This window comes from Coregonus lavaretus (genome assembly GCF_964263955.1).
Source record: "Coregonus lavaretus genome assembly, chromosome: 11".
NCBI lineage: Eukaryota > Metazoa > Chordata > Actinopteri > Salmoniformes > Salmonidae > Coregonus > Coregonus lavaretus.
The window spans coordinates 35,628,044-35,700,132 of NC_139998.1; the positions used below are offsets into that span (position 1 = coordinate 35,628,044).

At 44.8% G+C, this 72,089-nt stretch overlaps 2 protein-coding genes across 3 annotated transcripts in view; both read right to left on the reverse strand.

Annotated features, from left to right (window-relative positions):
- Positions 1-12,263: 12,263 nt before the first annotated feature.
- On the reverse strand, positions 12,264-32,698 carry LOC311136791 (E3 ubiquitin-protein ligase Siah1). Of its 2 annotated transcripts, none has more exons than XM_084171072.1 (3): positions 32,524-32,698; positions 21,967-22,023; positions 12,264-14,343 (listed from the first exon to the last, which is right to left on the reverse strand). In XM_084171072.1, the coding sequence occupies exons 2-3, from the start codon at positions 21,974-21,976 to the stop codon at positions 13,493-13,495; spliced, it is 861 nt and encodes a 286-aa protein (XP_084027198.1). In that variant the 5' UTR covers positions 21,977-22,023; positions 32,524-32,698; the 3' UTR covers positions 12,264-13,492. The 2 variants fall into 2 exon arrangements, with proteins under 2 accessions (XP_084027198.1, XP_084027197.1); XM_084171071.1 differs by lacking the exon at positions 32,524-32,698 and adding an exon at positions 27,492-28,392.
- Positions 32,699-56,194: 23,496 nt separating this feature from the next.
- The window catches only part of LOC311137139 (NEDD4-binding protein 1-like), a 16,033-nt gene continuing 138 nt past the window's right edge, over positions 56,195-72,089 (reverse strand). Inside the window, exons 1-7 of the mRNA XM_084171483.1 lie at positions 71,722-72,089; positions 69,076-70,601; positions 65,569-65,699; positions 65,203-65,299; positions 57,427-57,534; positions 57,216-57,317; positions 56,195-57,122 (exon numbers count right to left, since the gene is read on the reverse strand). The exon at positions 71,722-72,089 is cut by the window's right edge and continues 138 nt beyond it. Of these exons, the coding sequence (XP_084027609.1) occupies positions 56,699-57,122; positions 57,216-57,317; positions 57,427-57,534; positions 65,203-65,299; positions 65,569-65,699; positions 69,076-70,601; positions 71,722-72,027 (2,694 nt within the window). The 5' untranslated portion in view covers positions 72,028-72,089 and the 3' untranslated portion in view covers positions 56,195-56,698. The remainder of the gene's footprint in view (positions 57,123-57,215; positions 57,318-57,426; positions 57,535-65,202; positions 65,300-65,568; positions 65,700-69,075; positions 70,602-71,721) is intronic.

Genomic DNA, 72,089 nt, shown 5'->3' on the forward strand with positions numbered 1-72,089 from the left:
AAGGCCACTGGGGTTGGCTGGCTGAAGAACAAAGAGAGTGGAGGTCAGAGCATGCTGCAGATGGGGCCAGTACCTATCAGACATGGCCTGGGGGTAGACTGTGGTGTTCCATTATTAACCACTGTTGTCTCAAACACTATCTCACATCACACTCAGTCATTTTTCCCATCATGATCGATGCTGATGCTAGCTGAACGGTGTCTGTGTGTGTGTGTGTGGTCGTGTTTAACTACACTTGTGGGGACCAGAAGTCCCGACAAGAATAGTAAACCAAGAAAAATATGACCAACTGGGGACATTTTGTTGGTCCCCACAAGGTCAAATGCTATTTCTAGGGGGTTTAGGGTTAGAATTAGGTTTAGGGTTAGGGTTAAGAGATAGGGTTAGTTTTAGGGTTAGGACCTAGGGTTAGGTTTAGGGTTAGGATTTGGGGTTAGGGAAAATAGGATTTTGAATGGGACTGAATTGAATGTCCCCACAAGGGTAGCTGTGCAAGACTGTGTGTGTGTGTGTGTGTGTATGTGTATGCAGGTACACTCATGGGGCCGGTGTCCGCTCCCTGGAGAAGATCGGAGCGATCTGATCTGTCGAGCGGTGGCAGTGAAGGTCGCAGAGGGTCACAAGTTCACCAAATCAGAGGCCATGTCCCCCCCCCCTGCCCCTCTGTGGGGCGGGAGAGGGGACTGACTGACTGACACAGCCAGCTACAGTACCAGTCCCTGGGCCCTCCAACACACCGCAGTTATGAACTGGACTCAGCAGTGTCTCAGAGTGGGCTGATGTGGGCTGCATAAAGACAGAGGCTAGCACAACCCACACACTACAAGCTGTGAAATCGCCATATCAGTCCCTAGATGTATTTGAGGCCCTGGAGACTGGAGCTAATTGTTGTTAGTATGATATAGCCGTGTTCCTATGTACACTAGCAGGTGCCCCCCGACCTCACGCACTTTCACACTGCCGGCTGGCTGCGCATTTCCTGGCGCCAAAAGACTGCTGACCACTGTACAATGCCCTCACACAAACATACAGGCACGCATGCTCACACAGTGTCACACATACACACCATCTGCCCTCTGAATATGGGGCCTTCTGGGGTATGGGTGGGGTTAAGGGGAGGGGGCAGGGTTTAAGCCTGCTAGCAGACAGCCTCATGACCACATGCCCCCTGCCTCCCATCCCCCTCCTCCTCCTCCCCCAGTGTCTCTGTGCAGCTGCTCTTGTGTAACAGGAGAAATCACACCGCCAGTTAACACGGCCAGAGCCAAGGAGGAGGGGGAGAACAGAGGGGTTTTATGACTGTGTTGCAGTTGCCCTATTGAAACTGAATTGGACTCTGCCACCCCTCCACCCCCCTTCACTCTGCGTAACCACTCCCACTGTACAAGGAAAAAACGTCAGCAGATGAAAAGAGAGAGGGAGAGAATGGGCAGTCTTCCTCTGCTCTTTGTGCAAATGTCTGTCTGTTGCCAGGTAACGGTGACATTATTGCAGACAGAACAAAGAGTTCTGAGGAGGTGTGTGTGTGTGTGTGGGGGGGTCTGTGTCTTTCTTTTCTCTACCAGCTGCTCCACGGCTGGCGGCTCGTGACAGCTGTCACATGACCAGTTAGGAGCACACCTGTTGTTCCTTTGCCCACCTCTCTCCCCTGGTTGTATCCTCCGTTTCATCCCTGTTTTATCTTTCATGGCACTAGACCGCTCAGAGGGAATGAACTGTCACATTCACAGACACTATTCCGTTATCTCGGTCAGTAAAGACTGTCCTCAGTTATACACTGCTCAAAAAAATAAAGGGAACACTTAAACAACACATCCTAGATCTGAATGAATGAAATAATCTTATTAAATACTTTTTTCTTTACATAGTTGAATGTGCTGACAACAAAATCACACAAATATTATCAATGGAAATCAAATGTATCAACCCATGGAGGTCTGGATTTGGAGTCACCCTCAAAATTAAAGTGGAAAACCACACTACAGGCTGATCCAACTTTGATGTAATGTCCTTAAAACAAGTCAAAATGAGGCTCAGTAGTGTGTGTGGCCTCCACGTGCCTGTATGACCTCCCTACAATGCCTGGGCATGCTCCTGATGAGGTGGTGGATGGTCTCCTGAGGGATCTCCTCCCAGACCTGGACTAAAGCATCCGCCAACTCCTGGACAGTCTGTGGTGCAACGTGGCGTTGGTGGATGGAGCGAGACATGATGTCCCAGATGTGCTCAATTGGATTCAGGTCTGGGGAACGGGCGGGCCAGTCCATAGCATCAATGCCTTCCTCTTGCAGGAACTGCTGACACACTCCAGCCACATGAGGTCTAGCATTGTCTTGCATTAGGAGGAACCCAGGGCCAACCGCACCAGCATATGGTCTCACAAGGGGTCTGAGGATCTCATCTCGGTACCTAATGGCAGTCAGGCTACCTCTGGCGAGCACATGGAGGGCAGTGCGGCCCCCCAAAGAAATGCCACCCCACACCATGACTGACCCACCGCCAAACCGGTCATGCTGGAGGATGTTGCAGGCAGCAGAACGTTCTCCACGGCGTCTCCAGACTGTCACGTCTGTCACATGTGCTCAGTGTGAACCTGCTTTCATCTGTGAAGAGCACAGGGCGCCAGTGGCGAATTTGCCAATCTTGATGTTCTCTGGCAAATGCCAAACGTCCTGCACGGTGTTGGGCTGTAAGCACAACCCCCACCTGTGGACGTCGGGCCCTCATACCACCCTCATGGAGTCTGTTTCTGACCATTTGAGCAGACACATGCACATTTGTGGCCTGCTGGAGGTCATTTTGCAGGGCTCTGGCAGTGCTCCTCCTGCTCCTCCTTGCACAAAGGCGGAGGTAGCGGTCCTGCTGCTGGGTTGTTGCTCTCCTACGGCCTCCTCCACGTCTCCTGATGTACTGGCCTGTCTCCTGGTAGCACCTCCATGCTCTGGACCTACGCTGACAGACACAGCAAACCTTCTTGCCACAGCTCGCATTGATGTGCCATCCTGGATGAGCTGCACTACCTGAGCCACTTGTGTGGGTTGTAGACTCCGTCTCATGCTACAACTAGAGTGAAAGCACCGCCAGCATTCAAAAGTGACCAAAACATCAGCCAGGAAGCATAGGAACTGAGAAGTGGTCTGTGGTCACCACCTGCAGAACCACTTATTTATTGGGGGTGTCTTGCTAATTGCCTATAATTTCCACCTGTTGTCTATTCCATTTGCACAACAGCATGTGAAATGTATTGTTAATCAGTGTTGCTTCCTAAGTGGACAGTTTGATTTCACAGAAGTGTGATTGACTTGGAGTTACATTTTGTTGTTTAAGTGTTCCCTTTATTTTTTTGAGCAGTGTATTAACAGATAGATCTCTTCCTCTCCTCCCTCTATCCCCTCTTCCCCTCCTCTTTAGCGCTTCATTGAGTGTCTGTAGAATGGTGCTGTGCTGCAAAATAGTTTCTGGTTTTATTGGCACGTGCAATAGTACAGTGAAATGCCTTTCTTGCTTGCTCTTTCCCAACAATGCAGTAATCAATATCAGTAGTACTATAACAAATAAATACAAAAGTCAAGTAAAACAAAAACACACGAGAAATAGAAATAAGAAGAACACGAGAACGTAAGTAAGGTATATACAGGGTCAGTTCCAGGGTCAGTCCCATTACCATATTTACAATGTGGAAGGATACAGAAGTGGTAGGGTTAGATATGTACAGGGGTAAGGTGACTAGGCATCAGGATATATGATGATTGTATGTGAGTGTGTGTGTGTGTGTAAAGTCAGTACGAATGTGTGTGCGTGTTATGTGTGTGTGAGCAAATGAAGTGTGTGTGTGTGAGTGAGTGTGTGTTGGAGTGTGAGTGTGTAGAATGTGCATAGAGTGAGTGTGCATAGAGACAGTGCAAAAATAGAAGGGTCAATGAAGATAGTCTGTGTAGCTGTTAGCTATTTAGCAGTCTTATGGCTTGGGGATAGAAACTGTTCAGGAACCTGTTGGTGTCAGACTTGATGCTCAGGCACCACTTGCTGTGCGGAAGCAGAGAGAACAGTCTATGGCTTGGGTGGCTGGAGTCTAACAATTTTCCCGGGCCTTCGTTTCACACCGCCTGTTATAGAGGTCCTGGATGGCAGGGAGCTCGGCCTCAGTGATGTACTGGGCTGTCCGCACCACCCTCTGTAGAGCCATGCGATCGAGGGCGGTGCAGTTGGCATACCAAGCAGTGATGCAGCCAGTCAAGATGCTCTCAATGGTGCAGCTGTATAACCTTTTGAGGATTTGAGGGCCTATGCCAAATTTTTTCAACCTACTGAGGGGGAAGAAGCTCTGCCGTGCCTTCTTCACGACTGTTTGCGTGTGTTAGGACCATTTTATGTCCTTAGTGATTTGGACACAGAGGAACTTGAAGCTCTCGACGCGCTCCACTGCAGCCCCGTCGATGTGGATGGGGGCGTACTCGGTCCCCCCGTTTCCTGTAGTCCACGATAGGCTCCTTGGTCTTAATGACATTAAGGGAGAGGTTGTTGTCCTGGCACCACACTGCCAGGTCACCGAAAACCTCCCTGTAGGCTGTCTCATCGTCGTCGGTGATCAGGCCTACCACTGTCGTGTCGTCAGCAAACTTGATGATGCTGTTGGAGTCGTGCGTGGCCACACAGTCGTGGGTGAACAGGGAGTACAGGAGGGGACTAAGCACACCCCCCTGTGGGGCCCCTGTGTTGAGGGTCAGTGTGGCGGAGGTAATGTTGCCTACCCTCACCACCTGCGGTCGGCCCGTCAGGAAGTCCGGGATCCAGTTGCAAAGGGAGGTGTTCAAACCCAGGAACCCAAGCTTGGTGACGAGCTTGGAGGGGACTATGGTGTTGAACACTGAGCTGTAGTCAATGAACAGCATTCTCACATAGGTACTGTATTTCTCTTTTCTAGGTGGGAGAGGGCAGTGTGGAGTGCAATTGAAATTGCATCGTCTATGGATCTGTTGGGGCAGTATGCAAATTGAGTGGGTCTAGGGTGTCTGGGATGATGGAATTGATGTGTGCCATAACCAGCCTTTCAAAGCACTTCATGATTACAGATGTGAGTGCTACAGGGCGGTAGACATTGTGGCAGGTAGCCTTAGAGTTCTTGGGAACAGGAATGATGGTGGTCAGCTTGAGGCGTGGGGATTACAGACAGGGACAAGGAGAGGTTGAAAATGACTGAATATTCCTGCCAGCTGTTCTGCGCATGCTCTGAGAACATGCCCTGGAATTCCGTCCGGCCCTGCGGCCTTACGAGTGTTGACCTGATTGAAAACCTTACTCACGTCGGCTTCGGAGAGCGAGATCACCCAGTCCCCTCGGTCAGCGAGTGCCCTAGTGTACGGCTTGGTGTTGTTTTTGTTGAAGCGTGCATAAAATGCATTGAGTTCGTCTGGTAGAGAGGCATCGTTTGGCAGATCACGCTGGGTCTTCCTTTCTAATCCGTAATGGACTGTAGCCCTGCCACGTGTTGGGCATCGGAGTCTGTGTAATAGGATTCCACCCTGTTCCTATATTGTTATTTTGCTTGTTTGAAGGCTCTGTGGAGGTCGTAGCAGGACTTCTTGTACTTATTTGTTTCCTGAGCCATAGCCTCTGGGTTGGCTGTGATAGCCCTGTGTGCGGTAGCCCTGTCCTTTATCTTAGCGACAACCTCAGTGTTAATCCAGGGCCTTTGTTTGGGGAAACAGCAAACCTTCACTGTAGGGACAACGTCAGCTATGCATTTCCTAATGAAGCTGGTGACGGAAGTGGTTAGTCCCGGAACATATTCCAGTCAGCTCTAGCAAATCAGCCTCGTAGCATAGCCTCCGAAAAGGAGGACCATTTCTCAACGGAGCGCATCACGGGTACTTCCTGTTCGAGCTTCTGCTTGTAAACAGGAAGCAAGAGTATAGAATCATGATCTGATTTGCCGAAGGGGGACGAGGGAGGGCCTTGTATGCTTGCTTGTGGGACTGAATGGCCTAGGTCTGTTGAGGGGAACACCGTGCTCCTTATCCACATGGCATTGGTAGTCAGGGCACTTGATCAGCACGCACTGATCGGCATGTGCATAATAAAAGGTCTAGGGAGGCTGGCTCGTGACAGTGCGGTGTTGTGTACCGCACAAAATAACAAACACTCAGCATATGTGCAGTATGTGCAGAAACGCTCACCTTCTCATTTTAAATCCTCCTCCAACCTCCCCAATGAACTCTCAAGTGGTATTGCTAATATTCGTATTAATCTCTATAATTTTCTCTCCTGCTTTCTATGTTCTCATCCTCTCTCACCTCTGTATTATGTGTGTGTGTCTTTCAGAGGGGGAGCCCAACCCGAGCACTCCGTTCTGCCACCTCTGGTCTCTTGGCCCTCCCACCCCTATGCTCGGGCTCAGTCAATTTGGTTGGGGATCATTGATGGACAGAGAGATCTACACAACCTACTCCACTTAAAATGTAGAGTAGGGTGTGTAGCTCTGTAGGGAAAAAAATCTAATTTAATCCCTTTTTGGGGCAGCAAAATATGAAAAAAGTTCAAGGGGGTGTAGACTTTCTATAGGCACTGTACATGTATAGAAAAGCCTTGTCATACAAAATTAAAGCCAAAATGTTTTCCTGTACCCATAACATGGTTCCTCTTGCGAGAACAAGAGCCAACTATAAACATGCACTTATAACCCTACTAGTTTGCGGACTTAAAGGGTGCAACTTTTAAAATGTACTCGCCTGATTGTTGTGCGGCTTTGCTCACGTTGTTGACTATTGGCTTACAGCAGTGTAGCTGTTCTAGAGAAAGTACACACGCACACTTATGTTAGTAACATAGTTTAGCATTCCATTCATACCCATGGGATTTGGGGGTGTAGGGGGGAGAGAGGGGATCGGGGTGAGGGGCTCTTGAGCTCTCACAGGGAGACTGGAATGTGTCTGGGTTATGTGTAAAGCAGGGAGGGGAGGGGGGAAGGAGGGTTATCTGGAGGAGAGGCAGACAGGGGTTATGTTGACCACACTATTCTTCTGTTCTACTCCTCACTGAGTAGGATACTGAGGCAGGGCGTAACTACATATGAGGACACTGAGGTCCAGACCTCCGTAATTATTGTAAAAAAAAAATATATATATATATATATATATATATATGTGTATATATATATATATATATATATATATATATATATATATATATATATATATATATATATATATATATATATACACACACATATATACAGTACCAGTCAAAAGTTTGGACACACCTACTCATTCAAGGGTTTTTCTTTATTTTTACATTGTAGAATAATTGTGAAAACATCAAAACTATGAAATAACACATATGGAATCATGTAGTAACCAAAAAAGTGTTAAACAAATATATTATATATTTGAGATTCTTCAAATAGCCACCCTTTGCCTTGATGACAGCATTGCACACTCTTGGCATTCTCTCAACCAGCTTCATGAGGTAGTCACCTGGAATGCATTTAAATTAACAGGTATGCCTTCTTAAAAGTTAATTTGTGGAAATTCTTTCCTTCTTAATGCGTTTTAGCCAATCAGTTGTGTTGTGACAAGGTAGGGGGGGTATACAGAATATATCCCTATTTGGTAAAAGACCAAGTCCATATTATGGCAGGAACAGCTCAAATAAGCAAAGAGAAACGACAGTCCATCATTACTTTAAGACATGAAGGTCAGTCAATATGGAACATTTCAAGAACTTTAAAAGTTTCTTCAAGTGCAGTCGCAAAACCCATCAAGCGCTATGATGAAACTGGCTCTCATGAGGACCACCACAGGAATGGAAGCCCAAAGTTACCTCTGCTGCAGAGGATAAGTTCATTACAGTTACCAGCCTCAGAAATTGCAGCCCAAATAAATGCTTCACAGAGTTCAAGTCACAGACACATCTCAACATCAACTGTTCAGAGTGGACTGTGTGAATCAGGCCTTCATGGTCGAATTGCTGCAAAGAAACCACTACTAAAGGACACCAATAAGAAGAAGAGACTTGCTTGGGACAAGAAACACGAGCAATGGACATTAGACAGGTGGAAACTTGTCCTTTGGTCTGGAGTCCAAATTGGTGATTTTTGGTTCCAACCGCCGTGGCTTTGTGAGACGCGTGTGGGTGAACGGATGATCTCCGCATGTGTAGTTCCCACCGTAAAGCATGGAGGAGGTGGTGTTATGGTGTGGGGGTGCTTTGCTGGTGACACCGTCTGTGATTTCATTAGAATTCAGGGCACACTTAACCAGCATGGCTACCACAGCATTCTGCAGCGATACACCATCCCATCTTGTTTGGGCTTAGTGGGACTATCATTTGTTTTTCAAGATGTGTTGTCACCTACCCTTACCACCTGGGGGCGGCCCGTCAGGAAGTCCAGGATCTAGTTGCAGAGGGAGGTGTTTAGTCCCAGGGTCCTTAGCTTAGTGATGAGCTTTGAGGGCACTATGGTGTTCAACGCTGAGCTGTAGTCAATGAATAGCATTCTCACATAGGTGTTCCTTTTGTCCAGGTGTGAAAGGGCAGTGTGGAGCGCAATAGAGATTGCATCATCTGTGGATCTGTTGGGGCGGTATGCAAATTGGAGTGGGTCTAGGGTTTCTGGGATAATGGTGTTGATGTGAGCCATGACCAGCCTTTCAAAGCACTTCATGGCTACAGACGTGAGTGCTACGGGTCAGTAGTCATTTAGGCAGGTTAGCCATAGAATGCCACCTTTCCAACAAGTCAGTTCAACAACATTTCTGCCCTGCTAGAGCTGCCCCGGTCAACTGTAAGTGCTGTTATTGTGAAGTGGAAACGTCTAGGAGCAACAACGGCTCAGCCGCGAAGCGGTAGACCACACAAGCTCACAGAATGGGACCACCAAGTTCTGAAGCGCGTAGTGCGTAAAAATAGCCTGTCCTTGGTTGCAACACTCCCTACCAAGTTCCAAACTGCCTCTGGAAGCAACATCAGCACAAGAACTGTTCGTTGGCAGCTTCATGAAATGGGTTGCCATGGCCGAGCAGCCGCACACACAAGCCTAAGATCACCATGCACAATGCCAACTGTCGGCTGGAGTGGTGTAAAGCCATTGGACTCGCAGCCATTGGACTCTGGAGCAGTGGAAACACGTTCTCTGGAGTGATGAATCATGCTTCACCATCTGGCAGTCCGACGGACAATTCTGGGTTTGGCGGATGCCAGGAGAACGCTACCTGCCCCAATGCATAGTGCCAACTGTAACGTTTGGTGGAGGAGGAATAATGGTCTGTCTTTCATGGTTCAGGCTCCTTAGTTCCAGTGAAGGGAAATCTTAATGCTACAGCATACAATGACATTCCAGACGATTCCAACTTTGTGGCAACAGTTTGGAGAAGGCCCTTTCCTGTTTCAGCATGACAATGCCCCCGTGCACAAAGCGATGTCCATACAGAAATGGTTTGTCGAGATCGGTGTGGAAGAACTTGACTGGCCTGCACAGAGCCCTGACCTCAACCCCATCGAACACCTTTGGGAAGAATTGGAACGCTGACTGCGAGCGAGGCCTAATTGCCCAACATTAGTTCCTGACCTCACTAATGCTTTTGTGACTGAATGGAAGCAAGTCCCAGCAGCAATGTTACAACATCTAGTGGAAAGCCTTCCCGGAAGAGTTGAGGCTGTTATAGCAGCAAAGGGGGGGACCAACTCCATATTAATGCTCATGATTTTTGAATGAGATGTTTGATGAGCAGGTGTCCACATACACTACATGATCAAAAGTATCTGACTTTACTAGTGATTTAAATGTACAGTGCCTTGAGAAAAAAGTATTCACACCCCTTGACTTTTTCCACATTTTGTTGTGTTACAGCCTGAATTTAAAATGGATGAAATTGAGATTTGGTGTCACTTGCCTGCACACAATACCTCATAATGTCAAAGTGGAATCATGTTTTTAGAAATTTTTACACATTAATAAAAAATTAAAAGCTGAAATGTCTTCGGATGGTGTATCAATACACCCAGTCACTACAACGATGCAGACGTCCTTCCAAACTCAGTTGCTGGGGAGGAAGGAAATGGCTCAGGGATTTCACCATGAAGCCAATGGTGACTTTAAAACAGTTACAGTTTAATGGCTGTGATGGGAGAAAACTGAGGATGGATCAACAACATTGTAGTTACTCCACAATACTAACCTAAATGACAGAGTGAAAAGAAGGAAGCCTGTAAAGCAAATCCAACATCACTGAGTACCACTCTTCATACAGTATTTTCAAGCATGGTGGTGGCTGCATCATGTTATGGGTATGCTTGTCATCAGCAAGGACTAAGGAGAATAGAGCAAAGCACAAGCAAAATCCTAGAGGAAAACCTGGTTCAATCTGCTTTCCAACAGACACTGGGAGACAAATTCACCTTTCAGCAGGACAATAACCTAATACACAAGGCCAAATATACACTGGGGTTTCTTACCAAGTCAACATTGAATGTTACAGTTTGGACTTAAAAATGGCTTGAAAAACGATGGCAAGACTTGAAAATGGCTGTCTAGCAATGATCGACAAACAACTTGACAGTGGAGTGTGCATTATACAATCCAGGTGTGCAAAGCGCTTAGAGACTTACCCAAAAAGACTCACGGCTGTGATCGCTGCCAATGGTGATTCTAACATGTATTGACTCAGGGGTGTGAACACTTATGTAAATGAGATATTTCTGTAGTTCATTTTCAATAAATTGGCTACAAATTCTAAAAACATGTTTTCACTTTGTCATTATGTGGATTGTGTGTAGATGGTTGAGATAAAACATTTTTTTTAATCCACTTGAATTCAGGCTGTAACACAAATGTGGTATAAATCAAGTATGAACGTGATTGTACAATAGCTAATATACAGTGTATACTGTTAAGATGCAGTAGTGTCATACCGTAAGACAAACTCATTATGCAACATCAATGACCTGAAACATGATTGGTCACTAACTGCAGAAAATAAAGAATTTCAATTCAAATATTCAATTGCATGTGTGACGTACTCCGTTGAATGTGGTTGAGAATCAGCAGAAAACTATGCCGCTTCCGCAGCAAGAGCAGGGAGGGTGTGGATCATCATTCTGACCACCACCCACTTAGTTCTACGACGATGAGCCAAGACAAGCTCCACCACAGCCTGCCTGCTACCTCCAGCATCTACATGCCTTCCACTGGGCCCAACAGGAGTCGGCTACCAAAATATGACTAGAAACGAACTACAGACAATAGTAGCCTACTGTTAATATTAACACAATGGTAAGTTTCAGGGATAGGGGTGAAGGAAATTGTGATTAGTGCATCTGGCACAGGTTCAGTGTGTAAGCTGTGCTCAGATGTAGGCTAGTCAGCTGGCCCGAGGCTGATTCACAAAAACTGTAAATCGCTCTGGATAAGAGCGTCTGCTAAATGACTAAAATGTAAATGATTCTACAGACAGGAGATTTGCCCTTTAACTCTGAGCAAGGATTAAATAATCCACCCTGAAAGTCTGCATTACAGACCAACCTTCCTCAGGGAAGGGAAAATAAGGCCTCATCTATGACCTCATCCCAAGGAAACTACCCTGTGCTGTAAATCACCACGGGAACCACTACTCTGCATCTCACACAGCAACACACTAGAATAGCACATACCGGTTAGTGATCGAAATTCCATGACTGCTTTGCTCCACCACTTATGGACACTACATCTAATTGAGGCTTTGATTGAATGAGGCCTGGGAAGGAAACAGAAGCACTTTCCCCCAAAACAGAATAAGCAGTACACATGACTGAACATGGCTGTTGCTGTAAGGGCCACTACTGGGGGAGATAATGCATGAAGGAAGTGGCGTGAAGACAAAACAGCAGCAGGGTCAGAGAAAGAGTGGTCTGTGTTCCCCAGTGGAGTGTAGCTGGCTGGGTGCCAAAGTCCCCGGGGCGTCCTGGGGGCCTCTGGTAATTATGGTCCTACAGTGCTAACTCTTCATTCACCAGGCCAGAACACAGACGCCCCAGCCTCCACCCCGTACAGGGCTGGATAGGACTGGGAAACACACACAACATACCATAATCAACAATGCACCCCACAGCATACACACAACCCTTTGTGATCAGCCGTGCACTCATGTATGTCTACATGAGCAAAGCCATCTGATGAGTATAATGTGCTAAACTAGGAGGATAATTGTGTGGTTGGAGTAAATCCCTACCAATAAATAATGCCGTTATTGCCTAGAGAAAAATCACAGGGATGGAGAAATTGCACAAGGTATGAAAAAGATAGATTTATTTAATGACAAAATAAAACAAAAAGCTAAATACAATTAAGAGATGGGGACCAGCAACAGTACTATGTATCCACAGAGATGTTTGGCTTTGCTTCGCCCACTGTCCTCACAAACAGAATTTAGACAAAGACGGACAAACGACGAGAGAAAACTAACTTACAAAATAAAATACATTGAAGTTTTCGAAAGAACGACACAATTGATCTACAAACACTGAAGATTAGCCACAAGGTTACAACAGCCTTTTTCATTCATTAAAAGTCATTACAAAAATGATAATTATGATAACAATCTCCATTTAATAATGACGATAATATTATAACTGTAGAAACTGTCCCCATTCCTGGGGTGTATTCATTACATCTTGCAACGGAAAACCATTTAAGAACCAAACAGAGCAAACGGAACGAAACTGGGAGGGACCTACCTGAATTTGTCCAATAGAAACTCTTGTTTTCGTTGTAAAACGTTTTGCAACAGACAAAATGTTTTGCAACAGAATTGGTGTAATGAATACACCCCTGGTCAGATATTCAGTGGTTTAGGCATAAACTGTTGGACTCCAGGGAGAGACCAAACTAGCTTATTCTCAGCCAATGTCCGTGCACACAGTACCAGGACCTTCTCTTCTCATCCAAGGAGGGGAAAAACAGAAGACAGAACTAAAAACCAAAACATCAATAAATGGAACTCAAAGAAAAGTTAATTTCACTTCGACTCAACTGAAATGCAATATATAAAAAATAAAAATATTTGCTGTTGTTTTTGATGCCTCACCCTCCCTCAAATTGATTCCACCCACTCCCAGTTTCCCACCATCTGTAACCCTTCTGCCAGCTTCCCTCTGCAAAGAAAGACCACAAACTGAGCTCCACCTGTTGAAGTGTTCACTCCATAGTGCTCTGGGTTGAATGGCATTGGTGGATTATTCTCAGAAAAACCTTTACTTTAATTATTGAACAAATATTGTAGTGAAGCCTAAAATGTAATCCCAGGGATAGAGTTCCATTGTTTGCATCAAGCTCTTACCAATCTGTGAACGTTCTAAATCACAATGTACAACAACAGGTTCCTTGGGACAGCTCTTATCCCCTCTCCAAACCCAGGTTTCCTGTAGAGTCTGAAATGTGTCTGAGTATGTGTGTGCAGGAGCGTGTGTGTGTGTGTGTGTGAGAGAAAGTGTGTGTTAGTGGCTGTCCACCTGACAGTCCTCAGCACATGGATATGGTGACGTTGATGCCCAGGTTTCCGTTCTCAGCGAACAGCTGCGCGATGGAGGTGTCAAACACCAGGCAGTCGCTGTTCATAATGGCCGTGGCAATGCCCTCGTGGATGGAGCGGGGCGTGGCCTCCCAGGTGAGCCGTCGCCGGTGCCCGTTGAGCTCCAGGCGGTAGGCAAAGTTCTCTGCCTGCTTCCGCGTGCCGATCAGCTGCACGATGGCAAAGAACTGCTGGTGGCCGTCGTACTTCTCCTGCTTCTCCAGGACCAGCATGAAGTGGAAACCGAAGCAGGACTGCATCATGACCCAGTCCACTGCCCCAGGCAGGTTAATGTCTGTAGCCAGGAACACGATGTCCTCGCCCTGCAGCGTAGTGATGGATTTGTGCTGGTGCATGAGGTGGGGCATGACCGCGTCCAACGAGCCCTGCCACTTACAGGAGGCCCCTGGGCAGGGGCAGGAGTACGGCCGGAACTCACACAGCTCCTCGTGCTCCGCCTTGTCTGTGTGGGGCAGCGTCACCTCGCAGCCTGACGACGCGTACTTGCAGGGGAACAGCACCGAGTTGGCCACCTTCTCCATGGCCAGGTTCCGGATGGAGCCCAGCGGGCCCCGGCAGGTGGGGCAGCAGGTGAGCTTGGGCCGGCAGTTGCTGCAGACCAGGTGGCCGCTCTGGCACTGCAGGATGGGGGGCAACACATAGTCGAAGCAGACAGGGCACTCAAACAGGCTGGCCAGGTCGCTGTTAGAGGCCGTAGTGCCGGACAGGGTGGGGACGCGCTGGGAGGGGGCGCATTTGGAGGTTCCTGTGGGCAGCGCTGTGGCGGTCTGGCGACTCATTTCTGTTGAGGAACACAGGGAGAACACAGGGGTTAGAGAGATGCACTGGGAGAATAACTGAACTAGACATTTGGTGAGAAGACCGTAGAATAGGTGATAGCAGTGGGAGAATGTGTGAAAAATGTATGCACTCACTAACTGTAAGTCGCTATGGATAAGAGCTTCTGCTAAATGACTAAAATGTAACAGTCTTCATGAGAGGCTTGACCAATCCTCTCAAACAACTGTCATGGTTCATTCACCTGCACAAAGGTCATGTAGGCGATATGTTATAAACTACAAATGTTGACTGAAGCATGTCATGTTACAATTTCAAAGGAATGTGTTTTGTGTAGAACAATTTGATGATCTAGAAGAGGGGTAAATCTTACCCTACGAGGTACAGACTACTGCCCGGACTACTGCTGGTTCTGTTCTACCTTATAATTATTTGCACCGACCTGGTGTCCCAGGTCTAAATCAGTCCCTTATTAGAGGGGAAGAATAAAAAATAAATAAAAAAGCAGTGGAACTGGCTTTGAGGTCCAGATTGGAAAGATTGTAACATCATGCGTTATTTTCATGTGATTACTTTTAATGTGTACAGGTAGTTTACTGACAGCTGCCTTCAATTCAAAGAGGAAGAGAGGGTAAACAGTTACACAGTGAAGAGGACAGTCTAAACAGGTTGAAGAGAATCATTAAACAACAAAACAGAGAAGGGCACATAAAGTACATACGGCATATAGATCACATGGACTACGATCAATGAACACCAGACTAATAATGGAGATAGCTGTAGCAGAGAGGCAGACAGAGACATGCGCTAGATTTCATCGTCTCTATGCATAGCCGCCTGCCATGTAAATTAACAAAGAGATAGGCCTCAGGACCTCTAAGGAGATGTGTATTCACTGACAGTCATGTTCCTCTCCCAGCACAGCCGCAGTACAGTGGGCCTGGCTGGGGCCTCAGGGCAGGCAGCCCTCTACACTGATGAGCCTCTCCCCTCCCTCTCTCCAAGGTTCAGCCTGGAGGCTCTGTGACACGCCTATCTGTCAATTTTCTCTGATAAAGCCTGACCAGCGCAGGGCAAGCAGACAGCTTGGAGGGGCTATTTTGGGCTCGGGAGAGCAACACAGATTTTAATGGTCGCATAAAAAACTAAACGATTCCAGATGGCAAAGTCGACTGGGATGGATGTGAGAGCAGAGCAGAGGGCTAGCTTGCTTCCTGTCATCTGTTCCCATGGCAACAGTCTGTGGTTGAGGGCTTTGTGGATGGGACGGCCCATCGAGGGGAATGGAGGGAGGGATGGATTTTCCCTGGGCCTGGGCTGCCTGGCAGGAGCTGGGTGTGACCCACTCCTGGCCCTTCTGCTGCTGCTGTTGCTTTATATAACCCAAAGCCACAGTACATTGTACAGCTCAGAGACTGGGAGGCAGGCAGGAAGACAGCCATGATGGGGGCACTATGGTCCAGCCAAAAAATACATGGGAAATAGAGGAAGTTCACTGATACTGTCGGAAGCACAGAAAGGGAGAGTGGAGGAGAGGAGCAGACTGGGCAGCTGGTCTGTGGTGTTGGTGTCATTGAGGCTGCCTGTAAACACATCTGCTCTGATAAAGCTCTACCTATTTATAGGCCTCTTAGCGAGCAGCTCTGGACACACAAGCAACAACTGTGGACCAAATTAGCACAGAACAACAGGGCCAAGACTAGCCGATCAAAATAAATAAAATGAGCTTGACGTGTAGGAGCTAAGAACGCTGCTTGTTCAGATGGCACAGTTGCACTTGGTGGCTGCAGTCTGGTGCTTGCTATCTGGGATTCTTGTGATGTCCCTACCCCATTAAGTTGACGTTTAAAATGGTTATGGTAAGGGTAGGGCTCTACAGTTTTACTCACATATGCGCTTAAATATTTTGAGTGCGACCTGGAATGTTTATTTAGGAGCACCAGTGCGGCAAAATAATTATAGTGATAATTGTTGCAATGATTACATCACTGTACCGCAGCCTGAGTGCCATGGAGAATACACTAGGCCCAGATTCATGACCGTCATGCTTGCACCATTACTACAAAGAAAACGGCTTGTCACCTCCAATATTTTTCTTCGTGCTCCTACATTTTTAAACACGTGCTCATTGTAAAAAAAGGTCAGCGTAAAGCCCTGGGTTAGAGTTAGGGTTAAAGAGAAACTTAGGGATTTTGGCAATCAAGCCCTTTATCTACTTCTCCAGAGTCAGATGAACTTGTGAATACCATTTTCTATGCTAGCAGATACCCATATAATTCCAGTCATTCTGGACACAGAGACATACAAATGGTATCCACAAGTTAATCTGACTGGGAAAGTAGATAAAAGGCCTCATTGCCAAAATCCCGAAGTATCCCTTTAAGGTTAGGGACGTCCCAAGGATCCCTGATAGCGCTAACCCTGGGCTGTTCGTCTCTGTGTGAGGTACAGTATATATGTGGGCGTTGGTGAGCCCTTTAGCAGGAAGTCTGCAGTGACGGCAACAGAGTGTGTGTGTGTTGCTTCTGCAGCCTGCGTGTGGGCAGTGCTGTGCTCCAGTGCAGCAGGGAGGGAGATGCAGACTGCTCTTTAGTTTAGTCGGTCTACTGGAGGCATCGGCACCAGCAACCTACTCTACACCCTCATCCCAGAGTCTCTCTGCCTGCTGCTTGGCCCTCCTGGATGCAGGCAGCCATGGGACTGGTGCCATAATGAGCATAAACAACACTGCTCTGAGAGTACGCTCGTTGGTGTGCCTGCAGTGATGATCATAGGAGCAATAGGCTACATGAGTGTTTCCCCTACTGAAGAGAAGTTGTTTATGATTTAGAACCAGGGTGTACAGGCCAGGGTGAGGGAGCAGGTGAGCTGAGGTTACTGCAGAGATCAAATCAAAGCAGTTTTGTCATTAATAGTGGAAATTATCCCAAGGCTTAACAGCCCATTGAACACACGAAACAGCCAGGTCTTGTGCCTCATTAAAATCAAGTCTCTAGAGAACCATTTGACATCATAACAGTGCTTGACTTGGGCAGGAGTTCACCGGAGCTGAATACCGGCACCTCAAATGTTCTACTGCTTGAGCTTATAGAATATTAGCGCAAAAGTATTGTGGAGCTCCTGCACCTAAATATAAACAGTACCGGCATGTAGACTGGCAGTTAGGAGTGTTGGGCCAGTAACTGAAAGGTTGCTGGATCGCATTCCGAGCCGACAACGTAAAAATCTGTCGTTCTGCCCTTGAGCAAGGCAATAAACCCTAATTGCTCCAGGGTCTCCATCAATAATGGCTGATCTCCTGGCTGTGACTTCACTCTCCCAGGGTGTATCAGGGGGAGTGGGAATTGCTAATAACATTTCCATTTCACACCTGTACAGGTTACCCACTTGTACATACAGTGAAACAGAACTATATAAGCCCCCTCTAATTATTATTTTATTATGGTTAAGATGGAAGAGAATGACTTTTACTGGAAAGAGGCGGAGGTATGTAATCTCAGTGGAGTAGGCTACCATAAAGCTATTAGAGACCTCAGGCTCTGGTAGGACTGGGTGAGCAGTCAGACCTGTATGTGTCAACTGTGGTCAGTGTCCAAGGATGGGCTGACTTGTGGTGCTGTGCTAGTGGAAACTCTAGAGGCCATGTCTTCACACTGGAAACACAGGAAGTTGTACCTGAATCACTTCAAGAGATCCAGTTGAAGTCGGAAGTTTACATACACTTAGGTTGGAGTCATTAAAACTCGTTTTTCAACCACTCCACACATTTCTTGTTAACAAACTATAGTTTTGGCAAGTTGTTTAGGACATCTACTTTGTGCATGACACAAGTAATTTTTCCAACAATTGTTTACAGACAGATTATTTCACTTATAATTCACTGTATCACAATTCCAGTGGGTCAGAAGTCTACATACACCAAGTTGACTGTGCCGTTAAACATCTTGGAAAATTCCAGAAAATGATCTCATGGCTTTAGAAGCTTCTGATAGGCTAATTTACATCATTTGAGTCAATTGGAGGTGTACCTGTGGATGTATTTCAAAGCCTACCTTCAAACTCAGTGCCTCTTTGCTTGACAACATGGGAAAATCAAAAGAAATCAGCCAAGCCCTAAGAAAAAGATTGTAGACCTCCACAAGTCCGGTTCATCCTTGGGAGCAATTTCCAAATGCCTGAAGGTACCACGTTCATCTGTACAAATAATAGTACGCAAGTATAAACACCATGGGACCACGCAGCCGTCATACCGCTCAGAAAGGAGACGCATTCTGTCTCCTAGAGATTAACGTACTTTGTGCGAAAAGTGCAAATCAATCCCAGAACAACAGCAAAGGACCTTATGAAGATGCTGGAGGAAACAGTTACAAAAGTGTCTATATCCACAGTAAAACGAGTCCTATATCGACATAACTTGAAAGGCCGCTCAGCAAGGAAGAAGCCACTGCTCCAAAACCGCCATAAAAAAAGCCAGACTACGGTTTGCAACTGCACATTGGGACAAAGATTGTACTTTTTGGAGAAATGTCCCCATCCCAACCGTGAAGCGCGGGGGTGGCAGCATCATACTGTGGGGGTGCTTTGCTGCAGGAGGGACTGGTACACTTCACAAAATAGATGGCATCATGAGGAAGGAAAATTATGTGGATATATTGAAGCAACATCTCAAGACATCAGTCAGGAAGTTAAAGCTTGGTCGCAAATGGGTCTTCCAAATGGACAATGACCCCAAGCATACTTCCAAAGTTGTGGCAAAATGGCTTAAGGACAACAAAGTCAAGGTATTGGAGTGGCCATCACAAAGCCCTGACCTCAATCCTATAGAAAATGTGTGGGCAGAACTGAAAAAGTGTGCGCGAGCAAGGAGGCCTACAAACCTGACTCAGTTACACCAGCTCTGTCAGGGGGAATGGGCCAACATTGACCCAACTTATTGTGGGAAGCTTGTGGAAGGCTACCTGAAACTTTTGGCCCAAGTTAAACAATTTAAAGGCAATGCTACCAAATACTAATTGAGTGTATGTAAACTTCTGACCCACTGGGAATGTGATGAAAGAAATAAAAGCTGAAAATCATTCTCTACTATTATTCTGACATTTCACATTCTTAAAATAAAAGTGGTGATCCTAACTGACCTAAAAACAGGGAATTTTTACTAGAATTAAATGTCAGGAATTGTGAAAAACTGAGTTTAAATGTATTTGGCTAAGGTGTATGTAAACATCTGACTTACATTTTAGTCATTTAGCAGACGCTCTTATCGAGAGCGACTTACAGTTAGTGAGTGCATACATTTTATAGTGTTTCCCCCTAGGATTTTTTTATAGCAGCGGTGGCAGGGGCTGGAGAGTGGTAGTGGGCTTGCTTGTGGCACGGCTTTAGAGGCAGTAGAGCCAATTTTGCTGTTTTAAAGCCAATTTCCTGCAATTCTACACATTTTGGCATGGTTATGCAGTGTTCTTATGCCACCCAAGCGACTCAAACGTTAAAAAAACACATCTAAATATGGGGGCCCCATGCCATGACAGTTTGGGAATTGTTGATTCTTCCTGACAGTCTAGTTTTTATTTAGGTGATTGTTAGTTCTCAAAGATCCTCTGACTGAAATTGTTATATATATACACACACACACACACAGTGGGGAACAAAAGTATTTAGTCAGCAACCAATTGTGCAAGTTCTCCCACTTAAAAAGATGACAGAGGCCTGTAATTTTCATCATAGGTACACGTCAACTATGACAGACAAAATGAGAAAAAAAAAATCCAGAAAATCACATTGTAGGATTTTTTATGAACTTATTTGCAAATTAAGGTGGAAAATAAGTATTTGGTCAATTACAAAAGTTTCTCAATACTTTGTTATATACCCTTTGTTGGCAATGACACAGGTCAAACGTTTTCTGTAAGTCTTCACTAGGTTTTCACACACTGTTGCTGGTATTTTGGCCCATTCCTCCATGCAGATCTCCTCTAGAGCAGTGATGTTTTGGGTGCTGTCGCTGGGCAACACAGACTTTCAACTCCCTCCAAAGATTTTCTATGGGGTTGAGATCTGGAGACTGGCTAGGCCACTCCAGGACCTTGAAATGCTTCTTACGAAGCCACTCTTTCGTTGCCCGGGCGGTGTGTTTGGGATCATTGTCATGCTGAAAGACCCAGCCACGTTTCATCTTCAATGCCCTTGCTGATGGAAGGAGGTTTTCACTCAAAATCTCACGATACATGGCCCCATTCATTCTTTCCTTTACACGGATCAGTCGTCCTGGTCCCTTTGCAGAAAAACAGCCCCAAAGCATGATGTTTCCACCCCCATGCTTCACAGTAGGTATGGTGTTCTTTGGATGCAACTCAGCATTCTTTGTCCTCCAAACACGACGAGTTGAGTTTTTACCAAAAAGTTCTATTTTGGTTTCATCTGACCATATGACATTCTCCCAATCCTCTTCTGGATCATCCAAATGCACTCTAGCAAACTTCAGACGGGCCTGGACATGTACTGGCTTAAGCAGGGGGACACGTCTGGCACTGCAGGATTTGAGTCCCTGGCGGCGTAGTGTGTTACTGGTGGTAGGCTTTGTCACTTTGGTCCCAGATCTCTGCAGGTCATTCACTAGGTCCCCCCGTGTGGTTCTGGGATTTTTGCTCACCGTTCTTGTGATCATTTTGACCCCACGGGGTGAGATCTTGCGTGGAGCCCCAGATCGAGGGAGATTATCAGTGGTCTTGTATGTCTTCCATTTCCTAATAATTGCTCCCACAGTTGATTTCTTCAAACCAAGCTGCTTACCTATTGCAGATTCAGTCTTCCCAGCCTGGTGCAGGTCTACAATTTTGTTTCTGGTGTCCTTTGACAGCTCTTTGGTCTTGGCCATAGTGGAGTTTGGAGTGTGACTGTTTGAGGTTGTGGACAGGTGTCTTTTATACTGATAACAAGTTCAAACAGGTGCCATTAATACAGGTAACGAGTGGAGGACAGAGGAGCCTCTTAAAGAATAAGTTACAGGTCTGTGAGAGCCAGAAATCTTGCTTGTTTGTAGGTGACCAAATACTTATTTTCCACCATAATTTGCAAATAAATTCATAAAAAATCCTACAATGTGATTTTCTGGATTTCTTTTTCTCATTTTGTCTGTCATAGTTGACGTGTACCTATGATGAAAATTACAGGTCTCTCATCTTTTTAAGTGGGAGAACTTGCACAATTGGTGGTTGACTAAATACTTTTTTCCCCCACTGTAGCTCCATTATATTTACTACATTCTTTGTATTTCTGGTTTTAGTCTTTTAAGTTTACACTGAAAACTTTTTAATCCCCCTTTTTTGCACGATGGAGAGTTGATGATTACTAAACCAGCTCAAGGTTGTGGCCTCTCCTACCATTCACACTCACTGGGCCTTCATTAGATGACCTCTACATTGTGGACCCCAGGAAGAGTAGCTGCTGCTTTCACAACAGCTAATGAGGATCCTAATAAAATACCAGTCCCCCAAACACCTCCCCTGTTTTACCAACCAAGCCACTTTCCCTGCGTTAACCCAAAAACACAGCTCTCTCACGCACAAATCTCACTCACAACGACACAAATGGACACACACGGATACACGAGAAATAAAATGTTGCTTGCCTTCGTCCATAAGATTCCCAAATAAGGCTTTCTTCTTCTCTTGAAATGTGGGGACCTCTGAAAGGGGAGAGAGAAAATAGGAGGTTAACTAGTGGAGTAAAAGCAAGACAGGAAATACAGTCAAATGGAGCTGAGGTCTCCATAGAAACACACCAATCAGCATCACTGCAGTCTCAGTTCTGTGAAGGCCCATATGCCCACCTTCTGTTCTCTGCTAGGCAACCACTCAGAGCTGGTCATGGTCAACAGTTCTAGCTATAGTATACACTGAAGTTGGACATGTGTTGGGGACTCTGACCTGCTCAAACTTCAGCCAATACAAATGCAGTGTTGTTAACCAGTGAGCTGTGGAAAGAAAATGTCATGTCTACAGCACTTTTCTCTGAGACAAGTGCTAATACTGAGAGCTCTTGGCCCATCACATAATCTGCTGAAAAACCACAGCTTCCATCATGCAATGGGTTAACAACAACACTAATGCAAAGTACATTACATGAAGCATCGATTTCCCCCTTCAGTCTTTTTCATCAGAACCTTTAAATATTTAAGAATGACCTTCAGATGGAACAGAGCCGCTTACGTTTTACAAGTGTTTTTACAATGTTATCACTCACTGTCCACTAGCATTTAGGCATGCTATCACATTACAACAACTAGACCTTGCTACAACATCCTCGCTAACTGACACTAACATAGAAATTACTTTACAAAATCAGAAAAAAACTGATTGACAGGGATGCAAACTGGTAAGGGCCCAAAAGGTGACAAACCAAATGTGCATGGAAACACGAGATACAATCTTGTGTGAAGTGAAAGAAAATGTGTCTATTTTCCGAGAATAACAAGTACATAATACACATTTGATTAATCGCAATAACCAGAGAAAAGTGTCCTGGTAGGGGGAGTTGGGGTCTTTGGTCTGGGTTTAAGGTTTATCATGAAATGTTATGATAATCTCTGTCTCCCCAGACAGGAAAACATTACATTTACATCATTTAGCAGACGCTCTTATCCAGAGCGACTTACAAATTGGTGCATTCACCTTATGATAGCCAGTGGGACAACCACTTTACAATTTTTAAAATATACATTTTTCTAATTTGTTAATATTTTATTTTTAGAGTATATTTGTACTTTTCATTTGTTATATATATATATATATATATATATATACACTTTTTCCCCCCTCGTTTTTTTATTTTATTTTGTATTTTTTATATATAATTTGTATTATTTACTCTTTTTTTTTTTTTTTATCTCCCCCCCCTTTTTTTTGTGGGGGTGGGGTAGGGGGGTGTAGAAGGATTACTTTTATACTATCCCAGGTATTCCTTAAAGAGGTAAGGTTTCAAGTGTCTCCGGAAGGTAGTCAGTGACTCCGCTGTCCTGGCGTCGTGAGGGAGCTTGTTCCACAATTGGGGTGCCAGAGCAGCGAACAGTTTTGACTGGGCTGTGCGGGAACTGTGCTTCCGCAGAGGTAGGGGGACCAGCAGGCCAGAGGTGGATGAACACAATGCCCTTGTTTGGGTGTAGGGACTGATCAGAGCCTGAAGGTAAGGAGGTGCCGTTCTCCTCACAGCTCCGTAGGGAAGCACCATGGTCTTGTAGCAGATGCAAGCTTCAACTGGAAGCCAGTGGAGTGTGCGGAGGAGCGGGGTGACGTGAGAGAACTTTGGAAGGTTGAACACCAGACGGGCTGCAGCGTTCTGGATGAGTTGTAGGGGTTTAATGGCACAGGCAGGGAGCCCAGCCAACAGCGAGTTGCAGTAATCCAGACGGGAGATGACAAGTGCCTGGATTAGGACCTGTGCCGCTTCCTGTACAAGGTAGGGTCGTACTCTGCGAATGTTGTAGAGCATGAACCTACAGGATCGGGCCACCGCTTTGATGTTAGCGGAGAACGACAGGGTGTTGTCCAGGGTCACGCCAAGGTTCTTTGCACTCTGGGAGGAGGACACAACGGAATTGTCAACCGTGATGGTGAGATCATGGAGCGGGCAGTCCTTCCCCGGGAGGAAGAGCAGCTCCGTCTTGCCGAGGTTCAGCTTGAGGTGGTGATCCGACATCCACACTGATATGTCTGCCAGACATGCAGAGATGCGATTAGCCACCTGGTTATCAGAAGGGGGAAAGGAGAAAATGAATTGTGTGTCGTCTGCGTAGCAATGATAGGAGAGACCATGTGAGGATATGACAGAGACAAGTGACTTGGTGTCTAGAGAGAATAGGAGAGGGCCTAGAACTGAGCCCTGGGGGACACCAGAGGTGAGAGCACGTGGTGCGGAGACAGATTCTCGCCACGCCACCTGGTAGGAGCGACCTGTCAGGTAGGACGCAATCCAAGAGTGAGCCGCGCCGGAGATGCCCAACTCGGAGAGGGTGGAGAGGAGGATCTGATGGTTCACAGTATCAAAGGCAGCAGATAGGTCTAGAAGGATGAGAGCAGAGGAGAGAGAGTTAGCTTTAGCAGTGCGGAGAGCCTCCGTGACACAGAGAAGAGCAGTCTCAGTTGAATGACCAGTCTTGAAACCTGACTGGTTTGGATCAAGAAGGTCATTCTGAGAGCGATAGCAGGAGAGTTGGCTATAGACGGCACGCTCAAGAGTTTGAGAGAAAAGAAAGAAGGGATACTGGTCTGTAGTTGTTGACATCAGAGGGATCGAGTGTAGGTTTTTTGAGGAGGGGTGCAACTCTCGCTTTCTTGAAGATGGAAGGGACATAGCCAGCGGACAAGGATGAGTTGATGAGCGAGGTGAGGTAAGGGAGAAGGTCTCCGGAAATGGTCTGGAGAAGAGAGGAGGGGATAGGGTCAAGCGGGCAGGCTGTTGGGCGGCCGGCCGTCACAAGTCACAAGATTTCATCTGGAGAGAGAGGGGAGAAAGAAGTCAAAGCATAGGGTAGGGCAGTGTGAGCAGGACCAGCGGTGTCATTTGACTTAACAAACGAGGATCGGATGTCATCAACCTTCTTTTCAAAATGGTTGACGAAGTCATCCACAGAGAGGGAGGAGGGAGGGGGAGGAGGAGGAGGATTCAGCAGGGAGGAGAAGGTGGCAAAGAGCTTCCTAGGGTTAGAGGCAGAGGCTTGAAATGTAGAGTGGTAGAAAGTGGCTTTAACAGCAGAAACAGAGGAAGAGAATGTAGAGGGAGTGAAAAGATGACAGGTCCGCAGGGAGTCTAGTTTTCCTCCATTTCCACTCGGCTGCCTGGAGCCCTCTTCTGTGAGCTCGCAATGAGTCGTCAAGCCACGGAGCAGGAGGGGAGGACCGAGCCGGCAGGGAGGATAGGGGACATAGAGAGTCAAAAGATGCAGAAAGGGAGGAGAGGAGGGTTGAGGAGGCAGAATGATTTAGCAGAGGGAAGAGATGATAGGATGGAAGAGGAGAGAGTAGCGGGAGAGAGAGAGCGAAGGTTGCGATGGCACATTACCATCTGAGTAGGGGCAGAGTGAGTAGTGTTGGAGGAGAGCGAGAGAAAAGGATAGAAAGTAGTGGTCGGAGACTTGGAGGGGAGTTGCAGTGAGATTAGTAGAAGAACAGCATCTAGTAAAGATGAGGTCAAGCGTATTGAGAGGGTCAAAAGAGGAAAGGAGTGGAAAGAAGGAGTCAGAGAGAAATGAGTCAAAGGCAAACGTAGGTTAAAGTCACCCAGAACTGTGAGGGGTGAGCCATCCTCAGGAAAGGAACTTATCAAGGCGTCAAGCTCATTGATTAACTCTCCAAGGGAACCTGTAGGGCGATAAATGACAAGGATGTTAAGCTTGAATGGGTTAGTGACTGTGACAGCATGGAATTCAAATGAGGAGATAGACAGATGGGGTCAGGGGAAAAAGAGAGAATGTCCACTTGGGAGGGATGAGGATTCCTGTGCCACCGCCGTGCTGACCAGATGCTCTCGGGGTATGCGAGAACACATGGTCAGACGAGGAAAGAGCAGTAGGAGTAGCAGTGTGTTCTGTGGTAATCCATGTTTCCGTCAGTGCCAAGAAGTCGATGGACTGGAGGGTGGCATAGCGCACTATGTAGATTTGCCCATTTCCGTTTTCTCGGTTCCGCTTTTCCAGCTTTTGGATTTTCACTGGATGTTCTAAGTCCACAACAATGCTTAAACCACACAGGGCATAGTTGCCCTATAAATCAAATGCGCACCAGCAAGAGACCATTGTATTAGGCTAGAGGTGTTTCTGTGGCGGTTCTTGAAGTAGTGTTTCATGTGATGAGAGAGTTTACAAATCAAATGCCCAGCCAATTGATACAAATCATGATATTCTGCCAGGTAGGCCTACTTTGCAGTAAACATTTCATTGGGAAGGTTTTTTGGGAAAGCCTTTAGAAATTACTGTTTAGGCATGCTAACTGGCTACACAACACATAGGCGCACAGAAATCAGGCATTACTTCTTCAGAAAGTTGCAGGAAATCCAGAGTCCAGAGCCTCAACCAATGATTGATGAGACAACCCCACCCCCAAAAAATGTTTTCCTTCGGATCTGCGCGATTCACGTGGATGCCGAAAAGTGACAAGTTTGCATCCCTGGATCGAGGTCCTGATTGTGGTCTTCTGTAGCTCAGTTGGTAGACTTGGTAGAGAATGGTGCTTGCAACACCAGGATAGTGGGTTCGATTCCCGGGACCACCCATACGCCGAATGTTTGCACGAATGACTAAGCCGCTTTGGATAAAAGCGTCTGTCAAATGGCATATATTATTATTGACCCAAATCTCTGCACCAAATTCATGTCAGATTTGTAGTTTTAACATCTGGCTACTCCGGTCTAACCCATTTGTTGAATCATGTCTTTGTGTGAGGGTAAAACTATGAATTCTCATCACTACCCCGTTAAAATATGACTTATTTAAGATGACAGCCGGTAAGGAGAACCAGAAATTAGTAGATGTAGGCTAAACCCAAAACAAAACACACTATCATGTGCATCAGCAGCCTCCACCATGCAGGCGTCTGGCTTTGAGTTAGTGTGACCTAGGAGAGGCGGGCGAGTCTCCGCCTGCCCTGCCTCCTTACTGTAAACTCCTGCTGCTGTTTACTACCAAACAGACACTGTCTGCCTGTGATCTGTGCCCTCCACACACACACACACACACCACTTTAAAGCAGTCCAATAAAGTGACGTAACGTCCAATGCCTGAACACAAACTGGGAGGGAGACAGAACGGGATTGTTGGCAACCATGACAATTGTTTGGTAGGTTTGTACAGTGTCAGAAAAACAAAACAATTTCTTCTCAACACAAACATGCCATTCTTTATTCTCCATTCATGTCCCGTCTCTCTCACGCTCCTGCATACACACACTCAATTAGAAATTAGGATCTGCAGTGCCTTACAGAAAACCAAAAAGCCAAATGTCGGGACAGAAGTGAACACCTGTAGGTATTTATGATGCCACAGTTGCACCCCAGGTATAGGTGGAGCAGGGGAAAGGGAAAACATTCCATTCTAACATTTTTCTCACAGAAAATTAGCAGGGGAGTATTTATGAGCCACTGTGTGCAAATAGGACTTCTTACCTTTGGGGTTGTTGGCTGTTCTAGCGGCTATGCATGTGAAGAGCTTGAGCACCCCCTTCCATGAGTTCACGGGCTGCACATTAGCACTGCCCGACATAGGGAGAGAGTGAGGGAACTCTTCATTGCGGTTTTTCCATAGAAACAAAACAGCCCATAACAGAGGGCCGCTCCTTTCCGGTCTCTCCCTCTCCCCCTTCTCTGGGTCTCTGCCTAAACCCCCATCTGAAAACACAGATGTACTACTTCCATCAGAGCCTGAGAGTCCAGGGACAGACACCTTGGAGGGCTGGAAGCCTCATACAGAGCCAGAGAGAGAACACACAGACAGACACACTCTGATCCAGGCGCTTCTTCTTTCCCCAGCACGGCAGAGAGAGCAGGAGGCTGGAGTCTTAAAAGCCAAAAATCCTCTTTAAAGTGCAGCCCAGGAAAAGGCCAAGGAAGGGTGGAGGAGCCGAGGGTGGGCCGAACAGAGACCAAAAAACACGTCGCTATAATTCAGGAATGTTACACAAGTATATCCAGCTCCCAGAGCCTAGCAGGCAGCTTGGGCAGCGGGCAGGCAGCCCAGCCAGGGAGAGAGGGAAAGAAAGGGAGAACATTGAAGAGGAAGCTAAGGAAACACTGGCAGTGTTTTTCTCCTTCTGTATCCTCTGGTTGATCCAGTCAGTCAAGAAGGCAGCTGCTCCAGGCAGAGAGAGAGGGGGAACTCCCAGGCAGGCAGCAGAGTGAAAGAGATCGAGAGTCCTGGATGAGCACCACAGAGCAGTCCCTCTAGAGGGCTCTACACAGTCTATGCAACGGAGCCGACTGAGGTTTGCTGCTGCTCCCTGTAGGCTAAGGGGTCCAATAGACTGGAGAGAGCATGCTCACATTCTCACTCTCCCCCACTCTCTCTCTCTCCTGAGGTGTGGGGCCCCTTCTCCTGGGCTCAGCCCTTCTCATATTACAGTCTGCCTGCTCTGGCAGCTCCACCTCCAGCATGGCTGACACCTTCCTTCCTGCCTCTCTGCTCCCTTCCTTCCTCTGACCACGTGGACTAGACAAAAGAGACTGGAGAGGGTAAGAGCCTGAAAACACAACTACTGTTAAATAAACTCTGACCTCTGACCCCATACCAGCCTCACAGTGGAGTGGACACCCCAAAACACAAAAAGGTCAGCGTATACATGACAAATGCACAGCGCGTTCAGAGTGGATACCAAAAACACCCCATTAATACCCTCTTAACAGAAACCCCACCATTACTTACATTTCCACTACTTGTGTACTAGAATGGTAAATGCTGTATCTAATCAAATCCTAAATAGACTTCCCATGAGTCATGGCCTGTCTGTGAGAGCAAAGTGAAAGTAAAACATCAGCACCATGGCCAAAGTTTTAGCAGCCCACAAAGTCCAGGTAAAAACCAAACATCCATAGTCACCATTTTTGACACAGGCTTATGGCTGTTTTTGAATAATTTGTTTATCCTCAGGCCTTTTGTCTCTCAATAATTCAGACCATCCAACTTAGACCATTAGCCAAAATAGGTTTCAGCAACAGGTATGATAGCATGACCTTACAAAAAGGTAGAACAGCAACGATACTTCTTCCATTCTATACAGACCTCATTACCAACATAACGATATTAACTAATAAACTGTCAATAGACTAGACAGATGATCCATTCACTGCCCTTTCCTCCCCTCCCTGATTAACATTTGAAGGCTATTACACAGACAGAGGTATTCCTACTAAAAGCAGCTGGATATTCTTTGGCATCCTGCAACAGACTGGTGAACAAAAGGTTACTCAAAGAGGCAGGCACCAGGCAGAGCATATAAAACAATAGCAGCAGCATGCAAAAGGGTAGCTCTTATGGTTGCTCTTAAAGTATAATGACTTAAAGCCACAGCTACAGTAATTTGGATATAGCCTACATCTTGATTTGGTAAGAACATGACAAAAAAAAACTTTGTCAAGCCTGTTGTTAGAAGAGGGCAGGGGGACTGAATTTCCATGAATGACAAGTGTCAACATTTACATCAAATCTGTAAACAGACACCTGCAAAGGGACAGAATGCATAGAACTCACAACCAGCAGGATGCAAAACAGGTTCCCCAGTGGAAATGTACCATGCGTCTACCACAAAGAACACACCTCGGCAACAATAAAGAGAAAGAGAGATGTAACACGTTGGCTGATAAAGGAATAGCAGTAAAGTCTGATCAGAAGACAGAGGGGCCTACTTTCACGCTTGAATGCATCCATGGAAACACCTTCCATGAAGGTTAAACAGTTGCAGTGACAACCCATTCCACCTCCTCATAAAACAAGCACATGCAATCATCCTACCATGGCAAAGAAAGCCCAATACACAACTCTCCTCCCCTCAAAATTGAAATAAAAAAAATAACTGAGGGGTATACTACAAAGCAGGATCAATGAGTTAGCCAGCTAACTTTGACAAACCAACCAGAAATAACATTTATTTTCTGGTTCATTAAGAAAGTTAAATGTAGATGTATTTTTGGTTGTTGAGTCAATTGGACCATGCCCATTTCAAGTTGATCTTTCCAAAAAAATACATCCTGCTTTGTAGTATACCCCTCAGTTATTTCTGAATATTTAGGCAAGTTAGCTGGCTAACTCATTGATCCTACTTTGTAGTATCCCTCTCTGGTCTAAGAGCAAGAATATCACAAGACTTGTTTTACTGACAGAGCAGGAAATACACTCCCCCACCACAAACATAGCCATTAGCCAAACACACATTAGTTTCAGGTTGGAGAAATTTACAAAAGATAGCATAGCCCTTGCCTAGCGCTCACATTTCAACTGCAAAAAAAGAAGCCTGCTTTGTGACACCCCTGTGCAAAAATAGTTTTGCTATATACAGAAGTTTGCTCATGGTGAGGTTAATCCCAGAAACAGAGGATTTATTCACTTAACATCCTGGTAGACAAGAGCAGCCTGGGCAGAGCATCCAAATCAGCCAGAACAGAACAGCATTATCAGAAGTAGCATGTGTTGCCATGGAGAAGGTATCTTGAGGGTTAGAATCTGAAGGCAGAAACACCCATCTTCAAACATCCATATACAGCCACGCTCCTCTGCAAAACTTAAAATGGAGAGAGAACTAAAGAGAGGCAGACAGAGAGCTAGTCAAGTGACTAGTCACGCTTTGTAAAGGATATAGAATTGCCTCACTGCCTGAGAGTCACCAAACTGGACCTCCCGCTGCTAGAGACACAGGGACCTCACTATCTGGGGTTTACCATGTTCGATTCACTATGCATGTACTGCTTGCTGCCAGCAAGTCAGGGAGTGACAAAGGACAGGCTACTACAGTCATGAACCAGGCAGTCAGCAATTTAATTTGATTAAAACCCATAACACACCATCAACATTGTCAGTCTTTGGTGAATTGTTTCTGTGCAACGCGACCAACAGAGCTCTGAAATGGTAGTCCTAAAACTAAGGTCACGCTTACGCTAAGTAAATCACACAAACATAAAAGGCCACGGTTCTCTGTTGTAGCTGTTAATGGACCGGAGATGGATGCATTGCATAATTACGTCCAGTCATGGCGAATCAGTAAAACAACTTGCAGAATTGTACCAACAAATCACGACATAGATACAAGAGCTAGCAGCTCGATTCGCAAACAGCTCATTAGAACGACCATTTTCCTTGCAAGTACGTTGCCATGTATGACTCGATAAAGTAGCCTTCGTTCCATTCTTCATTTTAGATTAAAAGCAGCAACCAGATAAGGCGCAAACCTGCAAATTGCTTTGTTTTGCGAGTGATGGTTACTAAACTAACCTTCCCCGCAATACTGAAGACGTGGGCACGTTCCAGAAAGTATTTTCAAGGAGCTGCTGTTGCACCTCGTTTGTGATGTTTGTAAAGATCAATTGTAAGTTAATCATCTACAGACGTCTTAATTTGATTATTTTTTATATGCATTTAAGTTGTAAAATGTGCTATAATTTCGAGTATTAGACTGGACAAATATTTAAGGAAAATAGGCTATATTCTGCATGATTTCATATAGAGCACAAGTATAACTGCATTAAATAATGTTGGAACTACAAAACATTATCTTACTACTATGAGTTGAAGACTTGTGAATGGAGAGACATGGATAAGGAATATAACATTTACAGAAATTATACTACACCTGCCACATCTGATTGCCACTAGCTCAGCTCGTCTACAATCAGGCTGGAACGCGCCCATTCATGTTAGCGTTTTACTGACAAATGCCATCGCTAACAGACATTTTCGACATTTAAAAACAGTCCATTAGAAAACACGTGGAAGGTTGCAAGGTATATTCAACTAACTAGCAATGGAGGCCCATATTCTATATGCAAAGATACTGAGACGATGTCATCCCCATTGCAAACGCTAGTTTGCGTACAACGTAAACAAATCAATGAAGCGTATTTGAATCGTTACCTAGCAGAAAAATAGATAACAAAACAGCAGAATTTTCACTTGCTGCGTAAATTTGCTAGCTAACGTTAGCTGACAAATTCGATAAATGGCATGACGAGTTGACAGCCAATTTTGGTATGGCATGGTCATGATGGGAGCAAGCTAACTAACGTTAGTGGCACGAGCGCGGCCTATCCGAATGTAGCCAAAGCTCGTTTTTATTATTATTAATGTTTTTGCCAAGGCTAGGTAGTAGTCAGCTAGCTAACAATAGCCAAATAGCTAACATTAAGTAACAGTTAGCTAACGTTAGGGCAGAGAGTTAGCTCCTGTAGCGATGTACAAGGCCTCCCGTGGTGAACGGAGTTATCACATATACCCAGTCACATACAGTAGCTATCTACACAGTAACGTTAGCTAGTTTACCAGCTATATTACCCAGCATATCTAACCAACGACGTCGAGTAATTTAGCTAACCAAGTTAGCTGAACTTGCTAGTAAGAAGATGGCTAGCTAAATTACTCTAACTACTTTAGCCTAGAAGCGGTGTTGTTTTTCGAGTACAACCCGGTAAAACATCCGCACTCATTTACACCCCTTACCTTGGATGAAATATCCTTTAAATCTTGTAGTTAGCTAGCCACCGCGACGTAATCCACAAGGGATCCCGCTCCAATTGTACCGTCCTTCACTCGTTAGCTACAATGTTTTCCACATTCGGCTGTACTAGAGAGACGAGACGCCCGTCGTCCTAGTACTCACCGGTCTCGGGACCACGCACAGTTGTTGAAATAGTTTCTCACGAGAGCGGCGCAAAGGAGCATGAATGCGCTACTGGTTGAAAGCGCTAATAGTTGTTGGTGGCGTCATGAGAAAACTCTACAGTATCCTAACAGTTGCAGCTAATATAGTATTCTGCTATATTTGTGTGCTTAATCAACCACACTCTGCATTTACTTGGGCTACTAAACCACTTATTCTCCTGTAATGGAACCACAGTAATTAAAAATGGAAAGTGGAAATTGAAAAAAGGCAGTAGGCCTATGCTGTCTGTATGTGTAGGTCCATGTGATACACTGTAATTAACGCCATAAAGCTTTTTCTTACCATTTCCTAAAATGTTTGTTCTTTTTCTTGCTGTCTACTTAAACGTTTGTGAATAATTAATATCAAGGGACCTGTCAAGTATTAATGAAACAGTGATACCTACCTTTACCTGCCATGTGCTCCTGCTTGGATACTATTACCAAGGATTTGTACAGGCTAATGTGATTCTCCATTACCCGTTACATGATAGGTACTGTTTGGCGTAGCCCAAGAATGTACTCTTAAGGAGTGTAGACGAGCCTACCGTTACTATTTAAGGTCCAAGGATCTTACAGTGCCTTCAGAAAGTATTCATACACCTTGACTTATTCCACATTTTGTTGTGTTACAACCTGAATTCAAAATGGATTAAATATATTTTTGACTCACCCCATCTACACACAATACCCCGTAAAGACAAAGTGAAAACATGTTTTTAAAAATGTTAGCACATTTCTTGAAAAATAAATACAGAAATATCTAATTTAATACAATCAGTCAATACATGTTAGAATCACCTTTTGCAGCTGTGAGTTTTTCTGGATAAGTCTCTAAGAGCCTTGCACACCTGGATTGTACAATATTTGCCCATTATTACATTTTAGTCATTTAGCAGACACTCTTATCCAGAGCGACTTACAGTTAGTGGGTGCATACATTATTATTTTATTTTTTTCATACTGGCCCCCCGTGGGAATCGAACCCACAACCCTGGCGTTGCAAACGCCATGCTCTACAAACTGAGCTACATCCCTGCCAGCCATTCCCTCCCCTACCCTGGACGACGCTGGGCCAATTGTGCGCCGCCCCATGGGTCTCCTGGTCACGGCCAGCTATGACAGAGCCTGGATATGAACCAGGATCTCTAGTGGCACAGCTAGCACTGCGATGCAGTGCCTTAGACCACTGCGCCACTTGGGAGATATTATTATTTTCTAAAATTCTTCAAGCTCTGTCAAGTTGGTTGTTGATCATTGCTAAACATCTATTTTCAAGTCTTGCCATAGATTTTCAAGCTGATTTAAGTCAAAACTTTAACTAGGCCACTCAGGAACATTCAATGTCGTCTTGGTAAACAACTCCAGTTTATATTTGGTCATGTGTTTTAGGTTATTGTCCTGCTGAAAGGTTAATTTGTCTCCCAGTGTCTGTTGGAAAGCAGACTGAACCAGGTTTTCCTCTAGGATTTTTCCTGTGCTTAGCTCTATTCCATTTATTTTTATCCTAAAAAACTCCCTAGTTCTTGCCGATGACAAGCATACCCGTAACATGATGCAGCCACCACCATGCTTGAAAATGTGAAAAGTGGTAGTCAGTGATGTGTTGTGTTGGATTTGCCCCAAGGACATAAAGTTAATTTATTTCCCAAATTCTTTGCAGTTTTACTTTATTGCAAACAGGACGCATATTTTTGAATATTTTTATTCTGTACAAGCTTCCTTCTTTTCACTCTGTCATTTAGGTTAGTATTGTGGAGTAACTACAATGTTGTTGATCCATCCTCAGTTTTCTCCTATCACAGCCTTTAAACTCTGTAACTGTTTTAAAGTCACCATTGGCATCATGGTGAAATCCCTGAGCGGTTTGCTTCCTCACTGGCAACTGAGTTAGGAAGGACGCCTGTGTCTTTGTAGTGACTGGGTGTATTGATACACCAATCCAAAGTGTAATGAATAACTTCACCATGCTCAAGGGGATATATTCAATGTCTGCTTTTTTTTATTTTTACCAATCTACCAACAGGTGCCCTTCTTAGAAAACCTCCCTGGTCTTTGTGGTTGAATCTGTGTTTGAAATTCCCTGCTCGATTGAGGGACCTTACAGATAATTGTATATGTGTGGTACAGAGATGAGGTAGTCATTCAAAAAGCATGTTGAACACTGTTATTGCACACAGCGTCCATGCAACTTATTACGTGAATTGCTAAGCACATTTTTACTCCTAAACTGATTTAGGCTAGCCATAACAAAGGGGTTGAATACTTACTGACTCAAGACATTTCAGCTTTTCATTTTTTAATTATACTGAACAAAAATATAAACGCAACATGCAACAATTTCAAAGGTTTTACTGAGGGACAGTTCATATAGGGAAATCAGTCAATTTAAATAAATAAATTAGGCCCTAATCTATGGAGTTCACATGACTGGGAATACAGATATGCATCTGTAGGGGCGTGGATCAGCAATCCAGTCACTATCTGGTGTGACCACCATTTGCCTCATGCAGCACGACACATCTCATTTGCATAGAGTTGATCAGGCTGTTGATTGTGGCCTGTGGAATGTTGTCCCACTCCTTTTCAGTGGCTGTGCGAAGTTGCTGGATATTGGCGGGAACTGGAACACGCTGTCATACACGTCAATCCAGAGCATCCCAAACATGCTCAATGGGTGACATGTCTGGTGATCATGCAGGCCATGGAAGAACTGGGTCATTTTCAGCTTCCTGTAATTGTGTACAGATCCTTGCAACATGGGGCCGTGCATTATTATGCTGAAACATGAGGTAATGGCGGCAGATTAAAGGCACAACAATGGGCCTCAGGATCTCGTCACGGTATCTCTGCATTCAAATTGCCATAGATAAAATGCAATTCTGTTTGTTGTCCGTAGCTTATGCCTGCCCATACCATAACCCCACCGCCATCATGGGGCACTCTATTCACAACGCTGACATCAGCAAACCGCTCGCCCACACGACACCATACACGTGGTCTGCGGTTATGAGGCTGGTTGGACGTACTGGCAAAATCTCTAAAACAACGTTGGAGGCGGCTTATGGTAGAGAAATGAACATTAAATTCAACAGTTCTGGTGGACATTCCTGCAGTCAGAATGCCATTTGCACGCTCCCTCAAAATCTTTTATTTCAACTCATGAAACATGGGACCAACACTTTACATGTTGCCTTTATATTTTTGTTCAGTGTAATTTGTAAAAATCTCTACAAACATAATTCTACTTTGACATTATGAGGTATTGTGTGTAGGTCAGTGACACAAAATCAGAATTTAATCAATTTTAGATTCAGACTGTAATACAGCAAAATGTGGAAAAAGTCAAGGGGTGTGAATACTTTACTGTATATGTTATTTTCAGAGGTAGACTGGTAGACTTAAGTACTTTACACAACTGAAATTATGTAGCCCACTAGCTTACTCTTAGGAAGCCTACTGTTACTCCTTAAGGTCTAAGGACCTTATGTTATTTTCAGAAGTAGACTGGCTCTGGCAGCCAAAACAGCCAAATACTCCTTCTAAACATTAATTGACTCTCAATTGTGATACGGTTCTAGAAAAAATAAATCCCTTTAATTTCATATCACATCAAAATAATTTCACAAATGCAAAATGTACACTTACTGTACACTGTTTTAAACGGCTTTATCACAGTTGCAGCCCAAAAAATTTTTTAGTATGAAAATGTATGCACTGTAAGTCGCTCTGGATAAGAGCGTCTGCTAAATGACTAAAAATGTAAATGTAAAATGTAAGTTCCAACACGTTTCTGGCAGCCTTCTTCCGTTACACACAGGTGTTCAGAGCATGCTAGATAGCTAATTAGCACAGGTGGTGACCTCTGTCTTCCGTCTGTCTTCCTAAACATGCGCTGTAACATGGAGATATGGCCGTGTGGGAACACTAGCCCTAACCCTATAAAGGTGTGTAATAATTTAACCTTTTGTTTTTTAAAAGTATTTCTCGCTTATTTGAACGATACGTAACTTATTTTTCCAAACGCGTACCACAAGTGATGTGTGCTGATATTCATACCGAGCGTCGGGGCAATTAACAAAAGTCCCCCGGAAAGAAGATACACTACATGACCAAAAGTTTGTGGACACCTACTCGTCGAATATCTCATTCCAAAATCATGGGCATTAATATGGAGTTGGTCCACCTTTGCAGCTATAACAGCCTCCACTCTTCTGGGAAGGCTTTCCACTAGATGTTGGAACATTGCTGCTGGGACTTGCTTCCATTCAGCCACAAGAGCATTAGTGAGGTCGGGCACTGATGTTTGGTGATTAGGCCTGGCTCGCAGTCGGCATTCCAATTCATCCCAAAGGTGTTCGATGGGGTTGAGGTCAGGGCTCTGTGCAGGCCAGTCAAATTCTTCCACATCGATCTCGACAAACCATTTCTGTATGGACCTCGCTTTGTGCACGGGGTATTGTCATGTTGAAACAGGAAATAACTTCCCCAAACTGTTGCCACAAAGTTGGATGCACAGAATCGTCAAGAATTTCATTGTATGCTGTTGCGTTAAGATTTCCCTTCACTGGAAATAAGGGGTCTAGCCCAAACCATGAGAAACAGCTCCAGACCATTATTCCTCCTCCACCAAACTTTACAGTTGGCACTATGCATTCGGGCAGGTAGCATTCTCCTGGCGTCAAACCCAGGTTCGTCCGTCGGACTGCCAGATGATAAAGTGTGATTCATCACTCCAGAGAATGCGTTTCCACTGCTACAGAGTCCAATGGTGGCAAGCTTTACACCACTCCAGCCGACGCTTGGCATTGCGCATGGTGATCTTAGGCTCGTGTGCGGCTGCTCGGCCATGGAAACCCAATTCATGAAGCTCCTGATGAACAGTTCTTGTGCTGACGTTGCTTCCAGAGGCAGTTTGGAGCTCGGTAGAGAGTGTTGCATCCGAGGACAGATGTTTTTTTACGTGCTACACGCTTCAGCACTCAGCGGTCCCGTTCTGTGAGCTTGTGTGGCCTACCACTTCGCGGCTGAGCTGTGGTTGCTCCTAGATGTTTCCACTTCACAATAACAGCACTTACAGTTGACCTGGGCAGCTCTAGCAGGGCAGAAATTTGACGATCTCACTTGTTGGAAAGGTGGCATCCTATGACGGTGACACATTGAAAGTCACTGAGCTGTTCAGTAAGGCCATTCTACTGCCAATGTTTGTCTATGTAGATTGCATGTCTGTGTGCTCAATTTTATACGCCTGTCAGCAACGGGTGTGGCTGAAATAGCTGAATCCAATAATTTGAAGGGGTGTCCACATACCTTTGTATATATAGTGTACCATCATCAGTAGGTGGTAAAGGTAGTTAGCATCTATGAATGGGGTATGTTTAGCGTAGCAGAGATACATTTATACCAACTTTAACTTGGCGATACTATCTTCGTTCTTGATTCGGCCAAACATGTATCTTTTAAAATGTCTGTATCCAGTTGCACGTTGTTCGTTTGAATTTACAAAATGCTCCCTTATTAAAGTAAATCCATGTGTTGCTCCATGAAGTAATCCAACAATGTGTATGACACCATCTCTATTTCAAATCTTCTCACATTGATTGAGACACCTGTCTCGATTAAAGTGAGAAGATTTGAAATAGACAAGATGGCGGTGTACACATTGTTTGATTAATTCAGAGAGAATTACTGTACTGTTCAGTAAGTGATGACATTACACGGCTGAGACAATTAGTTATGATCTGCAGTGGTGACTGAAACCTGATCACACCACTCCAGCTTGCAGTTTGTAGGATCAACAATGTGTGTCATTGTTCTGAGTGGATATTATGACTCAACTCACACTGACTTCACCTATATGTTTCGAACACCCACATGAAAAAATAATACAGTTTAATATAGAATACTACAGTACTTACTATAGAATTCTATAGTAAACTGTAGTATATTTGTCACGCACGTTATATGAAGCGGACCAAGGCGCAGCGTGATAAGCGTACATTATTTATTTAGTGAACACGAACAAAAACAATAAACGATACGTGAAGTCCTAGGTTAAACACAAACCTTACGGATCAAGATCCCACAATTAACAAGTGCCAACAGGCTGCCTAAGTATGGTTCCCCAATCAGAGACAACGAGAATCAGCTGCCTCTGATTGGGAACCACCCTGGCCAACATAGAACTAGAACAAAACATAGAAAATACAACATAGACAATCCACACCCTGGCTCAACATATAAGAGGTCCCAGAGCCAGGGCGTGACAGTACCCCCCCCCAAAGGCGCGGACTGCGACCGCGCCAACCAAACCCAACAGGGGAGGGGCCGGGTGGGCATTCCGCCTCGGAGGCGGATCCGGCTCCGGGCGTGACCACCACTCCCTCGCTACCCCCCCGTAGCGCCTCTGGTCTGGTCTGGCCCCGCTGGCCGGAGCTGGACTGGACACCGGTGGAGCGGATTGCTCAGGCACTGGTGGAGCAGGCACGGGCTGTGCCGGACTGACGACGCGCACCACTGGCTTGGTGCGGGGAGCAGGAACAGGCCGGACCGGGCTGGCGACGCGCACCACTGGCTTGGTGCGGGGAGCAGGAACGGGCCGGACTGGGCTGACGACGCGCACCCCTGGCTTGGTGCGGGGAGCAGGAACAGGCCGGACCGGGCTGGCGACGCGCACCACAGGCTTGGTGCGGGGAGCAGGAACAGGCCGAACTGGGCTGGCGACGCGCACCACTGGCTTGGTGGGAGGGACAGGAACAGGCCAGACCGTACTGGGAACACACACCACTGGCCTTGTGCGGGGATCAGGAACGGGCCGGACCGGACTGGTAACACACCCCAGTACCTCTCGCCGTGCCTCTACACTCTCCTTCTCCCTCGTGACCAGTGGCCCCCGTAACCTGGCGGCCTCCTCTGCAAACCTGCCGAACCGCTCTATCGCGGCCTCCCGCTGCCTCGCCGTCCACGGTGTGAGCCCCCCCCTAAAAAATGTTTAGGCTTGTCTCTCCCCCGTGCTCATGGCCTCCATCCCTCTTGCCAGACTCTCACTCATCTCCTCCCAGGTCCATCCTCTCTCCTCGTCACGCTGCTTGATCCAGTCGAGGTGGGATCTTCTGTCACGCACGTTATATGAAGCGGACCAAGGCACAGCGTGATAAGCGTACATTATTTATTTAGTGAACACGAACAAAAACAATAAACGATACGTGAAGTCCTAGGTTAAACACAAACCTTACGGATCAAGATCCCACAATTAACAAGTGCCAACAGGCTGCCTAAGTATGGTTCCCAATCAGAGACAACGAGAATCAGCTGCCTCTGATTGGGAACCACCCTGGCCAACATAGATCTACACGAACTAGAACAAAACATAGAAAATACAACATAGACAATCCACACCCTGGCTCAACATATAGGAGTCCCCAGAGCCAGGGCGTGACAATATTGTACAATACTATACTACACTCTGTAGTATCCTTCGATCATGTGTAGTACTTACTATAAAATGTTGTAGTATACTGTAGAATACTATACTAAATGCTAGAGTATTATCTGCAAAAAAAAAACTAGTAAATACTACAGTAATGTCCACAAAAACAATACAGTCTGCAAAAACACTACACTTTTTAAACTATAGTAAATACTTTTAATTTGCCTATACCCTGGCCATTTTCCTACCCCATATCCCAATTTGTGCCATCCATAAGTGAGAAACCTACATGCCAAGTAGAGATCATATGTTGTGTTCCCTACAGGTTAGTTATAGAAAAGAGCAGAAGAGCCAAACTATCCATTCAGACCCCAGTCCTACCTACCTACAGGTTATGCATAATGTGCTCTTTTAGTATTTCTCTAGTAGGTTTCCTCAATGAGAAAGGCTCCACTTATATGTCAAAGATAATAAAACAAAAACAGTATAGTAAATACTGTTCTACGGTAATGTCTACAAAAACACTACAGTAAGTACTACAGTACACTACAGTCCGCAAAAACACTCCAGAAAATACTACAGTAAACTATAATCTGCAAAAAACACTACATGAATTACTATAGTAAATACTATAGTTTTCTTTTACTACAGTAATTATACTATAGTTAACTGACACGACAAAACCTTTTCCCCCTCAGGAGACTGAAAAGATTTGTCATGGGTCCCCAGATCCTCAAAAAGTTATACAGCTGCACCATCGAGAGCATCCTGACCGGTTGCATCACCGCCTGGTATGGCAACTGTTTGACATCTGACCGTAAGGCGCTACAGAAGGTAGTCAGAGGAAGGCCCAAAAAATTGTCAAAGACTCCAGTCACCCAAGTCATATACTGTTCTCTCTGCTACCTCACGGTAGCGCCAAGTCTAGGTCCAAAAGGCTCCTTAACAGCTTCTACCCCCAAGCCATAAGACTGCTGAACAATTAATCAAATGGCTACCCAGACTATTTACTTGATTTTACACTGCTGCTACTCGCTGTTTATTATCTATTCATAGTCACTTTACCCCTACCTACATCTACAAACTACCTCGACTAACCTGCACCCCCGAACATTGACTCGGTACCGGTACCCCCTGTATATAGCCTCGGTATTGTTATTTTATTGTGTTACATTTTATTTTATTTTTTACTTTAGTTTATTTAGTAAATATTTTCTTAACTCTATTTCTTGAACTGCATTGTTGGTTAAGGGCTTGTAAGTAAGCATTTCACAGTAAGGTCTACACCTTTTATATTTGGCGCATGTGACAAATAAAAATTGATTTGATATATTACAGTAAATACTACAGTGAATAATACAGTGAAGTCCCCCCCCCCCCTCTCTTTCTCTGTCTTATTTACTTGGTTTAAAGGATATGAAAATAACTTTCAAGTTTATCTAAAACATAACAGAAGCCTCTGCAACTGTAATACAGAAACTGTTTGTAAATGGAAGTTGGAATTCATTGCAAACTCTAATTTTATACATTATTTCTGTGCTCTTTCCAGCTAAAGAATGTGCCTGCTCAGCCACTGACAGGATATTACATCAGTGTTAGCAGCTTTGCAGCAGATGGAGGGACTATAGTCGGAGGCTTTGTAACCCCTCCCTTAGCCTTGGCTAGGAAACAGGGTGTGAAGTGAGGAGAACACACTGAGAGGTCAGATCTGTGTGTACAGTTCATAGCCCTTTTAATCTGAATGAAGTGACACATAACAAAGCTAAGGAATAGCCTACAGTGGATAAAAATCTGGTGACCTGCAGAAGATGGCGATGCTAACAAGGCAAGTGAATCTAAACACTCTTATTAGATACAAGCTGCACCACTGACTCTGTGCACACATATGGCTGCTGCACATATCTTTGGTTGTCTGCAACAACACAACAAGCTGAACTATGTTCCCCTCTGGATCCAATTTCATCTACTGCCACTAATTCTCTGGCCAAACAATGATTTCTGTAGCTTACAATAAGGATCACCATATCTTGTCAAGGATGGACACCACTATTCTCAAGTGTTTTTTCCCCTCTGGAGGTCATCTTCTGCAGGCTATATACATCTAAATCAAGAAATATTAGCATATGTATTTTATTTTTATTTTTCAAGACTAACAGGGTATATTACTTCCTTTTGCTAGTTTTGTTTCTTTCTTTGATTTTACTATTTTCCATTCATTGTCACACACTTCACTTGCCACACTTTCAGATTCAAACACAGTCGCTATTTCCTCAACCAACCGAATCTTGGAAGTTCTTCCATCACCTGCAGTGATGACTGCTGTGAAGAAGTTGAGTGTAGAGGGAAGCAGTGAGGTGAGGAAGGTGGGCGTCAAGTGCAAAAACAGGGATACGTGCTCCAGTAGTTCAGAGATGGAACTTGTTGAGAGTGAGGGTGAAGTACCTGCGGCGAGGATCACCGAGTTCGGGCCTCGTCCCAAGGATGATAAGGATGATTTTGGCCCAGTGGGAGTGAGATTTGTAGAGAGAATGGATCCTTGCTGTTTGGTTGATCCATATGTGGTGTCAGTTTGGGTGGAGGAGAGGTTGGGGACTGTTGAGTTGATGAAGGTAACTCGGAGTGGACTCGTGATGATTTATTGTGTATCCTCCGCCCAGAGGGAGAGGGCGCTCCGGATTACGAGATTAGTGACAAGAATTGTGGCGTGCTTTGCTCTCGGGAATAGGGCGCCGTTGAAAGGAGTGATAACGGAGGTGGCATTAAGTGTTGAGGAGGAGCAGTTGAAATGAAAGATTCCCGGTGTCTGTGACGCCCACCGCTTGATGAGAGGTAGATCCGGTGGGGAAACGGAGAACACATTATCTGTCATGCTGAGTTTTGATGCAGAGTCGTTACCAGATAAGGTCAAGGTAGGAAGTGTCAGTTATACCGTGAGAGTTTATGTTCTGAAGATATTACGGTGTTTAAGGTGTCAAGGTTGTGGGCATATTGCAGCAGTGTGTAGGAGGGAGATGCCTAGATGTGAGAAGTGTGCAGGAGGGCATGAGATGAAGGAATGTGTGGTATCTGTGGAGAAAGTTGTGTGTGTTAGTTGTGGGGGTGATCATGGGGCCGGAGGTGTCCAGTGAGAAAAAGGCAGATTGAGGTTTCCAGGGTTAGAGTAGTACAGAAAGTGTTGAATGCTGAAGCAGTGAAGAGAGTGGTAGAGGAAGATGGGTACAGAGTGAGGGATCCTGAGAGGATTCCTGTGAGTAGGCAGAGATCAAGAGAGAGTGATGGGAAGAATATGTGCTTCAGTAAGGTGGGCTTTTTAGCATTTATAGCCATGGTTGTTAATTGCACTGCAGAAATTAATCGAAAGTCACAGAAAATAGAAGTTGTTGTGGCAGCGGCAGAGAAGTACTTGGGATTGCGAGGATTTACTGCCAAACAGCTGCAGGGGGTGTTGAGTGGTAGTGATATGTCCTCTCAGACCATTGGTCTGGAGTAGGACTAGGTAGGGTTAAATAGTGGAATGAGTGTTGGGATTTTTACAGGGCTAATAGGTTGTAGGGTCAATTTCCTTTTCCCCAATTTTGTAATATTGAATCTAAGAACAATGTAGGTAGGCCGTGAATGGCCTCACACACCAGTACAGTAGGTGGCGGTGTATGCACCTAAAAGTTGAATGCGATCCACCAACCAAATCCCAAAGAAGAAGAAATCGCATAGCCTACAGTCGGAAGGGTCCGCAATTGGTTCTTATTTGGAGAGAAGAAGAAAATAACATAGAAGAAGAAGAAGAAACCATTTGCGCACAAAAATGGCGGCGAGTAGTGCAGACGAAATGGAGAATAAGTTGGTGAAGCAACAGCTGTGCTGGAATGCGAACAATATGGGTGTCAGTTCTGATTTTATGGAGCGGGAGGATGAGGTTCAAGGACCGGAATGGTTAGTAGTGGAAAGACATATGAAGAAGAGAGATCATGATACAGAAAGCAGTGGAGCATCTAGTAAAGAAAGCATAAAGAGGGCCAAAGTAGGAAGCAAGAGTAGTGATGTGTTGGAGTGGAAAGTGGTGATAGTGTTTGTTGAGACCACAGGGCCTCACTTACACCCTATCCGACTAACTAATGCCGTAGAGAAAGAGGTAGGTGAAGTGGAATTAGCTTGGTTAATTGGAAATGGTAGATTGTTAATATTGTGTGGTAGCCAGGCTCAGCAAGAGAAGATCTTGAAAATGGAAAAGCTTAATGGGAAGAAGATTAAAAGCCATGTCTCTGGTGCGTATGCTAGATTGAGGGGTCATCACTGGGGTTCCAATATCTATGTCCACAGATGATATTAAAGAAAATGTGAAGGGAGGCAGAGTGATTGAGGCCAAAAGGTTGATCAGTAGGAAAGAGGGTCAAAGAAGTGAGCTTATCAGTGATGCTGAGGTTTGAGAATGTCTTGCCGGGAAAAGTACAGATAGGATTTCTTAGTTTCAATGTTAGAGAATTTGTCCCATATGCACTGCAGTGTTTTAAATGCCAAAGAATGGGTGCTGCTCAGTGTAAAGGAAAGAAAAGATGTGCCAAGTGTGGAGGGGCACATGATTACGGTGAATGTGGAAGCAATGTGAAGGTTAAGTGCTGTAATTGTGGGGGAGAACACAGTGCAGGATTTGGTGGATGCCAGGTACAGAGAGAGGCTCAGAGATAAAGGATCAGTCATGATGTATCATATGCAGAGGCCGTAAAACAGATTGGTAGAACTACAGTGCGGACTGATGGAGCTTACATGGATGTACCTGTAGTAAGTGGACCTACTGTCAGAGCTGGTGCTTCTGATGGTCCTGGCATGGTTTCGAGGCCTGTTCAGAAATCTTGTGCTCATGAATGTGCAGTGTCAAAGGACACTGATAATGAATCAAGTTGAATTCATCGCTTTTATTGGTAAGGTTATCAATACGACTCGGGTTGTGGAAAGCAGAAATGCCATGTTGAAGGTTATTGTGGAGACTGCAAAAGAGAAATTGGGGGTAACAGATGTTACTGTTGAAATGGTTGTTGACATGTTGAACAATCCTAAGGGTGGAGTGTTTCAGCATGCTATAGATCAAGTTTAATGGGGAGGGGGGAGGGGGGAGGGTGTGGTAGAAGTTAAGGATTTATTTGGTTTTTAATTTTATTTTCATGGTAGTACAGAATTGGTCAGATCATGATTGATCGTACATTCGAGCACAGTAGGTGGCGGCATGCACTTAAACGATTATTTGCTGACCGCCATGATAACATAGAAGAAGCAGAAGAAGAAGAAGAAGAAGGGGCCGCAATTTGCGCGCAGCAAATACCAAATAGATTATTGTTGAGTTGTCGTTGAAAAGCAGAGAAACCCAGTCAGGCATATCACAATAGGCCTATTTTAAAAATATAATCGCGGAAAAACAGGTTGAAAAACAAATGACAATTTGCTGTAAAGAGAAGACAATGAAAATGCTCCAATTTGTCTTTTAGTTGTCTAAATTCTCAGCTTAATTAAGCATCTTTATTGGCACCAGCGGAGAACATCGGCCATATCCTCGGTGAGTGTGCATATTCACTGTCTCTATCATTTGGTCAGTGCCACTTTTGTTTGTTTTTGAACAATAATTTCCTCCTCCAGGTTAGATGGATGTCATATTGTATTTGTGTCTCCTCTTTTCGTATAGGCCTAATACACTATATATATAAAAGTATGTGGACACACCTTCAAATTAGTGGATTCGGCTATTTCAGCCACACCCGTTGCTGACAGGTGTATAAAGTCGAGCACACAGCCATGCAATCGCCACAGACAAACATTGGCAGTAGAATATCCTTACTGAAGAGCTCAGTGACTTTCAATGTGGTACATAGGATGCCACCTTTCCAACAGACAGTTGATCAAATTTCTGCCCATCTAGGTGCAACAACAGCTCAGCCGCAAAGTGGTAGGTCACACAAGCTCACAGAGCGGGACCGCCGAGTGCTGAAGCGCATAGTGTGTAAAAATCGCCTGTCCTCGGTTGCAACACTCACTACCGAGTTCCTAACTGCCTCTAGAAGCAACGTCAGCACAATAACTGTTCGTCGGGAGCTTCATGAAATTGGTTTCCATGGCCGAGCAGTCGCACACAAGCCTAAGATCACCATGTGCAATGCCAAGCGTCGGCTGGAGTGGTGTAAAGCTCACCGCCGTTGGACTCTGAAGAAGTGGAAACGCGTTCTCTGGAATGATGAATCACGCTTCACGATCTGGCAGTCCGACGGATGATTCTGGGTTTGGCGGATTCCAGGAGAACGCTACCTGCCCGAATGCATAGTGCCAACTGTAAAGTTTGGTGGAGGAGGAATAATGGTCTGGGGCTGCTTTTCATGCTTTGAGCTAGGCCCCTTAGTTCCAGTGAAGGGAAATCTTAACGCAACAGCATACAATGTCATTCTAAACATTCTGTGCTTCCAACTTTGTGGCAATAGTTTGGGGAAGGCCCTTTCCTGTTTCAGCATGACAATGCCCCTGTGCACAAAGCGAGGTCCATACAGAAATGGTTTGGACACACCTACTCATTCCAGGGTTATTCTTTATTTTTTAAAACTATTTTCTACATTGTAGAATTATAGTGAAGACATCAAAACTATGAAATAACACCCAAAAAGTGTTAAACAAATCAAAATATATTTTATGTTTGAGATTCTTCAAATAGCCACCCTTTGCCTTGATGACAGCTTTGCACACTCTTGGCATTCTCTCAACCAGCTTCATGAGGTAGTCACCTGGAATGCATTTCAATTAACAGGTGTGCCTTCTTAAAAGGAATTTATTTCCTTCTTAATGTGTTTGAGCCAATCAGTTGTGTTGTGACAAGGTAGGGGGGGGGGGGGTATACAGAAGATAGCGCTATTTGGTAAAAGACCAAGTCCATATTAAGGTAAGAACAGCTCAAAAGCAAAGAGAAACGACAGTCCATCATTACTTTAAGACATGAATGTCAGTCAATATGGAAAATGTCAAGAACTTAGAAAGTTTCTTCAAGTGCAGTCGCAAAAACTGGCTCACATGAGGACCGCCACAGGAATGGAAGACCCAGAGTTACCTCTGCTGCAGAGGATAAGTTAATTAGAGTTACCAGCCTCAGAAATTGCAGCCCAAATAAATGCTTCACAGAGTTCAAGTATCAGACACATCTCAACATCAACTGTTCAGAGGGGACTGTGTGAATCAGGCCTTCATGGTCGAATTGCTGCAAAGAAACCACTACTTAAGGACACCAATAATAAGAAGAGACTTGCTTGGGCCAAGAAACACGAGCAATGGACATTAGACCGGTGGAAATCTGTCCTTTGGTCTGAGGTCCAAATTTGAGATTTTTGGTTCCATCCGCTGTGTCTTTTTGAGACGCTGTGTGGGTGAACAGATGATCTCCGCATGTGTATTACCCACCATAAAGCATGGAGGAGGAGGTATTATGGTGTGGGTGTGCTTTTCTGGTGACACTGTCTGTGATTTATTTAGAATTCAAGGCACACTTAACCAGCATGGCTACCACAGCATTCTGCAGTGATACGCCATCTCATGTGATTTGGGCTTAGTTGGACTGTCATTTGTTTTTCAACAGGACAATGACCCAACACACCTCCAGGCTGTGTAAGGGCTATTTGACCAAGAAGGAGAGTGATGGAGTGCTGTATCAGATGACCTGGCCTCCACAATCCCCCGACCTCAACCCAATTGAGATGGTTTGGGATGATATAAAATATATCTTGATTTGTTTATTAATCAAAAAATAACTATTGACCATGCCAAAAGAGTTGAAAAGGAAAGTTTTGAATGAGGAAAAGAAGGGTTCAAATCTGGCTTTACTGGCAGAGTGATACAGTGAGCGTCAGGTTGCTTCCATCCTTAAAATGTCAAAGACGGCGGTTCATAAGAACAAGGTCAAGCAGCAGACATTGGGGACAACAAAGCTACAGACCGGCAGAGGGCGAAAATGACTCTCTACTGACTGGGATGACCGCCAACTCATTTGAATGTCACTCAACAACCGTAGGATGACATCAAGTGACCTACAAAAAGAATGGCAAACGGCAGCTGGGGTGAAGTGCATGGCGAGGACGGTTCGAAACAGGCTCCTAGGGGCCTGTTTCGAACCGTGCAAAGCTAGCTAGAAAAAGCTAGAAAAAAACCTTAATCAATGAGAAGCAAAGAAGAGCCAGGCTGAGGTTTGCAAAAGACCATAAGGATTGGACCGTAGAGGACTGGAGTAAGGTCATCTTCTCTGATGAGTCCAATTTTCAGCTTTGCCCAACACCTGGTCATCTAATGGTTAGACGGAGACCTGGAGAGGCCTACAAGCCACAGTGTCTCGCACCCACTGTGAAATGTGGTGGATGATCTGGGGGTGCTTCAGCAAGGCTGGAATCGGGCAAATTTGTCTTTGTGAAGGACGCATGAATCAAGCCACGTACAAGGTTGTCCTGGAAGAAAACGTGCTTCCTTTTGCTCTGACATTGTTCCCCAACTCTGAGGATTGGTTTTTCCAGCAGGACAATGCGCCATGCCACACAGCCAGGTCAATCAAGGTGTGGATGGAGGACCACCAGATCAAGACCCTGTCAAGGCCAGCCCAATCTCCAGACCTGAACCCCATTGAAAACTTCTGGAATGTGATCAAGAGGAAGATGGATGGTCACAAGCCATCAAACAAAGCCGAGCTGCTTGAATATTTGCGCCAGGAGTGGCATAAAGTCACCCAACATCAATGTGAAAGACTGGTGGAGAGCCTGCCAAGACGCATGAAAGCTATGATTGAAAATCAGGGTTATTCCACCAAATATTGGTTTCTGAACTCTTCCTAAGTTAAAACATTAGTATTGTGTTGTTTAAAAATGAACATTAACTTATTTTCTTTGCATTATTCGAGGTCTGACAACACTGCATCTTTTTTGTTATTTTGACCAGTTGTCATTTTCTGCAAATAAATGCTCTAAATGACCATATTTTTATTTGGAATTTGGGAGAAATGTTGTCAGTAGTTTATAGAATACAACAAAAATGTTAATTTTACCCAAACACATACCTATAAATAGTAAAACCAGAGAAACTGATAATTTTGCAGTGGTCTCTTAATTTTTTCCAGAGCTATGTGTGTATATATATATATATATATATATATATATATATATATACATATATACATAGAGTGGGGAGAACAAGTATTTGATACACTGCCGATTTTTTAGGTTTTCCTACTTACAAAGCATGTAGAGGTCTGTAATTTTTCCCATAGGTACACTTCAACTGTGAGAGATGGAATCTAAAACAAAACTCCAGAAAATCACATTGTATGATTTTTAAGTAATTAATTTGCATTTTATTGCATGACATAAGTATTTGATCACCTACCAACCAGTAAGAATTCCGGCTCTCACAGACCTGTTAGTTTTTCTTTAAGAAGCCCTCCTGTTCTCCACTCATTACCTGTATTAACTGCACCTGTTTGAACTTGTTACCTGTATAAAAGACACCTGTCCACACACTCAATCAAACAGACTCCAACCTCTCCACAATGGCCAAGACCAGAGAGCTGTGTAAGGACATCAGGGATAAAATTGTAGACCTGCACAAGGCTGGGATGGGCTACAGGACAATAGGCAAGCAGCTTGGTGAGAAGGCAACAACTGTTGGCGCAATTATTAGAAAATGGAAGAAGTTCAAGATGACGGTCAATCACCTTCGGTCTGGGGCTACATGTAAGATCTCACCTCGTGGGACATCAATGATCATGAGGAAGGTGAGGGATCAGCCCAGAACTACACGGCAGGACCTGGTCAATGAGCTGAAGAGAGCTGGGACCACAGTCTCAAAGAAAACCATTAGTAACACACTACGCCGTCATGGATTAAAATCCTGCAGCGCACGCAAGGTCCCCCTGCTCAAGCCAGCGCATGTCCAGGCCCGTCTGAAGTTTGCCAATGACCATCTGGATGATCCAGAGGAGGAATGGGAGAAGGTCATGTGGTCTGATGAGACAAAAATAGAGCTTTTTGGTCTAAACTCCACTCGCCGTGTTTGGAGGAAGAAGAAGGATGAGTACAACCCCAAGAACACCATCCCAACCGTGAAGCATGGAGGTGGAAACATCATTCTTTGGGGATGCTTTTCTGCAAAGGGGACAGGACGACTGCACCGTATTGAGGGGAGGATGGATGGGGCCATGTATCGCGAGATCTTGGCCAACAACCTCCTTCCCTCAGTAAGAGCATTGAAGATGGGTCGTGGCTGGGTCTTCCAGCATGACAACGACCCGAAACACACAGCCAGGGCAACTGAGGAGTGGCTCCGTAAGAAGCATCTCAAGGTCCTAGAGTGGCCGAGCCAGTCTCCAGACCTGAACCCAATAGAAAATCTTTGGAGGGAGCAGAAAGTCCGTATTGCCCAGCGACAGCCCCGAAACCTGAAGGATCTGGAGAAGGTCTGTATGGAGGATTGGGCCAAAATCCCTGCTGCAGTGTGTGCAAACCTGGTCAAGACCTACAGGAAACGTATGATCTCTGTAATTGCAAACAAAGTTTTCTGTACCAAATATTAAGTTCTGCTTTTCTGATGTATCAAATACTTATGTCATGCAATAAAATGCAAATTAATTACTTACAAATAATACAATGTGATTTTCTGGATTTTTGTTTTAGATTCCGTCTCTCACAGTTGAAGTGTACCTATGATAAAAATGACAGACCTCTACATGCTTTGTAAGTAGGAAAACCTGCAAAATCGGCAGTGTATCAAATACTTGTTCTCCCCACTGTATATACACTGCTCAAAAAAATAAAGGGAACACTTAAACAACACAATGTAACTCCAAGTCAATCACACTTCTGTGAAATCAAACTGTCCACTTAGGAAGCAACACTGATTGACAATACATTTCACATGCTGTTGTGCAAATGGAATAGACAACAGGTGGAAATTATAGGCAATTAGCAAGACACCCCCAATAAAGGAGTGGTTCTGCAGGTGGTGACCACAGACCACTTCTCAGTTCCTATGCTTCCTGGCTGATGTTTTGGTCACTTTTGAATGCTGGCGGTGCTTTCACTCTAGTGGTAGCATGAGACGGAGTCTACAACTCACACAAGTGGCTCAGGTAGTGCAGCTCATCCAGGATGGCACATCAATGCGAGCTGTGGCAAGAAGGTTTGCTGTGTCTGTCAGCGTAGTGTCCAGAGCATGGAGGCGCTACCAGGAGACAGGCCAGTACATCAGGAGACATGGAGGAGGCCGTAGGAGGGCAACAACCCAGCAGCAGGACCGCTTCCTCCGCCTTTGTGCAAGAAGGAGCAGGAGGAGCACTGCCAGAGCCCTGCAAAATGACCTCCAGCAGTCCACAAATGTGCATGTGTCTGCTCAAACGGTCAGAAACAGACTCCATGAGGGTGGTATGAGGGCCCGACGTCCACAGGTGGGGGTTGGGCTTACAGCCCAACACTGTGCAGGACGTTTGGCATTTGCCAGAGAACACCAAGATTGGCAAATTCGCTACTGGCGCCCTGTGCTCTTCACAGATGAAAGCAGGTTCACACTGAGCACATGTGACAGACGTGACAGAGTCTGGAGACGCTGTGGAGAACGTTCTGCTGCCTGCAACATCCTCCAGCATGACCGGTTTTGCGGTGGGTCAGTCATGGTGTGGGGTGGCATTTCTTTGGGGGGCCGCACAGCCCTCCATGTGCTCGCCAGAGGTAGCCTGACTGCCATTAGGTACCGAGATGAGATCCTCAGACCCCTTGTGAGACCAAATGCTGGTGCGGTTGGCCCTGGGTTCCTCCTAATGCAAGACAATGCTAGACCTCATATGGCTGGAGTGTGTCAGCAGTTCCTGCAAGAGGAAGGCATTGATGCTATGGACTGGCCCGCCCGTTCCCCAGACCTGAATCCAATTGAGCACATCTGGGACATCATGTCTCGCTCCATCCACCAACGCCACGTTGCACCACAGACTGTCCAGGAGTTGGCGGATGCTTTAGTCCAGGTCTGGGAGGAGATCCCTAAGGAGACCATCCGCCACCTCATCAGGAGCATGCCCAGGCGTTGTAGGGAGGTCATTCAGGCACGTGGAGGCCACACACACTACTGAGCCTCATTTTGACTTGTTTTAAGGACATTACATCAAAGTTGGATCAGCCTGTAGTGTGGTTTTCCACTTTAATTTTGAGGGTGACTCCAAATCCAGACCTCCATGGGTTGATACATTTGATTTCCATTAATAATTTTTGTGTGATTTTGTTGTCAGCACATTCAACTATGTAAAGAAAAAAGTATTTAATAAGATTATTTCATTCATTCTGATCTAGGATGTGTTATTTTAGTGTTCCCTTTATTTTTTTGAGCTGTGTATATGTTTGTATGTATTTTTTAAACTGACAAATAAAATCAGTCAATCAATCCAAACAGATCTAAATATGCAACAACTAGCATTGGTTGCTAATATGACTAGGATTGTGTCTTTGGCTGCTGGACAATGAAAGAAGGTTGATTTGAAAACCAATAGAACATGAGAGAAAAATGCTACTTACTGGTTTCAATGGCATATGGAATTCTTTAAAATAATTGCCTGCATGTTTGGTTGGATTTTGGCTAGGCTACTTTAAAGCAAGGTAAGACGCCTCATATGTATATGTTTTCAAAATGCATACTGCCTCCAGCTCATTGCAAAGTGGTGTGTGATGCGCTGAAGCCTGCCTACTTGCCTATGCATTTGAATGGATGGGAAGCATGCTTCAATTATCAGTTTAGAAATAAAAATAGTAGTTATTTTCAATCCTGGCCATTATTATTATTATTATTATTATTATTTTTACATGCCATTGCCTTTTAGAATTGTTGTGCAATGATTGGGCTTATTAAGGCATGTTTCACTCCAGCAGCAACAAACAGCTGTTTGAGCTGTATCAGCAGCTCTTGCACGACATCAACTGGTATTTCAATCAATGAATAGGCTCAAATGCATTATTTCGCAATGGGAATTATTTTCTTCTCATTTCCTTCTTTTGGGTGGGGGAGCCAAAAGCCGGCTATTACCGGCAAACGGAAACCATGTTTGACGTTACTCCTCCATAGGTCTGTAAGTAGGGCCTAGTTCCGCTAACTCAGTTTGTATGCAAACCTTTGTGGTTTCTGTTTAAAGAAGTTGCTGTTTGCATAATGAAGACGGTTGAGTAGAATATGTTTCTTACATAACTAAGACCTTTGGGGACAAGGGCTTCCCTGAAGAACTAGCCTATGAGGAAACCACTACAACTCCTGGCATTCAAAACAGGGATGTTTTGAATTTAGTACCTTGGTAACCCAAAGCTAGTAATGATCTTGTGTTGTTTTCAAAGGGATGGCAGTGATACAGCCTGGCTCGCTGACCTTAGCGTAACTGTTGTGTGTGGGATCAATGAGGCAAATAGCCACACTAATAAGCCACAAAGTGCATTCATGATTCTCATCCAATTATAATGATCACTGAATTGCTACCTCTAAACAAACTCTGATGCTCAAGCTCACCAGGCTCGACCTGACTGCAAAGGTGTGTGCACCACCTATATTGAATTAACTTTCTCATGAAGATAAGTTTTGTAGATATTACATGTCACTACTTCCACTGATCAGCAGTCAGTAAAGGATGCCAGTTGTCTCCCCCTTTATACATTTGGTAAGAGTTAATCAGCCTAAATAAATGTATTTGAGCAAATGCTTCACAGCCGTACCCTTCTGCATTCACTGTTTCTCACAGTTTCTATTATAATGTACAGTGCATTCTGAAAGTATTCAGACCCCTTGACTTTTTCCACAGTTACGTTACTGCCTTATTCTAAAATTGATTAAATAAAAATTCCCCTCAATCTACACACAACACCCCATAATGACAAAGGGAAAACAGGCTTTTTATACATTTTTGCAAATGTGTGTGTGTGTGTGTGTGTATGTATATATATATATATAAAAACGTATTTACATAAGTATTCAGACCATGTGCTATGAGACTCAAAATTGAGCTCCGGTGCATCCTGTTTCCATTGATCATCCTTGAGATGTTTCTACAACTTGATTGGAGTCTACCTGTGGTAAATTCAATTGATTGGACACCAATCAGGCCTTTATGGTAAAGTCGCCAGACGGAAGCCACTCCTCAGTAAAAGGCACATGACAGCCCGCTTAGAGTTTGCCAAAAGGCACCTAAAGGACTCTGACCATGAGAAACAAGATTCTCTGGTCTGATGAAACCAAAATTGAACTCTTTGGCCTAAATGCCAAGCGTCATGTCTGGAGGAAACCTGGCACCATCCCTATGGTGAAGCATGGTGGTGGCAGCATCATGCTGGGAGACTAGTCAGGATTGAGGGAAAGATGAACGGAGTAGAGAGAGATCCTTGATGAAAACCTGCTCCAGAGCGCTCAGGACCTCAGACTGGGGCGAAGGTTCACCTTCCAACAGGACAACGACCCTAAACACACAGCCAAGACAACGCAGGAGTGGTTTCGGGACAAGTCTCTGAATGTCCTTGAGTGGCCCAGCCAGAGCCCGGACTTGAACCCGATCGAACATCTCTGGAGAGACCTGAAAATAGCTGTGCAGTGACGCTTCCCATCCAACCTGACAGCGCTTGAGGATCTGCAGAGAGGAATGGGAGAAACTCCCCAAATACAGGTGTGCCAAGCTTGTAGCGTCATACCCAAGAAGACTCGAGGCTGTAATTGCTGCCAAAGGTGCTTCAACAAAGTACTGAGTAAAGGGTCTGAATACTTATGTAAATGTGATATTTCAGTTTTTCATATTTCAAACATTTGCAAAAATGTATACAAACCTGTTTTTGCTTTGTCATTATGGGGTATTGTGTGTAGATTGATGAAGAACATTTTCAATTTAATCAATTTTAGAATAAGGCTGTAACGTAACAAAATATGGAAAAAGTCAAGGGGTCTGAATACTTTCCGAATGCACTGTATATTACTATTTTTTGTTTTGAGTACATGTCAACACACACCAACAAAACAGTTAAAAAATATATGGTTAGAACAAAGACATCAACATACAGAAATAAGAAAAGGTCTCGTTTATGACAAACAGTTGGCCTTTATTAACTTTACCAGCCTGTGGAGATCAAATATACACCCTGTCTTTCAAGTAACTGTGAGATACCCACAGAACGCCTGTGCCCTCATTGGTGATACCACAGCATTTCCGTGGTTGTAGAAATCTGAAAAGGAAAAAAATGTAAATCAAACATCAGTGACTGACATCCTTTACATTATATAGAGAAGAAACAACAGAAAGGGGACTTGGAGACAGAGTCCAAAGTTTTACCTCCCTGGTAGAATACACTGACAAACATCTCCAAAAAGAGTTGAATATTAGTTATACACAATGGATGCACCTTGTTATACAAAACTGAAGCTATACACAACTGAAGCAAATTGATTTCATCATAATAGCCAGGCCACTCATCTGTGATGAGATCTTTTAGCAATAAGTGATCCAGTACCAACTAGCCCCTGACTGCTTGGTTCACAGTGACCTCTGGTGGCTGTAGCTGGTGACCGGGGTCTTATCTAACCAATAATGAATCACGGGTTTGCTATGTTGTTACCATTACAAAAGATAGTAACTTGCACGAGAGTGGCCAGGGTGTTCCAGATCATTGAGTAACATGGGTAAGTTGGCTCTTCTTCTGGGCTCTGAGTCAGTCTGGGACTCTCCAGAAGATACAATGGCCAATCAGTACAGGAAGATAAGGGACTTAGCAGCCAAACTCTGTAAGTAATATTTGTGATGTCATTCAAGGAATATAATTTCCTCAGATGTTTTAGATAATCTTTTCCATATAATTTTCTCAGCACAGGATTGTACTTGGACAGGGCACTGGTGCCTCCAGGCCTTGCATCTGCCAACTTGGTATCAAAGCACTAGATTGTGAATCACTGGAGGAATTAAGTATCACTAGTAAAAAAATAAAAATAAAGCTTCTTTATGGGGCTGTTTGTATTTTTGTCATTAATTACATAAAACCATATATGCACATGTCAATGTTGATATTTACAAAATCATATAGAAACAAATTATATTACAACATGAACAAAATAACATTCCTTCAGCAGTTATTACAGCAATAGCAATTTCAACACAATTTGGTTTCACACCTTAAAGACTTGTGCAGAGACAAATTACAGGAAATAAGTACTTAGAACAAATATGTGCACACTACATACAGTATATGCCAGCTGGACAATTCCTTCCCCACAATTTATGGTTTCACTCGAAAGCAAACGATTGAGAAATGTCATAAAAGTGCATATGTTCCATGGACACTGCTGAACTTAAAACGTGTAGAAAAAGGAGAGAGTTATGTCTTCCAAACAAATAGCCATCCCCAAGAGCAGTGCAGTTGACCATCGTCTTTAATACAAAACTTTAAATAGCTCAGTTTTCTGTACATAGGCCTACTATTGGCACCCTCCTTCGACAGAGACATGTAAGTGTATCTGTGTGTGAGTGGCTGAGTACGGTATGTGTGCTTGGTTTCATCCCAGCAGAAGGCCTGACAGTGCATTCAGGTCTCTCATGTAGGGGTTGTCACTCAGGATACAGTCAATGCGCTGCTTCTGGTCGGGGAAGATATCGTACAGCTTCCTTTTGAGCTCTATGGTTTCCGAAAGTGAACGCTGGGGAGGGGGAGAGGGTGTTGGGCGAGGGTTGTGCGATCGCTGAAGAGGGGGTGAGGGGCGAGGAGCGTGTGACCTCTGTGGAGGGGGTGAGGGTGTTGGGTGGGGGGGGTGCCACCCAGGGGGCCCAGAATGTGGCCAGTGGGAGGGTGGCCTCATCTGGGGGGTAGCTGTGGGGCGGGGGGAAGATGAGGGGCGGGGTGAAGACTGCAGAGCTTGGACATAGACCAGCTGCGGGGTGGCTCGAGGGTCTGGCCTCAGAGGAGGTGTGACTGAGCTCCGTCTGTGAGAGAGACACACGTATGGTCAATACACACACACCTCTGCAGTAATGTCATACTGTATAAACAATACTATCATCTCCTTTCACACACACCTGTTGTCCTTCCGTAAGAACACCTCCAGGTGGGGGCCATGCTTCCCCAGGGGGTCATCTGGGATCATAAAGTGGTCCTCCACAAAGGTAAACTGCAGAAGCCTGGAAAAAGGGGGCAGTCAGTGTGGGAGAAGGTATTGTGTCCAGGGATTATATAAAATGTCTGTGGAGAAATGAGTGCATGTCTGACGATTGGTTAAAAGGCCTTCACCTCTCTTGGATGATCCTCATCCATGCCTCTGATGTATTTACAAAGTCCCGCAGGTTGTCATTGGTGACAATAACTCCTCCTGTCTTCTCTGCCAGGTGGAGCAGAAACCTGTGGGTGAGAGCGAGACAAGATGGACCGAGTCAGCTGACAGTGAGTCAGTATGGATGACAGTAAGGAATGTGGGCGAGGCTGTGGGACAGAGTGAGTATTAGGGTGGAATATTTTCCCGGTATTTTACACATTTTCCATCCCGAGAATAAATCACTTTTCTCCCGGGTAACCCGGTATTTCCTACCAAAACCGGAAGTGTCATTTAAAAGCATTATAAAGCATTTAAATAGGCCTGTCTGGATTTGATTAGAGCGTTGATCGAAAATTCAAGCCTGATGCAACCTGAGCCTGATTAAATATATTTAATGAGCCCAAGCCCAAAAAAGCCCAAATGATTGTGCCGTTATCCAATATGCTATATAGGCTACTGCACATTATGCTCGACAGAAAAACATAAAAGCTAATAGATCTAGGCCTAGCTATGCTCTCTTGGGTAAATAAATGAAACAAGCTAATCTTTTTGAGTGTGAACTGTATTACTGTACTGTATTGTATTATACGGACTGGAATTACACACATCATTCAAACCATGATTAGCAGGGAGAGAACAATTAGAAGAAAAAAAATCTTAATATTTCCACTAACGTCATTAGCCTACCACCTCTTTCTCTCTCTAGTGTTGCTTCATTCCTTCCTCGCTTTCAACAGTTAAATGAAATAAGTTGTTGTCCTTATCTTCATCATTCTCATGACATGTTTGAAAAATATAGGACTAGAATGAGATGCAGAAGGCTTTCACTTCTCTTCACGAGGGTTGAATAAATAACTGCAATAGCCTACCGCCATCAAGCGTTCGCTCTTCTTTCAAATGAACCGTGAGTTCTATTGGCTGCTGTATTTAACATTCAACAAACAAGAGCTTGCGCCCCTCTTCAAATAGTCTATTGGTATAAGAAATGCCCAAAACATAATGTCCAGCAAGCTATTCTAGTCTAGCTTTTCCTGCATGGGTCTCCAAGAGCTAAGGAGCCTTTTTTACAGAGAGAGGCCAGCGGAGCACAGTTGCGTGCGTATTGCGCAAGAGACAGAGGCTATAAGTTGGAAGCTTATTATGCATAACCCACCATCCATTAGCTAGATAGAAGGCTAATATTGCATTGAATGTATTACCTGAAAGAAGTAGGCTAAGACTATATATCTATATATGGACCTACAGTTGAAGTCGGAAGTTTACATACACTTAAGTTAGTCATTAAAACTCGTTTTTCAACCACTCCACAGATTCCTTGTTAACAAACTATAGTTTTGGCAAGTCGGTTAGGACATCTACTTTGTGCATGACACAAGTAATTTTTCCAAGAATTGTTTACAGACAGATTATTTCACTGTATCACAATTCCAGTGGGTCAGAAGTTTACATACACTAAGTTGACTGTGCCTTTAAACAGCTTGGAAAATTCCAGAAAATGATGTCATGGCTTTAGAAGCTTCTGATTGGCTAATGGACATAATTTGAGACAATTGGAGGTGTACCTGTGGATGTATTTCAAGGCCTACCTTCAAACTCAGTGCCTCTTTGCTTGACATCATGGGAAAAATCAAAAGAAATCAGCCAAGACCTCAGATTCTTTTTTTTGTAGACCTCCACAAGTCTGGTTCATCCTTGGGAGCAATTTCGTAACGCCTGACGGTACCACGTTCATCTGTACAAACAATAGTATGCAAGTATAAACACCTTGGGACCACGCAGCCGTCATACCGCTCAGGAAGGAGACGCATTCTGTCTCCTAGAGATGAACGTACTTTGGTGCGAAAAGTGCAAATCAATCCCAGAACAACAGCAAAGGACCTTGTGAAGATGCTGGAGGAAACAGGTACAAAAGTATCTATATCCACAGTAAAACGAGTCCTATATCAACATAACCTGAAAAGCCGCTCAGCAAGGAAGAAGCTACTGCTCCAAAACCGCCATAAAAAAGCCAGACTACGGTTTGCAACTGCACATGGGGACAAAGATCTTACTTTTTGGAGACATGTCCTCTGTTCTGATGAAACAAAAATATAACTGTTTGGCCATAATGACCATCGTTATGTTTGGAGGAAAAAGGGGGAACTTGCAAGCCGAAGAACACCATCCCAACCGTGAAGCACAGGGGTGGCAGCATCATGCTGTGGGGGTGCTTTGCTGCAGGAGGGTCTGGTGCACTTCACAAAATAGATGGCATCATGAGGAAGGAAAATTATGTGGATATATTGAAGCAACATCTCAAGACATCAGTCAGGAAGTTAAAGCTTGGTCGCAAATGGGTCTTCCAAATGGACAATGACCCCAAGCATACTTCCAAAGTTGTGGCAAAATGGCTTAAGGACAACAAAGTCAAGGTATTGGAGTGGCCATCACAAAGCCCTGACCTCAATCCTATAGAAATTGTGGGCAGAACTGAAAAAGCGTGTGTGAGCAAGGAGGCCTACAAACCTGACTCAGTTACACCAGCTCTGTCAGGAGGAATGGGCCAAAATTCACCCAACTTATTGTGGGAAGCTTGTGTAAAGCTACCTGAAACATTTGACCCAAGTTAAACAATTTAAAGGCAATGCTACCAAATACTAATTGAGTGTATGTAAACTTCTGACCCACTGAAATAAATAAAAGCTTAAATAAATCACTCTACTATTATTCTGACATTTCACATTCTTAAAATAAAGTGGTGATCCTAACTGACCTAAGACAGGGAATTTTTACTAGGATTAAATGTCAGGAATTGTGAAAAACTGAGTTTAAATGTATTTGGCTAAGGTGTATGTAAACTTCCGACTTCAACTGTATATATACAGTGGGGAGAACAACTATTTGATACACTGACGATTTTGCAGGTTTTCCTACTTACAAAGCATGTAGAGGTCTGTAATTTTTATCATAGGTACACTTCAACTGTGAGAGACGGAATCTAAAACAAAAATCCAGAAAAACACATTGTATGATTTTTAAGTAATTAGTTTGCATTTTATTGCATGACATAAGTATTTGATCACCTACCAACCAGTAAGAATTCCGGCTCTCACAGACCTGTTAGTTTTTCTTTATGAAGCCCTCCTGTTCTCCACTCATTACCTGTTAACTGCACCTGTTTGAACTCGCTACCTGTATAAAAGACACCTGTCCACACACTCAATCAAACAGACTCCAATCTCTCCACAATGGCCAAGACCAGAGAGCTGTGTAAGGACATCAGGGATAAAATTGTAGACCTGCACAAGGCTGGGATGGGCTACAGGACAATAGGCAAGCAGCTTGGTGAGAAGGCAACAACTGTTGGCGCAATTATTAGAAAATGGAAGAAGTTCAAGATGACGGTCAATCACCCTCGGTCTGGGGCTCCATGCAAGATCTCACCTTGTGGGGCATCAATGATCATGAGGAAGGTGAGGGATCAGCCCAGAACTACACGGCAGAATCTGGTCAATGAGCTGAAGAGAGCTGAGACCACAGTCTCAAAGAAAACCATTAGTAACACACTACGCCGTCATGGATTAAAATCCTGCAGCGCACGCAAGGTCCCCCTGCTCAAGCCAGCGCATGTCCAGGCCCGTCTGAAGTTTGCCAATGACCATCTGGATGATCCAGAGGAGGAATGGGAGAAGGGCATGTGGTCTGATGAGACAAAAATATAGCTTTTTGGTCTAAACTCCACTCGCCGTGTTTGGAGGAAGAAGAAGGATGAGTACAACCCCAAGAACACCATCCCAACCGTGAAGCATGGAGGTGGAAACATCATTCTTTGGGGATGCTTTTCTGCAAAGGGGACAGGACGACAGCACCATATTGAGGGGAGGATGGATGGGGCCATGTATCGCGAGATCTTGGCCAACAACCTCCTTCCCTCAGTAAGAGCATTGAAGATGGGTCGTGGCTGGGTCTTCCAGCATGACAACGACCCGAAACACACAGCCATGGCAACTAAGGAGTGGCTCCGTAAGAAGCATCTCAAGGTCCTGGAGTGGCCTAGCCAGTCTCCAGACCTGAACCCAATAGAAAATCTTTAAACGTATGATCTCTGTAATTGCAAACAAAGGTTTCTGTACTAAATATTAAGTTCTGCTTTTCTGATGTATCAAATACTTATGTCATGCAATAAAATGCAAATTAATTACTTTAAAATAATACAATGTGATTTTCTGGATTTTTAGATTCCGTCTCTCACGGTTGAAGTGTACCTATGATAAAAAATTACAGACCTCTAAATGCTTTGTAAGTAGGAAAACCTGCAAAATCGGCAGTGTATCAAATACTTGTTCTCCCCACTGTATATATATATATATATATATCAATCTTGAACAGGATTATCAATTTTGAATGCAGTTTGAATGGAATTGATGGAGAGAAAGACTGCGAGAGAGTGCTCGCGCACTGATTTAAAGCAACGATATAGGAGTGTTTTAAAACTCTGCAGCTGCAAAAAAGATAAAAATCATCTTTACAATAAAAAAATAAGGTGACCCCGAAAGCCGGATGGAGATATGTAAATTAGCCGCACATTCTGCCTTTATATTACTGTAGCATAGGCTATGCTGCAGCAAATGTAGGTCTGTCTACCTGTCACAAGAAAAAAAGTGACCATGATGACATGGGCATTAATATGGAGTTGGTCCCCCTTTGCTGCTATAACAGCCTCCACTCTTCTGGGAAGGCCTTCCACTAGATGTTGGAACATTGCTGCGGGGACTTACTTCCATTCAGCCACAAGATTAGTGAGGTCGGGCACTGATGTTGGGCGATTAGGCCTGGCTCGCAGTCGGCGTTCCAATTCATCCCAAAGGTGTTCGTTGGGGTTGAGGTCAGGGCTCTGTGCAGGCCAGTCAAGTTCTTCCACACCGATCTCGACAAACCATTTCAATATGGACCTCACTTAGTGAATGGGGGCGTTGTCATGCTGAAACAGGAAAGGGCCTTCCTGTTTCAGCAAAGGGCCACAAAGTTGGAAGCACAGAATCGTCTAGAATGTCATTGTATGCTGTAGCGTTAAGACTTCCCTTACCTGGAACTAAGGGGCCTAGCCCGAACCATGAAAAACAGCCCCAGACCATTATTCCTCCTCCACCAAACTTTACAGTTGGCACTATGCATTGGGGCAGGTAGCGTTCTCCTGGCATCTGCCAAACCCAGATTCTTCCGTCGGACTGCCAGATGGTGAAGCGTGATTCATCACTCCAGAGAACGCGTTTCCACTGCTCCAGTGTCCAATGGCGGCGAGCTTTACACCACTCCAGCCGACGCTTGGCATTACGCATGGTGATCTTAGGCTTGTGTGCGGCTGCTCGGCCAAGGAAACCCATTTCACGAAGCTACCGACGAACAGTTCTTGTGCTGACGTTGCTTCCAGAGGCAGTTTGGAACTGAGCACTTCAGTAAGGCCATTCTACTGACAATGTTTGTCTATGGAGATTGCATGGCTTTGTTCTCGATTTTACACACCTGTCAGCAACGGTGTGGCTGAAATAGCCGAATCCACTAATTTGAAGGGGTGTCCACATACTTTAGTATATACAGTGGGGGAAAAAAGTATTTAGTCAGCCACCAATTGTGCAAGTTCTCCCACTTAAAAAGATGAGAGAGGCCTGTAATTTTCATCATAGGTACACGTCAACTATGACAGACAAAATCAGGAAAAAAAATCCAGAAAATCACATTGTAGGATTTTTTATGAATTTATTTGCAAATTATGGTGGAAAATAAGTATTTGGTCAATAACAAAAGTTTCTCAATACTTTGTTATATACCCTTTGTTGGCAATGACACAGGTCAAACGTTTTCTGTAAGTCTTCACAAGGTTTTCACACACTGTTGCTGGTATTTTGGCCCATTCCTCCGTGCAGATCTCCTCTAGAGCAGTGATGTTTTGGGGCTGTGGCTGGGCAACACTGACTTTCAACTCCCTCCAAAGATTTTCTATGGGGTTGAGATCTGGAGACTGGCTAGGCCACTCCAGGACCTTGAAATGCTTCTTACGAAGCCACTCCTTCGTTGCCCTGGCGGTGTGTTTGGGATCATTGTCATGCTGAAAGACCCAGCCACGTTTCATCTTCAATGCCCTTGCTGATGGAAGGAGGTTTTCACTCAAAATCTCACGATACATGGCCCCATTCATTATTTTCTTTACACGGATCAGTCGTCCTGGTCCCTTTGCAGAAAAACAGCCCCAAAGCATGATGTTTCCACTCCCATGCTTCACAGTAGGTATTGTGTTCTTTGGATGCAACTCAGCATTCTTTGTCCTCCAAACACGACGAGTTGAGTTTTTACCAAAAAGTTATATTTTGGTTTCATCTGACCATATGACATTCTCCCAATCATCTTCTGGATCATCCAAATGCACTCTAGCAAACTTCAGACGGGCCTGGACATGTACTGGCTTAAGCAGGGGGACACGTCTGGCACTGCAGGATTTGAGTCCCTGGTGGCGTAGTGTGTTACTGATGGTAGGCTTTGTTACTTTGGTCCCAGCTCTCTGCAGGTCATTCACTAGGTCCCCCCGTGTGGTTCTGGGATTTTTGCTCACCGTTCTTGTGATCATTTTGACCCCACGGGGTGAGATCTTGCGTGGAGCCCCAGATCGAGGGAGATTATCAGTGGTCTTGTATGTCTTCCATTTCCTAATAATTGCTCCCACAGTTGATTTCTTCAAACCAAGCTGCTTACCTATTGCAGATTCAGTCTTCCCAGCCTGGTGCAGGTCTACAATTTTGTTTCTGGTGTCCTTTGACAGCTCTTTGGTCTTGGCCATAGTGGAGTTTGGAGTGTGACTGTTTGAGGTTGTGAACAGGTGTCTTTTATACTGATAACAAGTTCAAACAGTTGCCATTAATACAGGTAACGAGTTGAGGACAGAGGAGCCTCTTAAAGAAGAAGTTACAGGTCTGTGAGGGCCAGAAATCTTGCTTGTTTGTAGGTGACCAAATACTTATTTTCCACCATAATTTGCAAAGAAATTCATTAAAAATCCTACAATGTAATTTTCTGGATTATTTTTTCTCAATTTGTCTGTCATAGTTGACGTGTACCTATGATGAATATTACAGGCCTCTCTCATCTTTTTAAGTGGGAGAACTTGCACAATTGGTGGCTGACTAAATACTTTTTTTCCCCACTGTATAGTGCAGGTCTACATACTGAGATGGGCTGTCGGTCCCCACCCTGAGCGTTGATGATTCATCATGCAGTGACCAGAGAGAAGGTTGTAGAGAAACCAGATTTAGACATGGCATATAAGTGAACAGTTCCATTTCACGGCATGCTGTTCATTTAAATCATTTATTATAATTGACCGGTTTCTCGCAGTTATTTATCCTGGGAAAAGGGAGTGGTTTTGGGCAGTAAATCTCGGTAACCGGGTTCCCGCCATTCAACCCTAGTGAGTATGGATGAGGTGGCAGCAGGGAATGTGGGCGAGGCTGTGACAAAGGGTAGGTATGGATGAGGTGGCAGTAAGGAATGTGGGACAGGGTGAGTATGGATGAGGTGGCAGCAGGGAATGTGGGACAGGGTGAGTATGGATGAGGTGGCAACAGGGAATGTGAGCGAGGCTGTGGGACAGGGCAAGTATGGATGAGGTGGCAGTAAGGAATGTGGGCGAGGCTGTGGGACAGGGTGAGTATGGATGAGGTGGCAGCAGATGACAGAGGGTGGGCTGGCTGTATGACGAGGTGAGATGTGTGACTCAGCAGTACCTGTCATCATGGGAGGAAATCCTCTGTCCACAGACCTCTCTGGAAGGAGTGAAGGAGAGCAGACGCAGGTCTTCCAGTTGGTTCAGGTAATGTTGTTCTATTGAGACACGTGGAGCAAATACACACATTAAGACCTTATCCTTAACAGAGCACACATAACAGACAAACATGTGGAGCACATTATTACCACTCAAACAGTAATCCTCACAACTTTTTGCCAAAGTACAATCATCTTTCTCCTGACAAAAACCTTGGATGGCTGTACTACCGGTACATTTCATGTCACTTCTTTACCACCCAAAACCAGAGGGATGAGATTGAGCCCAGGTTGGGGTGGCCTGTGCTGTGGTGTGTGTTTGTTCTGACCTGTGGTGCAGCGGTCTCTCTTCTGCCTCCACTGAGGCACAAAGACGGTGATCTCCCGGTGGCCCTGCCTCCAGAAGGCCTCCACAGCGATGGCTATCCCCCGGCAGGAGAAGAAGCGGTGGAGACCATGCCTACAGAGGAGCACAAGGAGGAAGGGTTACTTAGGAATGATTAGGTTAGAAATGGCTTATAAACTAGCCTAATACATAAAGTGATTGTTGTATTTCAGATTGACAAATTGAGGATTGCCTTCAGACAGTATTGTCACAGATGAGTAACAAGTAGGGCTGTGATGGTCACCACTATAATCGTTTGAATAGCAAAAAGCTATAGTAAAGAAAGTAGACAAACTTTACCCAAAAGCAGCAAATTTTACACAAATTTTCTCCTCTCCTCCTGATTGCATGTGCTGCAGGAATGGTGGGGGGTGGGGGTTGCCTCGGCAACCAAGACTAGTTTGCTACAACAACAACTTGCTGAAACAAGGAACAAAACTTCCATCAAGTTGTAGAGTTACTAACTCAACCGCACGTGTCATGTTTCTGAATGCCCAGCCTTCCTCCCGTCTTCAGTCAGCTGTTTGTCCTAAACACAAAATTCTAAAACTGGCCAGTTTTGCGTCCTCTCGTCTCATATTGGCTGTTAGATGTAAACCAGGCTTACTTTTACTTTGCTGCTTTTGGGTAAAGTTTGTCGAATTGAATATGAAGTTCATTAAAATAAAAACATTATTTTACTAGAACGGCTATGACGGTTATTTTACTTTCATGATGGTCTTTATCCTTAAATCGTCAATTACACAATTATACAATTACTGTGCCAGCCCAGTTTGAGAAAGAAAGCCACTCAGAAAAGTAACACATTGAAGGAGTGAAAGACATTCTGACGTCTACAAAAACATATAAGATGTAGCCTAACAAAGAGTAGAATGTCCCTCTGGTCAGAGCCAGCTTTTGGCAGGAAGTTATCAGTCCTGCAATCCAAAAATAAAGATATGGAGAGTTTAAATGCAGCCTTTGTACACATATTTTATTTATTTATTCTACCCAGAGTTGTTGATCCCTCCCAATACACTAATCTCATTCTATATCTAAAAAACAAAGTAAAATAGGGTTTATTTATATTACTTGGAGATAGGCTAGTCAGGGTAGAGTTCTGGAAAATATGGGCAGATAGGGGGTCCAGTAGATCTCATAACAACCATTACAAACAAATGGCCAGAGAACATTGAACACACACAAGCTTCAAACACGTCTCATTTTGTGGGGCAATGCAAAGTTACAGAGAAGTTCCCTCTTAAAGAGAAAGTGAGTTCAAACAGGATGTGCAACTAACTCCAGCACCACTAACGTGGATAGTAAAATCACCTTGTCAACCTAGAAATATAATCGCCAAATATACAAAAAGCTTTATTTCCCCTTGTAATTTTCTCATAAAACCCCCATACTTGTTCGTACTTGGATGTCCCTATAGCATATGTACTCTGAGATCTTATCATGAAATGTGATTTTCTGACCTCATTCTGATGAGGTAGCTAGATAGCAGTGGAGGCTCCTCAGAGGAGGAAGGGAAGGACCATCCTCCAAAGTGAATTTCACTTAAAAAAATTATGGTAAAACATTTACAAAAGTGATCCTTTTTAGATAAAACTATACTAAATATAATCACGTCACCAAATAACTGATTAAAACTATTTTGCAAAGGTCTACAGTAGCCTCAACAGCACTCTGTAGGGTAGCACCATGGTGTAGCCGGAGGACAGCTAGTTTCCGTCCTCTGGGTAAATTGACTTCAATACAAAACCTAGGAGGCTCATGGTTCTCACCCCCTTCCATAGACTTACACAGTAATTATGATAACTTCCGGAGGACGTCCTACAGCCTATCAGAGCTCTTGCAGCATGAACTGACATGTTGTCCACCCAATCAAAGGATCAGAGAATGAATCTAGTACTGAAAACATAAGCTACAGCTAGCTAGCACTGCAGTGTACAAAATGTATTGAGTAGTTGACTCAAAGAGAGAGAAAGACAATAGTTGAACAGTTTTGAACAAATTAATTTCTTCCACAATGAAGGAGAAGCAAGAGTTTCACTTACTTAGCTAGCAACTGCAGTTTGCTAGTTTAGCCTACTGAAACACCCTGCTCAAATAGAGGGATGCTATGTTAGCTAGCTGGCTATGACTTTCCTACACAACACTGGAACTCTTCAAGGTAAGCTTTTGGTATTACAAATGTATTGCCACTGGGGCCGCCGGTGTAACTGCTTACTGACTGTACACTAACGTTACTGCATGATTGTAGTGGATTTACTAACACGTTAGTTCTATTAGCTATGCTGACTATGATGTTACTTTAGCTAATATGGTGACAATGATGTAGGCTGTGTGTAGCGGTTTGGTTTGGAAAGGTTTTTTCGCCATAGAGCTGATGTGTTGTGCATTGAAGTCCACAAGCGAAGGGAAGAGAAGGAATATAACGTGGCTGTTATCAGAGTGAACTCTGTTTACGCGTGATCAGGGGTGTATTCATTCCACCGATTCTGTTGAAAAACGTTTCTTAAAATGGAAGCAAACAGAACAAAACGGGGATAAACATACCTGAACTTGTCCAATAGAAACTCTTGTTTGCAACTGTTGGACTAATGATTACACCCTATATCAGCTAGATGCAGGAAGAGTGTGCAAGGCAGCATTGAATGTCACTGTCTGTTACCTCAAATTTGTCTCTCGACCTGTGTGCACCTACGTTGTAAACTTTCATTCATAGGCTAGGTTGTAGCAACCTCATGATGGGTATAGGGAAAATTTGAGTATCATGTAGTAGCCTAAACCTATCGCTGTTACATTGAACTGGGTGAATGGAATATGAACGAGTCATCCAAAATGCTGTAATAGAAAGGCCATGCTCATGAAAAAATAATTGTCCTCCCTCATCTTAAACGGCACTGACCGCCACTGCTAGATAGATAGCCTAACTCATAGTCCTGATCAATCCACAACAAACGGAAGTTAGCTGTGCCAGTCAGATTAGTCTGAGTCTGAAAGGGTGATATACCTCTACCACAATTATTCGGACTAAATCAACTTCCAGTAACGACTTCAGTGGACAGAATAAAATGGTGTGCGAAGTAAGAAACAGAGGAGAACTGACAAAAGTTGAGAGATAGTTGGAGTTATATTACTGACAATTATTTCAGAGAGAGATTTTCCCATCTGGACAGTCATTAGCCTTGCCAAAGCCACTGCGGCCATGCGCTAGGCCTACCTACTCATGCATTCACAGAGGGTTACTGGAAGAGCTCTCAGCTATGAGCTTTTATGTTACCCTTGAGAAAGTCCTGACTGAGGGTTACACTCCTGCTTTCACACACACACCAACGCTCACATAGGCCTACACACAGGTGGTTCCAAACAGTCATATCTGATGATGGGAAAATGAGTGTGGGCTCTCAGTGTTGTTCCACATCCTCCTACAGAGGGGGTATAGTAAGGGGAGGTTACTCACGCCATGGCCACGTTGCTGCCGTCGATGATGATGTGGCGGAGATCAGGGCGTCCAGGCTCGTTCTGTAGGGTCAGGGTGTAGGGGTTTCTCAGGGAATCATGGAAGCGGGTCGTGGCAGTCATGGGTGGTGGAGCAGGCTCTGGGTGGGGTGGGGGGACCCTGGCTGACAGGGTCTGGTAGGAGCAGCCTGGCCGTGTGTCTGCTGGCTGGGTCGGGCGCTGTGGTGTGCTCCGCAGTGCCGTCACACTTTCCACACGTACTGGCCCCATGGTCTGAGCCCCTCCCCGGGACAGGTAGTCCATCCTGGGCCCCGATGGAATATCCATCTGCTCTGCCATCCTGGCTTTACTGCCAGTCAGTGTGTCTGTGTTGTCCTCGTCATCATTGATGGTGATGATATCGTAAGCAGCCCCCTGAGCACTGCTGCTCCTCTTTAGTGTCACTGTCTGCAGCATGCTGCTACACTGTCCCCTCTGGCCAACACCATTGCTGCTGGGTGGCTTAATGTTCTCCTTGGACTTTACATCCAGGGCTCGGTTTGGCACTCTATCTAGCCCTCTGTCCTTATCCCTGGAGAGAGTAGAGGATGAGGAGGAGGAAGACTCAGGGTTGTGGGTTGAGGATGCCCCTCCTTGCTGCCTCTCTGTTCTTTGGCTCTCCTCCACAATGCACTCCAGCAGCAGGAAAGTGTCCTCTGTCTGGCCTGTCTCCTTCACCACCCGCTCCACCACCTCCTGCTGGTAGCCCATGGTCCTGAAGAAGTTCACCAGGCACCGCAGGTTGGTCTCAGGGCTCACTGCCTCCCCGTCATCCGCACCATCACTAGAGTCCAGCACCATCAGCCCCATGTTGGTCTTGGAGGGGGTCTTAACTTGGCTGTCACCGGCCACAGCGTGGCGCTCTCTCTCCATAGACTCATCCCTCCTCTCCAGGGAGTACTGCCTCTTGGTGTCCCTCAGCTCGCTCTCTGACGAGCGGCGCTTGTGGGAGGGACGGACGCCATTCAGCAACCCCGCTTCAGTCCCGGCTGCAGCCCCAACCGCCTTCTCCTCAAAGCTGGTGTCCAGGATGCGGTTGGAGAGGTCAGTGACAGGGGTGCTGCTCTGGGAGCGATCCTGGTCCACGTCTATAGCACCATCAGGCTGAGTGGGGCTCTGGGCCAGACCTAGCAGCTCCTCCTTCAGGGCACTGGGCAGCAGGAGCAGCTCCATGGCATACTTATCATCTCGCTCCTCCACAAACGTCTTGAAGGTGCGTTTCACAGCCAGCTCCCTATCTCCGGGCAGGCTGCGCTTCTCTTGGAAGAGAGCAACAAACTGCTGCACGCGGCTCTGTGCCATGACAACAGACTCAACACAGCCCAGCAGGCGCAGTCTGCCCGGCTCCAGCATCACAACCTCAGCGCTGGTGTCCCGCAGCAGTCGGTCAAGGAACAGACCCCGGGCACCAGCAAAGATGCAGTGCATGTCCACAGGGTAGCGCTCCACCTTCTGCAGCTCTGGGTCACACATGCCTTTCAGGTACTCCTGGAACAACAGAGTCAACACCAGTTAGAAAAGTAGACATGACAAAAAAAATATCATTCACACGAGAAGGTCCATGTTTGAAGCTTAAAGGGGTAACAAGCCAATTGAAACTGATAGCAGGATGCACAGGGATACCCCCTCTACGCCTACCCAAGAAACATCACTCATCTTCACTGACAACTCTGTCAACTCTGTCATGACCACATTGACCGTAAATTGGTGAGATTAAAACGTGGAAGACGGGAAGTTGTCAAAAACCAACTGAAACCCAATGAGGAAATCTCAACCTCTTTCCAGAAATATTTGATGAATCAGCCTCAAGTTTGGCTATGTCAAAGAAGGCCCTGTCACAATGCATACGTGTCTCCTCTCCATACAGTGGACATGGTTTCCTGATGACTACACACTGGAAAGAGACATGATGGGGCAAGACATAACTGTGTTGGGGTTTCCATTTTCTGTGTTCTCAATTGGGTGGGAGGAGATTCCAAATTTACTGGCACCAATAGTAATCGTTTCCGCGTTGAGTCGAACAGTGACATTGATATTACCCAATTCGGTGATCTGTACATTTAACTTCACTTGCCTGCTACAGGATGTTGGCAAGGGAAAACTCAAGATACAGAAATGTAAAAGATGTGGCCAAGATACGACTGGTGTTTTTTGAGTAGTAGAATGAACGAGAAGTCAGTGTTGAAATGAAAACAAAAGGAACGCTAAGAACAGCTTGTCCGTCTGTCATTGACATCTGTCATGCAATCGGGATATTTTGAAATTATGTAAACCTGGCCCCTGGATGGACTCTAACGTTAGATCTATAATCTTTACTGATATATTATTAGCTAGAAGGCAGATGACACAAAGCCTTATCAGATTATGAAACCCAAACAACTTCTCAATTAGCATAGTAGCTATTCCATTCGGTACCACATGACCATGCGATTATACTGCCTGATTTGCCGCTTCATTTCAGGATGGCCCTTTTCTCTACTAACGTTAAAGGCCGTTGCTGTTGAACTGCATAACTGACTTACAAAAATAAGTAAATACAACAATATAACAAAGGGCATCAAAGTTATAAGCCTCAAGCTAATTTTAATCAATCACAGTCAATGTTTACCTTTGCCCTCGACACGTCGTCTCTCTTTCCCTTGAGTTGAAGCCATATCTGCCTTGATGCTGTACTACTGTGGGCTCCAGTGTCCAAAAGGCCGATAATTGTGAAAGCTACCTGAAAAACCTGTTCTACTCTGGGCTTAGCGCATTTCAGTTCTTCTTGCTTGTTTTCAAGGACCGCAAATTCGTCCACTGCCAGGGCCTCTTGCTGTTGTTTGCTCGCTGCTGGTGATAGCCTGTTTCCCCGGGGTTCCGAACTGGTTACCTCGGTGACTCGCTTCATACCGAGAAGGGGCCGCGTTGTTGACATTCTGTTTTTGAATATATCTGTTGACAACAGATAGTTTTAATATTTTAACCATTCGGTGTCAT

What these genes read in the sequence shown, in the direction of transcription:
- LOC311136791 (XM_084171071.1), bottom strand. Translation starts at nt 27,588, where the DNA reads ATGTCGGGCAGTGCTAATGTGCAGCCCGTGAACTCATGGAAGGGGGTG. An exon ending in AACAGCCAACAACCCCAAAG is followed by an intron (nt 22,024 to 27,491) that starts GTAAGAAGTCCT and finishes CTCCCCTTTCAG; the next exon opens with AGGTCCCCACATTTCAAGAG. An exon ending in TGGGAATCTTATGGACGAAG is followed by an intron (nt 14,344 to 21,966) that starts GCAAGCAACATT and finishes GTTCCTCAACAG; the next exon opens with AAATGAGTCGCCAGACCGCC.